The sequence below is a fragment of the Nyctereutes procyonoides genome, unplaced genomic scaffold, assembly GCF_905146905.1.
Source record: "Nyctereutes procyonoides isolate TBG_1078 unplaced genomic scaffold, NYPRO_anot_genome, whole genome shotgun sequence".
In the NCBI taxonomy this organism is placed as follows: domain Eukaryota; kingdom Metazoa; phylum Chordata; class Mammalia; order Carnivora; family Canidae; genus Nyctereutes; species Nyctereutes procyonoides.
Genome location: NW_026575125.1, coordinates 41,832,352 through 41,892,642, shown reverse-complemented (window position 1 = coordinate 41,892,642; position 60,291 = coordinate 41,832,352). Strand labels below are relative to the sequence as shown.

General features: G+C 48.1%; 2 protein-coding genes across 10 annotated transcripts; one reads left to right on the top strand and one right to left on the bottom strand.

Annotated features, from left to right (window-relative positions):
* Positions 1-18,750: 18,750 nt before the first annotated feature.
* FTSJ1 (FtsJ RNA 2'-O-methyltransferase 1) lies at positions 18,751-27,956 on the bottom strand. 6 transcript variants are annotated; one of them, XM_055338992.1, is made up of 13 exons: positions 27,715-27,956; positions 25,982-26,146; positions 25,656-25,725; positions 25,466-25,556; positions 25,062-25,140; positions 22,946-22,998; positions 22,807-22,860; positions 22,617-22,719; positions 22,430-22,513; positions 21,730-21,833; positions 21,384-21,632; positions 21,171-21,212; positions 18,751-19,344 (listed from the first exon to the last, which is right to left on the bottom strand). In XM_055338992.1, exons 2-12 carry the CDS (start codon positions 26,100-26,102, stop codon positions 21,180-21,182), a joined length of 1,041 nt encoding a protein of 346 aa, XP_055194967.1. In that variant the 5' UTR covers positions 26,103-26,146; positions 27,715-27,956; the 3' UTR covers positions 18,751-19,344; positions 21,171-21,179. The 6 variants fall into 6 exon arrangements, with proteins under 6 accessions (XP_055194967.1, XP_055194965.1, XP_055194969.1 ...); XM_055338990.1 differs by having other exon boundaries at positions 25,982-26,140; XM_055338994.1 differs by having other exon boundaries at positions 21,435-21,632; positions 25,982-26,140.
* A 6,474-nt stretch (positions 27,957-34,430) lies between these two features.
* SLC38A5 (solute carrier family 38 member 5) lies at positions 34,431-43,629 on the top strand. 4 transcript variants are annotated; one of them, XM_055337316.1, is made up of 16 exons: positions 34,431-34,501; positions 35,997-36,050; positions 36,130-36,205; positions 36,618-36,733; positions 36,837-36,910; positions 37,500-37,592; positions 37,717-37,795; positions 39,494-39,576; positions 39,874-39,932; positions 40,030-40,167; positions 40,374-40,453; positions 41,084-41,184; positions 41,441-41,556; positions 42,375-42,519; positions 42,612-42,715; positions 43,464-43,629. In XM_055337316.1, exons 2-16 carry the CDS (start codon positions 35,998-36,000, stop codon positions 43,470-43,472), a joined length of 1,326 nt encoding a protein of 441 aa, XP_055193291.1. In that variant the 5' UTR covers positions 34,431-34,501; position 35,997; the 3' UTR covers positions 43,473-43,629. The 4 variants fall into 4 exon arrangements, with proteins under 4 accessions (XP_055193291.1, XP_055193287.1, XP_055193289.1 ...); XM_055337312.1 differs by having other exon boundaries at positions 43,178-43,629; XM_055337314.1 differs by lacking the exon at positions 34,431-34,501 and adding an exon at positions 34,687-34,700 and having other exon boundaries at positions 43,178-43,629.
* Positions 43,630-60,291: the final 16,662 nt, after the last annotated feature.

The window sequence follows — 60,291 nt, the reverse complement described above, 5'->3', positions numbered from 1 at the left end:
GATCCCGGGTCTCCAGGATCGCGCCCTGGGCCAAAGACCGGCGCTAAACCACTGCGCCACCCAGGGATCCCTGTAGGACTCCATTGAACGAATGTACCACGGTTTATTCAACCACTGCCTATGTATAAGAACTGATATTTTTGCCAATATTTTGCAATTATTAACTATATTTCAATGCCTATATAGTTTCACACTGTTGGAGGTATATCTTCAGGGGCAAATTGCTGGAAGTGGGATTGCTGGGGCAAAAGAGAAACATGTATGCATTTTGTTAGATGCCAAATCCCCCTCCATTTGGGTTGTAAAAAGGACATTTTAAAAAGCACATAGAGGGATCCCTGGGTGGCGCGGCGGTTTGGCGCCTGCCTTTGGCCCAGGGCGCGATCCTGGAGACCCAGGATCGAATCCCACATCGGGCTCCCGGTGCATGGAGCCTGCTTCTCCCTCTGCCTATGTCTCTGCCTCTCTCTCTCTCTCTCTCTGTGTGTGTAACTATCATAAATAAATAAAAATTTTTAAAAAAATAAAAAGCACATAGAAGAGAGGTGCCTGGGTGGCTTAGTTGGTTAAGCGTCCAACTCTTGGTTTTGGCTCAGGTCATGATGTCTGGGTTGTGGGATGGAGCCCCGTGTCAGGCTCTGTTCTCCATGCAGAGTCTGCTTCCAATTCGATTTTCATTCCTTCCTCTTCTCTTCCCCCCCTCTGCCAGCTCATGCGTGCCCTCTCTCTCAAATAAATAAATAAGATCTTTTTAAAGAAAGTACAGAGGAGAAAAGGTACTATTCACAAGAGAAACCACACAGTCTTTCTTGCTGCCATTCAATAGTCCATGGTGGGTTTAAGATTGAGGGATTTAATTTCACCAGCATTGTTGAAGCCTCTGTGGGTGGCTCCGCCCTTCCCCACACAACCTGATGCTGTTATAGGAGCCACCTATTTCATAGAGGCAGCCACTGAGGTCATGTGTGATAAGCCACGTGAGGGCCCATCTATGAATAAGGTATCTGTGATTCAAAGCCTGTCTGGGCTATAAGTGACTTTGAGAGATTAAGCATTTGTTTCTTTGTAAGATTTCAGAAAATCTGATCAAAGGAACACACTGAGAATGAGGGGAAAAAAGCCCACATCTAGGAGCTGGCCTCTCACTCAGAGCCATCCCCTGGTGTCCTCCTGTTGAATGTGAACAATTTCCTAGAACATCAGCCTTAGACAAGGCCATTCTACAGCTACAATTGATCAGGACAAAAACAAGGCCGCTCCGTAATAATATCTGAACACAGATGGAACATGAGCCTTGTCCAAGCCACAAAAGTGACCAAATAGTCCCCTAATAGGTTGTTTCTTTACCAATTTCTTTTTTAAAGATTTATTTGTTTATTTGAGAGGGAGAGAGAGGAAGCACACTGGGAGGGGAGGAGGGGCAGAGGGAGAGGGAAAGAGAGGAACTCAAGCAGACTCTGAGCTGAGCATGGAGCCTGCCATAGGGCTAAGTTTCATGACCCTGAGATCACGACAAGCTGAAACCGACAGCTTAACTGACTGAGCCACCCAGGTGCCCCTTTACCATTTCAACTTTAGCCTCACTCTAGTCTTCCCTCTTTCTAGATAGGATTTATTAAGATACCCAATCATAGAATGCTCTTCTTCCAATCCAGAGTAAAGTCCCGCCTCCTTAGAGCTGCCACCAACTCACCTAACACCAGCCCAAATCCTAGACGAAGTCTTCTTTAACACCTGAGACAAGACACCCCATGCTTCCCCACAGTGTGCTCTTTCTCTTGTTGCAACAAGCAAGCAATCCAACTATCCAACTTGTTGAACCACAGGCGTATTCCTGGGGGGCTTTGGTTGGAGGGCTTTGGTGGCACCTATGGAGTTTGCTACATGTTCAAGGCCTCTTTGGAACCTCTAGTCCACAGACTCCTAATTTTTTAAAAATATTTTATTTATTTATTCATGAGAGACACAGAGAGAGAGAGGCAGAGGGAGAAGCAGGTTCCCTGCGGGAGCCTGATGCAGGACTCAATCCCAGGACCCTGGGATCACACCCTGAGCCATGCAGGCATCCTTCTTTTGTTTCTTTGAATTGTGGATTTGCAGGTGTCTCATCGAAGCCTGGAGCAATAATAGTGGCCTGGCCACTTCCAGGTCTTTGGCCACACCCTCTTATGTGCTGGCTCTTTTGCTCAGATGCCACCCCTGGCTTCCTGGGGCCAGGAATTAGAGGTCCCTGGTCAGTTTTCCAATGTCAACTTCTGCCTCCACGCTCATCTCTCTTACACCTCCCAGAATTCACCCATGCTGTTCCCACTTCCAGGAATGCCTTTCCTCCTCCTCTCTCTTGGCAAACACCAATGGATCTATCAACATTCCACTAAAATGTTGTTGTTATGATTAAATGCTCCTTGGGATTTCCACAGCATCGGTCAGAGAATCAGGAAGTGAGATATGCCTGAGGATGCCTCTCCAGCTACACTGGGAGGCCTAAAAGGCAGGGGGTGGACATGATTCATCTCCGTGTTCCCAATGCATGGCTCAAGATAGATCCACAGCAGCCACTGGTTATTATGTGGGTGGATGGATGGGCAGACAGTTGGGTAGGTGTATGGGTGGGTAGATGAATGAAAAGAAGAATGGGTAAGTGGGTCACTGATTGGTGGATGAATTGGTGCAAGGCTAGGTGAAGGGCTGGGCAATGGGGTGAGTGTGTGGCTGGATGGAAGAATAGATGATGACTATTTTAATGTTCTAACCTATCCTATCTGCTTCCTGGAGCTTCCCGTCTGACCCTCCCATACAGAACTTACCTGTAATCATCCAGGACAGACCTTCTCCCTCTTTAGGGAGAAGGATCCTTCATCCATGTTAGAAACTGATGCTTGATGAATACACACTCAATCTAACAGCTTTAGAGCAGAGCTGATATGACAGGCTGATAGCTGGACAGACAGATCCCTTAGAGGAAGGAAGCAGAAGAGCCTGGACCTCTGACATACATGAGAGGACCATCCATCTTGCATGGTAAACTAAGATGGGAAGGTTTCTCTTTCTTCCCAGGCCACCTTCATGTTGCTGGATCCATTGCCTCCTTGGAAGTCTTCCCAGATGTCTCCCCTGCCCTTTGACCACACTGCCCTAAATCCCACCATTAGATGGAATCCTTTCCTGTGATTTAGACAGCCTCTGCCACAAAACACTGTGGAAGGAGCTGACATTTTATTTTATTTTTAATATTTTATTTATTTATTTGACAGAGTGAGCACAAGCAGGGGGAGTGGAAGAGGAAGAAGCAGGCTTCCCGCTGAGCAGGGAGCCCGATGCCGGGCTTGATCCCAGGACCCCAGGACCCCAGGACCATGACTGGAGCCAAAGGCAGTTGCCCAACCAACCAAGCCATCCAGGTGCCACAAGGCGCTGAGATTTTAATAGAAACTACCTTTTCAGGGCACCTGGATGGCTCAGTCGGTTAAGCTTCTGCCTTCAGCTTGGGTCATGATCTCTGGGTCCTGGGATCGAGTTCTGCATCGGGGTCCCAGCTCGGTGGGGAATCTGCTTCTCCCTCTCTCTCTGCCTCTCCCCTTGCTTCTGCTCTCTCTCTCTCTCAAATAAATAAAATTTAAAAATATTTTAAAAAAGAAACAATCGGGATGCCTGGGTGGCTCAGCGGTTGAGCATCTGCCTTCTGCCCAGGGTATGATCCTGGGAGTGCCGGGATCGAGTCCCATATCGGGCTCCCTACATGGAGCCTGCTTCTCCCTCTGCCTGTCTCTTTCTCTCTCTGTGTGTGTGTGTCTCTCATGAATAAATAAATAAAATTAAAAAAATAAAAAGAAACAACTTTTTCATTTGTCACAGGGGGTAGAATTTCTGGTGGCTGAGAGAGACAAGGTGAGTTTATTGCATAAACCTGAGGATCTCCAAATAGTAGGCAGAGAGGGACTGAGGCTGCCAGTGGTCTCATTTAAGATTTCAGTGCCAGCCTGTGCCTCCCTAATTAATGGGGCTAATTTCCCCCTGGCCCTGCCCTGCCCAAAGCTCTAGGAGTAGACCCATGCTAGCCTGGTCCACCAGAGCAACCTGCCCTCCTGACCCCAGAGTTGGGAAGGGGCAGGTAACCCAAGCCAAACCACGTGACCTAAAGCTGGGACTTCAAGGAATGAAGTCTCTGGGTCCCTTAGAGCTCCCAGCCGTTCAGGTGGAGGCAAGGTGACCACCACATGAGGGGAGTCCACTGAGGATGAAGTTATCAAAACACAGAGCCCGGGGCTGCCTGGGTGGCTCAGTCAGTGAAGCGTCTGCCCTGGGCTCGGGTCATGATCCCAAGGTCGGGGGATCAAGCCCTGAATAGGGCTCCCTGCTCAGCGGGAAGTCTGCTTTTCCCTTTCCTTCTACTCCTACCTGTGTTCTGTCTCTGTCAAGTAGATAAATAAATACATCTTTAAAAGAAAACACGAGTCCACTCCCAGGGAGAGGCAGGGTACATGCCCCGCTCCCCCTCTGCCCAAGTCTCTTCAGTTTGGCTGATTTGGGTTGTTTCTGACACCCAAATGTATTCCCTGAAGGATACATCCACCTTGGACCCCCTCAGGCCACTGAGTCCATCCCCTGGCCTCTGTAATTTCCCCTGGCAGGCCTGAAGAGTGACCTGAACCACATTTTCCTCCTCACTAGCCAAGAAACTTGGCCACCTGGGCTCTCAGCCAGCTCTGCCACTCAACCTGCTGGGCAACTTCCTGTGGTGTGTGTGGGAGTGCCTTTCCCTTTCTTGTGTGCTGTGCTTTGTCACCCAAAGCAAGTTCTGGCCCGGGAAAGCTTTAGCTTCTAGCTGTTCTGCCCTTGGAGACCATCTGTTTCTCCCTAAATGGTGGTTGTGAAGGTCCTCAGCAGTTCCAGGCTCCCTGGTGCCCATCATACAGATGGGGAAACCAAGGCCCTAATAGGGGACTTGCCCCAGGGCACCCCATAATTACCTGGCAGATAGCCACCTTTTCTTGTGCTCTTCCCCCTTAGGTCCTCTGGGTCCCAGGATCTCCTGGGTGGCGGCATGGGGGCACCAGTGAGAGCAAGCCAGGGCATGTCCATGCTGGCCCAGGCTCTGACTCATTCATCTACCACCAAGAAGCATTTACTGGGGATCGTAGCTAAGGATGAGGGAACTAAGTCCTGCTAGGCTAGAGTCTGGAAGGCGTTTCAGGGATCTTTTTTTTTTTTTAAGATTTTATTTATTTTTGACACACACATGCAGAGAGAGAGAGAGAGATTGGCAGAGACACAGGCAGAAGGAGAAGCAGGCTCCATGCAGGGAGCCTGATGGGGGACTTGATCCTGGGTCTCCAGGATCAGGCCTTGGGCCGAAGGCGGTGCTAAACTGCTGAGCCACCTGGGCTGCCCTCAGGCATCTTTTACAAAATGTCTACCACTGGAAGTTGTGCAAGGCAAACAGACCTAATGCCTGACAGCTGGTATTTATTGAGCGCTGACTCTGCACAGGACTATCTCGAGAGCTTCGCATCTGCTATCTCACTTCATCTCCACAGGGCTGTAAGGCAGGAACCATAATTACCTGCATTTTATTGATAAGGAAGCTGAAGCCCAGCAGTTAATATAACCCACCCAAAAATAAAGCATTTCCCCCAGGTGTCACCAGCACAACAGCCCAGAATGGCAAGGGGGCATTTCAGCACCTGTGTGTCCTGAATGAAGCCACCCCAACTGCCGCTGGCCAGGATGGCCTGGGGTCAGGGAGCTGTCTTAGATCTGCATCGGGCCGACATAGAGGATGGGAGCCTCACCCCAAAGGGTCATTCCACATCCCCACAGTAGGGGATGTCACAGCCCCCATTCCATACCCTGTGCAAAGCATGCTCCTCCACCCCCACTCAGGGAGCAGGTCAGAGCTGAGAATGGTCCGGATTCAGCTCTGTCTCCAGCCTCAGCCCCTGAGGGTCACTTCAGGGAAGTTCCTCCCCTTCCCCCGGGTGACCTCATCTGTGCTATGAGCTGGTAGATGCAATTAAAGGGTAATTTCCCAAATGGTAAGATCATGACTCATACAAATATAAAGTGAACATGTGTCAAAGATTTTAGTTAGGTCTTTTATGAAGGAGAGAACTGGTGAGAAGTTACAATCCACTCAAAAGAGAATCTGCAGAATAGACATATATCGGCTACCAGGGATACTGAAACGAATTTGCTGTCCCTATGCCTCCCCTGATGTGTTCGGGGTGGGGTGGTGGGAAACGGGGTAGTGGTTTCCCAAATCTTAGTAGGTAGCATTTGCCAGTAGATGTAGTAGAATCTATCATTATATTTGGACTCATCTTTTCATCAGGGAGGCAGTCAGTCGTAATTCGACAGGACAAAATCCATGTGCATGTTTGCGAACAGAACTCATCAGTCCTGCACGTGTTAACGTCTTTCTTTCTAGAGTTTCGAAATGGCCCAGCCAGAGACAAGGTTGCTGCCCTCTGTAGATCAGATAAGCTCTAAAGGTCTGCTAGATGACACCAGCGGTCTATTGAAAGGACACTCCGGAATAGTTCTGTCCATTGAAAAGCCTTTCGAGGTTTTTCCTGACAATGTATGGGGCTGGACCAGACAACAGCTGAGACGTTTTCCAGCTCAGAGGCATCCCCAGGCGTTAAGGCATTTCCAGCCCTGGGAGAGGTGTCCACATTCAGACTCATCTCTCGACTTTGTCTTTAAAGACCTGGACACTGAGGGGCGCCACTAGCTCGCAGAGTGACTTTGTGAACTTCAGGGAAGGACACTCCTTCCTCTGAGTGGACACAGCCCCAAGCCAGGACCCAGGGATGCAAGAGGAGCCCAGGCTGCATTTCTGTCCTCACTTTCCTCCTTGGCCAGGTGTCTTTTGCTAGCAAACAGCCTGCATAACTTTGCACAGTGGCCCTGCCACTGCCTGACATTCCACAGTCAGTAGTGGTGACCCTCTGGAGGGTCTAGAAGAAAGCCAGTGGCTTGGGGTTGAGATGGGGGCACAGGAAGGTCCTGACACCACACCTGAGGGGCTTTTTGTAGGGGAAGCTGGCAGGGTTGGGTGGGGAGGGGCTGAGATTAGAAGGGGAGACCCTGCTCTACATCTGGACTAGACTTAGAATTCGGGAGCAGTGGTTCCTCATCCAACCACAGCTAAGAGTGTTGGGGTCCCAATGCCTCCCCTGATATGTTCGAGTGGAAGGGTGGTGTAGATGCATACTCCTTCCTAGCCCAGAGATGCCGCACTGTCAGGCCTGGTGTCACTGCTGCTTCCGCAGCCAATCTCCAAGCCTTGACCCTGAGGGCAGAGTGTAAGGATTCAGAGATGGCAGAGGAGCAGGCGGGTAGCCCAATCCTGGGGAGCACCTGCCTGCTCTCTACCCATGGGCTACTCTTTGAGGCTACATTCTTCCCTGGGCCTGGGCTGCAGACGGGCAAGCTTTTTGACAGTGAAAGATACTGAGGCTCAGAAAGGGGAGCTGGCTTACTCTAGGCCCCAGGGGTCCATGGAACCCTAACTTGCTTCCTAAGAGTAAGCTGCCTGTTCCAGAGACAGATAGATAGCTCCCCCAACCCACCAATCTTCCTTCATCCCTGGTGCCTCCTAGGCCTGGGCACTTGGTTTCCAAGTGACCAGAGAGCCAGAAGCAGCTTCCTGACCAAGCAAATACTACCATTCTATTTTTTAAAGAAATATTTATTTATTTGAGAGAGAAAGAGTGCACATGTGCATGTGCATACACACACTCATGCACACACGCATGAATGCATGCAAGAGTGCAGGTGGGGGGCAGAGGCAGAGGGAGAAGCAGGCTCCCTGTGGGGAGCCTGATATGGGATTTGATTCCAGGACCCTGCAATCATGACCTGAGCCAAAGGCAGACACTTACCAACTGAGCCACCCAGGCATCCCCAAATATTGCCATTCTACGCCCAGATCTTTCTTAGCCTTCTGAGTTTTCCTGACCTTGACATCTCTCTACTCCCATCCCTGCACGTCCAGACCCTCCCCCATTGCCTGGGTTCCCCTTTCCTGTACCTTCCTTCCCCACCCTCTAGGAATCCTTACCTGAGTCTCTTCTCCCTGCCCTGAGTGGCTTCCTGGTGCTTCTGCTTCATACACGGGGCTTATAAGCATTGCTCATCTTTCCTGGAGTCTGGCCACATTGTCTCTGGGTTGCCACAGAATGGTGCCTGACTTGGAGCATGGGGCCGAATGAAGGAAGGGGTGTTTTCCAAGCTCTAGCTTCGTCCCAAGTGACAAGGTTTAAGAAAAGCAAATGGCCCTCAATTTCACTCCCCTGACTATCAAAACCTGGATTCCTACAGAAAGCACATTCCTTGGTTTCCCTTACCCTCCCCTGCCAGGTGTAGGTGGAAGTGAAGCTGCATACCCATCCAGCCCACGTGGCCATAATATATGCATGCACAGATGGCATACATGGGTCCCCAAGGGGATTCACACATAGACACCATGCTCCAAGCCATAGGCACATCTGAACATGTGAGCATACCCAGGCATGGGCCCCTAGGGATACACATACACACATGTCCTGACCCAAACCTCTGGCCACACCTGAAACCTTGCACACACCCAGGCATGGGGCCCCAGAGTTACACATGCACAGATACTACTGCCTGGGTCCCTGGGCACACCTGCATCCATCCATCCACACATGCACATTTATACAGGGTCCATATGCACACACCCCCAGGCCCAGACCCATGGACACATGTGCACCCATGCACATACATGTTTATGGGCACCCAGAGTACATGTACATAGATGCCTGTGCCTAAGCCCATGGACACACTTGCACTTGTTGATCTAGACCTGGGCCAACGAAAATACACGCAGCTATACCACACACGTGCCCATGCACAGGCTCCCAGGGCTACATGTATGCCAAGACCCACTCCCATCGCCATGTGTGCACCTGTTCACTTACACTTGCACATGCTTGGGCACTCAGGGGTATATGTGCACAGATCCTCAACACATAAGCCTGGGCCAACGGGCTCCCTTGCCCCTGTGTGCTTAGACACAGCCATGCATGTGCACCCTGGGGTACAAGTGTACACACCCAGACACAAACACTCAGGATTGCATCTGTGGCCATAGGGGTTTGAACTGGAATCTCATGCACAAGCATACCTTCATGCATATGCACGATTACTTTTCACAAACACCCTTGCCAGGGTACGGGCCCCTTTGTATCTGCTGGGCTCATCTGCCCCCAAGCATCTCTGGGAGAATGCACACTTACACTTGTGTATCACACATACACACCTGCATCCAAACTAGCAAAGCCTGAATGCATACACATACCACATATGCATGCATGTAGGAATGCATTGTAAATATGCACACACAGGCAGAAGCACAGCATGCACAGAGGCACATAATTTCACACATGCTGATATGCACACGCATGCACACACACGCCTGTGCAGGCACACATACACCCAATTACCCTTTGAGCCTCTCATTCACCAACCCTGCCTGGCTGGTAATTACTCCCAGATCCTGCATCTGGCAGAAGTTTCACAAGACATGTGGCCTGTGACCCATGATTCACTCCAGCTTTCCTCAGCCCCTGTCATCTAGAGAGACTCAGACATTTGTCCCTTCCCTTTGGGCTTCCACTGGGCCTGAGATACATTACAGCTACTCTCCTGAAGCAAGGCATCTTGATGGCTTGAAAACTGCGTACGTGTTCATGGGAGAACAGTCTGGCATGAACCAGGCTTGGGTGGGGCTTGGGGCAGTTCTGAACTCTCCCAAACCATTCTTACTCATATTGCAGTGTGGGACAGGATGTTGTGTGGACACAGCTCCAGGAAGCCGCCCCCAGGGAGTGCTGCGGATTTCATCCTTGGGTTTCCCTGGGCTGTGGGTCCCTTCTCTGAGCTGCAGTGCCCCCTTCACCTGGACAAGGAGGATGCGCCAAAGTTTTCTTCTTTCACTTGCACCCTGCTGCCCTCACACGTGGCCAAGATGAGCCTCCTGAAGTCAGATCTGAAGCTGACAAACCATGCATTGGTTTGCTTGGGCTGCTATAACAAAATGTCCCGGACTGGGGGGCTTAAACAATAGACACTTATAACCTCACAATCTGGAGGCTGGAAGTCCAAGATCAAGGAGCCACAGGGGTTGGTTTCTGGTGAAGCTTCTCTTCCTGGCTTGCAGATGGCCACCTTCTCTCTTGGGCTCACCCGGCCTTTGCTATAAGATTAGGGCCTACTCTTATGACCTCATTTAATCTTTTTTTAAAGATTTTATTTATTCATGACAGATACATAGAGAGAGAGAGAGGCAGAAACACAGGCAGGCTCCATGCAGGGACCCTGATGTGGGACTCGATCCCAGGTCTCCAGGATCACACCCCAGGCACTTAAAGATGTTATTTTTTGGGCAGCCTGGGTGGCTCAGCAGTTTAGCGCCGCCTTCGGCCCAGAGCGTGATCCTGGAGGCCCGGGATCGAGTCCCACATCGGGCTCCCTGTATTCAAGAGGAGCCTGCTTCTCCCTCTGCCTGTTTCTCTGCCCGTCTCTCATGAATAAATAAATAAAATCTTAAAAAAGAAAGATGTTATTTATTTGACAGAGCAAGAGAGGGAGGGAGAGAGCACAAGTAGTGGGAGCCACAGAGGCAGAGGGAGAAGCCGACTTCCTGCCGAGCAGGAAGCAGGGAGCCAGACGCAGGGTTTGATCTCAGGACCCTGAGATCATGACCCGAGCAGAAATCAAGAGTCCCACGCTTAACTGACTGAGCCACTCAGGCGCCCCCCCAAAAAAAGTTTTTATTTTGATTCCAGTTAGTTAACATACAGCATTATATCAGTTTCAGGTGTACAATATACAGATTCTGCACCTATGTACAACACCCGGGGCTCATTACAAGTGCCCTTTTTATAGTCACAGAATTATTGCTTGCAAAATATTGCACGTAAGAAGTTATGTTTATTGAGGTATATTTTACATACAGTAAAATTTCCCCTCTGTAGCATACAGGTCTCCGAGGCTTGACAAACAGAAGTCATCAGTTGACTGGCACCACAAGTAGGACACAGAGCCATTCTCTCACTTCAGAGTAGTTCCTCAAGGGATCACTTTGAGGTCAGCCCCTCCTTCCACCCTGAATCCCTGGCGACCCCTGATCTGTTTGCTATCCCTGTAGTCCTGCCTTTGCCAGCATACCATGCAAGTGGAATCATATAGTATTTAACATTATTCAGGCCTCCCTCACTTAGCATAGTGCATCTGAGATGCCTCTGTGTTGTATGCTTCAGTAGTTTGTACTTTATGGCTGAGTACATATTTATTTATTCATGAGAAACACAGATACAGAGGCAGAGACCTAGGCAGAAGGAGAAGCAGGCTCCCAGGGGGAGCCTGGTGTGGAACTCGATTCCAAGACCCCAGGATCCCAGGATCACGCCCTGAGCTGAAGGCAGATGCTCAACCACTGAGCCACCCAGGCATCCCTCTCACTGTGGTTTTACTTTGCATTTTCCTAATGGCTAATGATGTAGGATGTCTTTTCTTTTCTCTTTATTTTTTTTTAAATTTTTTTATTTATTTATGATAGTCACAGAGAGAGAGAGAGAGAGGCAGAGACATAGGCGGAGGGAGAAGCAGGCTCCATGCACCGGGAGCCCGATGTGGGATTCGATCCCGGGTCTCCAGGATCGCGCCCTGGGCCAAAGGCAGGCGCCAAACCGCTGCGCCACCCAGGGATCCCTAGGATGTCTTTTCACATGTTAATGCCATCCATATTTCCTCTTTGGTGCAGTGTCTGATCAAATCTTTTGATAATTAAAAAAAATTTTTAATTGGATTGTTGGTTTTCTTATTTTTAAGGTTTTATTTATTCATGAGAAACAGAGAGAGAGGCAGAGACACAGGCAGAGGGAGAAGCAGGGGGATCCCTGGGTGGCGCAGCGGTTTAGCGCCTGCCTTTGGCCCAGGGCGCGATCCTGGAGACTCGGGATCGAATCCCACATCGGGCTCCCGGTGCATGGAGCCTGCTTCTCCCTCTGCCTGTGTCTCTGCCTCTCTCCCTCTGCCTGTGTCTCTGCCTCTCTCTCTCTCATTCTATGTGACTATCATAAATAAATAAAAATTAAAAAAAATAAAAAAAAAGAGGGAGAAGCAGGCTCCATGTGGGGAGCCCGACGCGGGACTCGATCCCGGGTCCCCAGGATCGTGCCCTGGGTGGAAGGTGGCACTAAACTACTGAGCCAGCCGGGGTTCCCCGGGTTGTTGGTTTTCTTATTGAATTGTGGGAATTCTTTTTTTTTATTATTGATTTTTTAAATTGAGGTATAGTTGACACACAATGAGACATTAATTTCAGGGGTACAACATAGTGATAGTGTTGTGCTGTGCTTGCCACCAGTGTAGGTGCCATCTGTCATCATACAACATTATTATAATACCATTGACTGTATTCCCTATGCTGCGCCTCTCATCCCCATAACTTTTTCATTTCATAACTAGAAGACTATACCTCCTGTTACCCTTCACCCATTTTGTCCATCCTCCCACCTCTACCCCTCTGGCAACCAACCGGTTTGTTATCTGCTTCTCCCTTTCGTTTGTTTGTTCATTTGTTTTATTTTGTTTTAAGATTCCACATATAAGGGATCCCTGGGTGGCGCAGCGATCCTGGAGACCCGGGATCGAGTCCCACGTTGGGCTCCCGGTGCATGGAGCCTGCTTCTCCCTCTGCCTATGTCTCTGCCTCTCTCTCTCTCTCTCTCTCTCTGTGTGTGACTATCATAAATAAATAAAAAATTAAAAAAAATATTCCACATATAAGTGAAAGTATGTGATATTTTTCTTTCTCTGACTTATTTCACTTAGCTTAATACCCATCCGTTTTGGCAAGACCTCATTCTTTTTTTAAGATTTTATTTATTTATTTATTCATGAGAGACCCACAGAGAGAGAGAGAGAAGCAGAGACACAGGCAGAGGGAGAAGCAGGCTCCACGCAGGGAGCCCGATGTGGGACTCGACCCGGGACTCCAGGACTGCGTCCTGGGCCGAAGGCAGGTGCCAAAGCAGACACTCAACCACTGAACCACCCAGGTGCCCCAAGATCTCATTCTTTAACATGGCTGCATAATATTCCATTGTGTATATATACCACATCTTCTTTATCCATTTATCTATAGATGGACATTTGAGCTGCTTCCCTCTCTTGGCTATTGTAAATAATGCTGTAGTAAACATAGGGGTGCATATATTTTTTTTGAATTTGTGTTTTCATTTTCTTTGGGTAAATAGCTGGTAGTGGAATTACTAGAATGTATGGCATTTCTATTTTTAATTTTTTGAGGAAACTCCATACAGTTTTCCACTGTGGCTACAACCCATTTATAAAATTTTTTTCCCATTTATAAAATTGTGGGAATTATTTATTCAGGATACTGGTGCTTTGTCAAATAATGCATTTTGAAAATATTTTCTCCATGTCTATGATTTATCCTTTCACTTTTTAAAAATATTTATTTGAGAGAGAGAGAGAGAGAGAGAGAAAGAGAAAAGAAGAGAGAGCAAGCACAGGGGGAGGGGCAGAGGGAAAGAAGCAGACTCCCGTGGAGTCTGACATGGGGCTCGATCTCACAACCCTAAGACCATGATGCTTATTTCAAGAGTCAGATGCTTAACTGACTGAGCCACCCAGGTACCCCATCCTTTCACTTTTGCATTATACTTTTATATCTATTATTTTATGTCATTTATCCTTTCAATAAATATTTACTAAGAACCTACTATGTCGGGCACCTGGGTGGTTCAGTGGTTGAGAATCTGCCTTTGGCTCAGGTCCTGATCCCGGGGTCCTGGGATTGAGGCCCCCATCAGGCTCCCTGCAGGGAACCTGCTTCTCCCTCTGCCTATGTCTCTGCCCCTCTCTCTGTGTCTCTCATGAATAAATTAAAAAAATCTTTTTTTTAAGATCTCTTCAAATTCCACCTGCATGTGCCTTGTGTACTCTGTCTTCCCAGTGGCCCCACTCTGCGCCCAACAAGTAGATATGTATTATTAGGAAATGTTAAGGGCTATGAAGAAAACAAGGCGGGATGCAGGTGTAGAGAGGGAGGGGGTGCTGTTTTGGATAGTTAGGGAAGGCTTCCTGAGATGACCTTTAGGCAGAGAAAAGAAGAAAATGAAGAGGGCAGCCACGTAACCCTTGAACTATGTATCTATCTTGGGAAGGGTGTCCAGGTGGAAGGGTGTCCAGGGTGCAAAGGCCCTGGGGTGAAATAATGCTTGGTGTATTTGAGGAACATCAAGGAGGCTGGTGCACTTGGAGAGACACTGGAGAGAGTGGCAGGGAGGGATTATACTCATCTGCCAAAGGTGAGGAACCCGGGACCAGGGGAAAGTTATTGTTGGCCAAAGGTTCCACACTGAGGGCATCTTTGCTCAATTGCCTGGCTTCCTCCTAACATGTGCTGCATTTCTGGAGGACAGGAGGAGGCTGGAATCCTACCATATACCCCTGAGAGAATGCACGGCCTCCTAGGGAAACCTGTCAAATGGTTACAGTGCTGGGCCCTGGGGCCACTGTCCCGCACTGATCAGCCTCTCTGATCTGATTCAGGTGCTTCGGTCTGTCCTTACGGTAGCAGCCAGAGGGTTCTGTTACAACCCAAGTCGGCCCTCAGTCCTCCTCTGTTCAGACCTCTGGTGTGGTTCCATCTCGCAGAGAAAAAGCCAAAGTCCTTTCTGTGGCCTGCAAGGCCCTATAGAACCAGGCCCTTGTCACCTCTCTGGCTTCACCACCTGCCACTGGCCCCTCGCTCACTCTGCTCCCACCACACTGGTCTCCTCACTGTTCCACCTCAGGGGCTTTGCACTGGCTTTTCCCTTTGTCTGGATCATTCTTCCTCCAGACATAACTCCTTCTGGGGTCACACTGATTTGTGTATGGATCCTCCCAGGGTCATACAGTCTGGGGTGTGGCCCCTCTTGGGATCAAACAGTTGAGGGTGTAGACACTCATGAAGTCACTAGATTTCGGTATAAGCAATCCAGGGGACATATTGATTGGGGGATGGACTGCCCAGGATCACAGAGATTGCTTTGGAACACTTCTGGGGTCACACAGTAGGATGTAGAGGCTTTAGGGGTCACACAGACTGGGATGTGGACATGGTTGAGGTCACATGGAATGAGGTGTGGCCACTCCTGAAGTATCACAGATGTGTTTTCTTAGAGCCTTATGGATTGGTATGGGTATGTGGGCACTTTTGGTGTCACACAGACTGGCATGTAGACAACATTGGGGTCACACAGACCGGAGTTTGGACACCTCTTGGATCATCTTGTTTGGGGCATGGACACTCTTGGGCCACACGGACTATGATCTGGTATCTTCTGGTTTTACATAGGCTCAATTTTGGGACACTCTCAGTCACAAATTCTGGGGTCTGGACATGCCTAGGATCACATAGTAGGACAAGGACATCACTGAAGGTGCATAAACTGGGAGGTAGATGCTATTGTGGTCATGTGGCTGTGGCACAGATATTCCTGGGTTATCATAGGCTTGGCCACGGACACCCTTGTGATCACACATGGCTTGTGGTGTCGACTCTGCTGGAATCGCACCAACTGGAACAAAGATGCCTCTCGAGACACACAGATGGGGGATGGGCACCCTGTGGTCACACAGAATTTGGCATGGGTACTCCTCTTTTCACATGGAATGGGAAACTGTCTACCCTGGAGTCACAGATATGGGGGTGTGGAGACTTATTTGGTCACACAGATGTGAGAATGTCCTCCCTGGGTTACCCAGACTGGAGTATGGACCTACCAGGCCTCACAGGCACAGGAGTTTCCTACTGCTGTGGTCTTACTGATGGGACTACACCCTTGAGAGGCCATACAGGCTGGGGTATAGACAACACTGTGCCAGACACGGTGGGGTTTGGACAACGGAGTTGGAATTGGACATTGCTTCTGTCACAAAGATGGAGGTGTGGTCACTCACAGGTTATGGAGACTGGGGAATGGACACTCCTGAAGTGGCTGGACTGGCGTAAACCACTCCCAGAACATCACAGACTGAGCCGTGGACATGTGTGGAGTCCCGTAGACTGGAGTATAGACACCTCTGTGACCACAGTTTGCCACACATGAGCTCATGGTACCCCCAAGACTGTGATATGGAAACTCCTGTGGTCACAATGACTGGGCTGATGCCACTTCTGGACTCACATTGATCGTGGGACACATTCTCTTGGGGTCACATGGGCTGGGCTTTGGACGTTTCTGTAGTCAGACACTGGGATGTGGACACAGCCAGGACTCATCTGTGGTCCCAGAGACAAGGAAGAGAAGGAAGAGAAAGTGTTTGTACTCAAATGTAGACACTCCCCTGCTCACAGTCTTTGGGATATAGACACTCTTGGGATCATACAGACCAGAGTTTGGCTGCTCTTAGGGTCACCCAGACTGGGAAGTGGAAACTCCCATGGCCACGCAGGCAATGTAGTGAATGGACTTGGGGCCACAGAGGTTGAGGTGTGGAAAGCCCTTTAGAGTTGCAGACTAGGGAGTGACTCCCTGGTGGTCAGAGCTTGGGGCATGGAGACTTATTTGATCACATAGCCTAAGGTGTAAAAACCCCAGGAATCACACACAGCTAAGGGTATGCCACCCTGAGGACACAAAGACCGGGTTGTGGCTTCTCCCATGGTCACGTAGAAAGTTGATCATCCTGGGTTTACACAGACAAGCTATTGTGTGGAGACTTCTGGAGAAACAGGCTGGCTGTGGGCCCTCCTGGAGTTACACAGACTTGGTGTGGACACTTCTGGCATTTCAAAGTCTGAAGAAGGATCACTCCCAGGGGACAATGACTGGGCCTATGGTGGTGGATTAGGGTGTGAACAATTCTACGGTAACACAGATGAGGGGTGTGCTCCTAAGGACACACAAGGGGTCACTCAGACTATGGTAAATGCTCAATTGGGGACACATGGTATGGGATACACATGCCTCTGTAGACAAATTGACTTGGGTGTGGAAAATTCAGGGGTCACATGGAGAGGTGTGGAGTTGCAAGGGTAGGGTATCCAAACTCAGAGCCAGACAGGGTGCTCCCAAAGTTGGGAGACTGAACCTGAGTTAGGCTGGTCCTTCCTGGGCCACACATTCAGGGCTTGGGACACTGCTGGGTCACACAGTCTGGGGATTGGAAATTATTCCCATCACAGGGACTTGTGTGTATATGCCAGATATCATACAGATGGGGTTGGATGCAATTAGGGACACAAAGCCTGAGATGTGGGTATTTGCTGGGTCTCAAGGGCTGGCGTGTTTATACTCCTGGAGATTTAGTTGGCTACTCCTGGGGCCTCAGCCTCTAGTGTGGACACTTTGAATTTACATGGTAATAGGTGCAGATATGCCCATGGCCACGTAGGCTTTTGCGCAGATACTTCTGTTATACATTTCCAGAATCACACTGCTTGGGTGTGAAGACTCCTGGTTTGACATTGTGTAGTGTGCCCCATCCCCAACATCCAGCGTTATAGACTCAGTATGGACATGCCCAGGTTCACACTGTCAAGGACAGAGACATCTAGGGTCACCAACTGGGATGTGGGTGGTCCTGAGGTCACCAAATTGAGGTGTACACAGAGAATGTGTTTTTAGATACAGGTGTAAACTGCAGAAACTAGTTCTGCCTGTGTAGCTGGTGAGCTTGGCAGCTCCTGTTGGCTAACTTGTAGAAATTCAGCACTGCAGTCAAGGCAGACTTTCTGACATCACTTATAGGGGTTCTTGTTGCAGAGATATGAGAAAAAACTACTTGTCTGTCGACAGATGAATGAATAAAGTGTGGTATATGTATTTATATATACAATAGAAGATTACTTGGCCATGGAAAGGAAATCCTGCCATTTGTGAGACAGATGGACCTCAAGGCCATTGTGCTAAGTGCAATAAGTCAGAGAAAGACAAATACTATGAAGATCTCGTATGTGTAATCTAAAAAAGCCCAAACTCCTAGAAACAGACAATAAATCGATGGTTGCCAGAGGCAGGGGTCAAATGGGTGAAGGTGGTCAAAAGGTACAAACTTCAAGTTCTACGTTTAGGGCTGTAAGGTACTGGATAGTGACTATGATTACCTAGATCATATATTTGAAAGGTTCTAAGAGATCTTGGGGATGCCTGGGTAGCTCAGTCAGATGGGCTTCTGTCTTTGGCTTGGGTTGTGGTCTTGGGGTGGTCCCGGGATCGAGCACTGTGTTGGGCTCCCTGCTCAGCAAGGAGCCTGCTCTTATCTCTCTCCCCCTCCTCACCCCTGCACTTTCTCTCTCAAATGGCTAGATAAAATATTTAAAAAAGAGAGAGATCTTGGGACACTTGGGTGGCTCAGCATTTGAGTGTCTGTCTTCAGCTCAGAGCATGATCCTGGAGTCCCCGGATCAAGTCCCGCATCAGGTTCCCTACAAGGGGGCCTGCTTCTCCCTCTGCCTATGTCTCTGCCTCTCTCTCTCTGTGTCTCCCATGAATAAATAAAATAAAATCTTAAAAAAAGAGAGAAGAGAGAGAAATCTTAAAAGTTCCTATCACAGGAAAAAATTTCTGCGAGGTGATGCATATTAACTTACTGTAATCATTCTGCAATAGGTATACATTAAATTAGGTTGTATACTTTAAATTTATGTCTTATGTTAATGAGAACAAATATTACTATATATATTAAAATGAAACACTGGAATACAGTAATATATGGACTTTTTTAATTAGTACATCAAATTATAAGATCTTCTGTAAGTCAAAGTAGTGCCAAGCGTGAACAGCATCTTAAGATGCCTGCAAAAACTGTAATGTACGTAAAAAGTAACTAATTTGTATTGGTGGGAAGGTAACAGGCACTGCTTTTACTATTGTGATTTGTTGCCAGCATTCCTATTGGGGAGTAAAGCTAAATTTTAGTTATATTAGTGAAATTTCAGTTATATTAGTGAAAATAAAGATGTAAGATTTTCCTCCATCAGGTTCACAGATACCCCTGATTTCTATACGGTGAAGAACCCCTACTTTGGGGGTAAACTCTAGAAATAATCAGGACACCTCTGGAAAGATTTAGAAAGGAGGCAAGGCCTCGCTCAAAAATCCCCTCCGTGGTGTAGACAGGCATACTGTGCTGTTGCTTTCCTTGCTGGGCTCCTGCTAGTTGTTGTGGGTTACCACTCAGGGCTTGAATGTTCAGGACCCGTTGATGAGATATTTGAAAACCAGTTCATCAACGTAAGTTCTTTTGTTTTCCTGCCGCCAAACAGCTTCTGGGTTGTAGCAGACTGCCAGCTACCTAAAATCAGGGACAGAAAAAATTTTAAACATACATTCTCCCACTTCTACTATAATCATTTTTCACTCAACTACTAACATTTCTTTTTAAAGATTTTATTTATTTTTTCATGAGAAACACACATAGAGAGAGAGGCAGAGACAATGGCAGAGGGAGCAGGTTCCCCACAGGGAACCTGATGTAGGATTCAATTCCCAGACCTGAGATCATGCCCTGAGCTGAAGACAGGCATCCCAATAAATAAAATGTTTAAAGAAATGTCAGTACTTGGGATGCCTGGGTGGCTCAGCAGTTGAGCATCTGCCTTCGGCCCAGGGCGTGATCCTGGAGTCCCAGGATTGAGTCCCACATCAGGCTTCTTGCATGGAACCTGCTTCTTCTCTCTCTGCCTGCGTCTCTGCCTCTCTTTCTGTGTCTCTCATGAATAAATAAAAAAATTTTAAAACCTTAAAAAATATTTTATTTATTTATTTGACAGGCAGAGAGAGAGCACAAGCAGAGGGAGAGGCAAAGTGAGAAGCAGCCTCCGCCTTGAACAGGAAGCCTGATTGTGGGGCTTGATTCCAGGACCCCGGGATCATACTGAGCCCAAGGCAGATGCCCAACTGACAGAGCCACCCAGGTGCTCCAGTACTAACATTTTTTTGACCTTCTCCCCTACACTTCTATTGTGAACTGTAACATACAGAAAAATACACACTTACATGTTTTATATAGGTTCAGTTTAAGGACTGACAAGGTATTTTCATAATTGTAGTATGTTCATTCTCATTGCTGTGTAATTCCCCACTGTGAATATACCATGATTTAATGATCCACTCTGCAGTTAATAGATGTTTGGGCTATATCTAGTCTGAGGGTACAAATAGTGCCAGTGAAGAATTCTGGTACTTATTTCTTAGGAGCAGAACTGGCCCCTCGCTACTCCCTTACACACCAGCCATAGTTCTACCTCAGGATCTTTGCATTTGCTATTCTCTCTCCATGGAACATTCTTCCCCTAGATGAACACATGCATTCCCTCCCTCATCTCCTTTAGGTCTTGGCTCAAACATTACCTCAGTAAGCCCTTCCATGATAACCCTTTTAAAAACTGAAAAACTGTCACCCCTGAAATTCCTGATTCTGTTTACCTTACTTTATTAAAAATAATTCTTGGGATGCCTGGGTGGCTCAGCAATTAAGCATCTTCCTTCAGCCCAGGGTGTGATCCTGGAGACCCGGGATCAAGTCCCACATCAGGCTCCCTGCATGGAGCCTGCCTCTCTGTGTGTCTCTCATGAATAAATAAATAAAATCTTTTTTTTAAATAAATAAAATCTTAAAAAAATTTTTTATATCCCTTATTACCTTTACATATATATATGATATATACATATAAATATACCTTTATATCTACAGTATAATTTAAGCTATATATACTGAAATGAAAGCTAGAAATGTGTATGTGTACAAGTATGCATATATAATGTATCTATGTGTATGCCGTGTGTAGAAACTCCTGCATTCATAAGCTGTTTTTATTACCCCTTTCCCAATCTGGAAGCTCCACCAGCACCAGAATATTTGCCTGTTCTGTTCCCTGCTCTATCTCCCAAACTAGAACAATGCCTGGCACACAGCGTGTGGTTAAGAAACAGTTTGCTGAATGCCTCCATACCTAAAACGCTGAAAGCAGTTCTTGGCATGTGACATCAGGTACTTAGTAAAGGTGGGCTGACTGAAATCTTATCAGTTGATATAAACATTTCAAAGGTGAAACTTTCCTGAGTTTTTTTCTTAAAGGTGCCCTTCACTCAAACTATTAGCTAAAAAGGCAAATTTACCTGAGTGTATTAAGGCGAACAATTCATTTCACTGTCTTCCACCTACCCAAGAAAAAGAAAAATGACTCAGGTACTTGCCAAGCTTTTCCATTCATTACACTTGGTTTTACCCATCAACTTTTTATAGTTGCTGGGAGGCAGGGATGAGCATTCCACCCTGCCCCAGAACCACGCCATTTGGGGACAGAGAGAGGTGCACTAAGAGGGGCTCACTGTGGGCTCAGAGAAAATGCACAGAGGGCCCTGGGCCACAGGTTTCCGGACCTCAGGGGCCAGCAGGGTGTGGCGCTGTGGGGCCGCCAGGGGCTGGGACAGCGTGTCCACTGTGCTGATGGGACAGTCCTGGGGGCGGAGCTCCTTGGCCAGCCGCCCCTTCTTCTTCAACGTGCAGGCCTCCTGGTACGGTGGCGAGATGGGGGGCTGCGTGGGTGGAGTGTACTTATATTCTGAGCCGTCCTCTAGCTGCAGGGACACATTGGGGGAAGATGGTGAGGATATGAGAACCCAGGAGAGCCCCTCTCCCCTGCCATCCCCTGCCTACTATTGGTTGGGCACTCACGTCCAGTGGGTAACTGCGGTCTGAATCATAGGAGCTCAGGTCTCCACAGGTCACAAATGGCACAATGATGCGAGTGGGACCATCTAATTGGTTGAAATCTGGATCTGACAAGCAGGGAGAAATAAGACAGGACAGGACTGGGATGCCTGAGACCAGTTGGGACTCCTTCTACAGCAAGGGTACGGAATCCTTCCTATGTACCTACCAGCTACTCTCACACTCCTCCACCAGAAATCCTTCATTTTGTTCAGATCACCTCCTCAGGGAGCCCCTCCAAGATCACCTGTTCTAGAGCATCCCCCTCTCCTGCTCTTCTCACGCTGCGCCTTATGTTCACCTGCCATTCTACCATACGCTGTCTGAACTCTGTCTCACTCAAGTGTGCTCACCTTAAGAGCAGGCTCTGTGCCTTTGCCCACTAGGGACCAGGCTAAAGACTCTCTCGAGGCCAAATTCCCATGCAGGGGTGGAGTATCCACCTGGGGGCGTGACCCAGTCTTCCTAGGCTAGAAACTTAGGTGGGTGTAATCTCCACTGGGGCACGACTTGGGACCCGAGAGTAATCATGAGAAGACTGGGATGAAGATCCTCCTGGGACAAAACATCCATACAGGGGTGGGGCTGAGGGCCCTCCTAAGACATACATTCCATAAGGGGGCAGAGTCTCCCCAGGGAGGGGGCCCAGAACTCTGGCTCTCACCGTACGAATGGTCCAGCAGGGGTTTGGTCAGGTCTGGAAGGAAGCCTTCAGGGGGGTCATAACCCTGACAGACAGCGAAGGCCTCTGTGGGTGGAAGGTAGAGTGAGGGGTGACTGCTACCTCCACCCCACACAAGATGCATCCCCAAGATTCATGTCTGCCTGCCTGCCCGTTGCACCCCACTGACCTATGCTGGAGTTGCGGCTGCTCCTGGGCTTAGCACAGAGCACATTAGAGAAGAAGACTCGCAGCTGGCTGTAGATCAGGGTCACATCCCGGCCTCGGAAGATCTGTAGGGCAAGGAGACAGGGGATGAAGGCACAAGGGCGGCCCTGGAGGACCCCTATTTTGCCCTCATCAGGTCCTCCAATGCTCACCTTGGCTACAAAGCATCCCCCTGGCTTCAAGACATGTGTAGCAATATTCAGAGCCTGTGGGCAGGACAAATGGCTAAGACTGAGGTGGAGACAGGCATGAAGGGTCCAAACTGAGGCAGGGGTGGCCAAGGTTACTCACGGCTAGGAGGAGCTGGGCCTGCATATATTCATCAACATCATGGAGGCCAGTTACTGCAGCAAGAAGAACAGTGTTAGGGGGGCCAGCCGGTTCTGGCTATCTTCTCGTCCCAGACAGGTCAGGATGCTACAACCATTTCCCAGGCTCTCCTCCTACTGAGGTTCTGCACGCAAATTACCACCTGCCAACTGGATGTGTGTTCTGGGCTCTGAAACCTTAGGAACTCATTTTAATTTTCAAAACCACCTTATACACAAGTATCATTATTATTATTTCTTACCTCCAAGCCAGACTGCTCCTCTGAGCACCTGACTCACAGATCAGACTGGACATCTCAGACTCAGCATGTCCAAGACCAGACTCCTGACCTTCCTGCTCAAACCTCTCTCCTTACCCCACTTTTCCCATTCCATCTGATCCTTCCAGCTGTTCTAGGCCAAAAACCTCAGTAACCTTGACACACTCTGTTCTCTCCTCACATCCATGTTGAAGCATTAGCAAGTCCTGTTGGCTGTACTTGCAGAAGATCTGCTGGATTGATCCTCTCATCTCTGCCACCACCACTCTGGGGTACACTGTCCACCTGGGCTACTGCAGTCGCCTCCTCCTCCCACCCTTGCCCCTCACACTGCTCAGAGCAGCCAGAGGGGTCCGGTCATAAGCTGAGCCAGGGATGGCCCTCCTCTGCTCACAACCATCTCATGGTTTTTTCTGAGTTCTCATCTCAAGGAAAAAGCCACAATGCTCACTGGGGCCCACGAGGACCCCACACAAGGACCTTCCCCCACCCTGTCTCTCTGACCTCCCCTGCTACCACTTTCCCCCTCACTCCCTCTAATCTAACAATTCTGATCCTTTTTTTTAAAAAAAAATATTTATTTATTAATGAGAGACAGAGAGAGATGCAGAGACACAGGAAAAGAGAGGAGAAGCAGGCTCCATGTAGGGAGCCTGATGTGGGACTCGATCCCAGGACTCTGGGATCATGCCCTGAGCCAAAAGCAGATGCTCAACCGCTGAGCCACCCAGGCGTCCCTAACCACTCTGATCCTCACAGGCCCTCACATATGCCAAACATCCTCCACCTCGGGGCCTTTGCACTGGCTGGTCCCTCTACCTGGACTGTTCTTTCTCCAGATATGCCTCTGGACTACTCCCTCACCTCTGTTAGGTCTTTGTGTTAAAGTCCTGGGGGCCTTCCCGTCCGCCTTACTTAAAATTCCAACAGGTACTCCCTGTCCCCTCCTTTCCATTGACTTTCCTCATGGTACCTATTATCTCTTCACATACTATGTGACTCCATCATTTGTTTCTTTTCCCTCTGCTCTCACTAGAATATTAGGTCTATGAGGTCACATAAGAATTTTATTCACAGGGATGCCTGGGTGGCTCAGTGGTTGAGCATCTGCCTTTGGCTCAGGGCGTGATCCTGGAGTCCCAGGATCGAGTCCCACATTGGGCTCCCTGCATGGAGCCTGCTTCTCCCTCTGCCTATGTCTCTGCCTCTCTCTCTCTGTGTGTCTCTCATGAATAAATAAATAAAATCTTTAAAAAAAAGAATTTTATACACAAATGTCTTCCCCACATGTAGCACAGTGCCCGACGTATAATAGATGCTCAATAAATGTGCACTGAGTGAACAGCTGACTGAAAAACATGAATGATCAGCACAATAGAAACAGTTGCATATGACAGATGGGCAAAGGGAAGGGTAGATAGCAGCCAAAACCAAAACAGTAGGGTGTAGAGATGGAGGAGACAGAAGCAGAGATTGAGGAAGCAGGGGTAGGGAGAAATTGCTAGATGTGGGGGGACAGCTGAAAGCAGAGGGAAGGCAGGGAGTAGCTGAAGTGGTGAAAGAAGCCAACAGAGGGTGCTTGGGAGGCTCAGTTGGTTCAGTGTCCGACTCTCGATTTCAGCTCAGGTCATGATCTCAAGGTTGTGAGACTGAGCCCCATGTCCTACACTGGGCATGGAGCCTGCTTATTATTCTCCCTTTCCCTCTGCCCCCACCTCTCTAAAAAAAGAGAGAGAAAGAAAGAAGCCAACAGATGTGGGAGCCACAGAGAAGGACACACACAGGGCCCCGCCTGGTCTCCCAACCCCTGCTGTTTACCATCAGGAGCCCCGTCACACACCACTAGGTCCGCTGGGCAGCCCTCAAAGTGCTGGATGATCTCCTTGGCAGTGGACAGCTATGGAAGAGAGGGAAGACAAGTGGTCCCAGGCCCCCCTGTCTGCAGCCCTCTAACCCCACCTGCCCATGGTCCTAGCCAGCAACCTTGGGTCAGCCAAACCCTCAGGCTTTGCTGGTCTAAGACTGGGCTCCATCTCTGGGGACCCAGTCCCATCATTTTTAGCTGTCTCTGCGATGATGACCTGCTGGCTCTGTTTCTCCATTGTTACACTCTCTCAGGTTCTCTTGGTTACTCTCTCTCTTTCTCTTCCACTTTGCGTAGCTGCCAGGTTAGAGGGGCTCTGGCCCAGGATACACCCCAATACCCCCAGCCATACTCGTACCTGGGTGATGTCCCCTTGGATCTGTAACACACCTGGTAACGGAGCCATAGCCTGAAGGTCCACAGCCACCACATGGCCGGAACCCTGGCCCCTGTGGACAACATGACCCATGTCAGCCCAGTTTTTACTCTTGGCTCATCCCTGACCTGGCCTACCCTCCTGGCTGCCCCATCTGGGACTCCACACTCACCCAATTTTCTGACTCAGCACCTGGCTCCAGCTGCCTGGGGCTGCGCACAGGTCAACTGCCCGTGTCACGCCTGAGCACACACAGGAAGGTGTAATGGTCAGTTGCAGCCACCTCTCCAACCCCGAGCCGTGCAAAGTTCACCCCTCTCCACCCACATCTATCCATGCCCAACTCCTTTCAAGTACCTGCCCCTCTTCCTGCCTGGCCCCTGCCCCATAGACCCTCCCAGTCAGCCCACCTACCATAGGAAGCTCTGCAGGCATGGCCCACTTTTCTATTTCCTTTGCCCACCCCATTCCCCAGTATCTCGCCCGCCAGGTGGGGACCTTGGAAGAGGTGGAATTCCTCGTCAAGTTGTAGCAGCTTGAAGGCACTGCGGGCACGCCAGCCATTCTCCTTGGCCAGGCGGTAGTAGACATCCCGCTTGTCCTTCGATGTCCGTCCCATCTCACACGCTGTTTGCCCAGGGACCTGCCAACAGTAAGCTGATGCTGCACTGTATCAGTAACTGGGTGAGTGGGCTACCATCTATGTCTTCAGGGCAATAAGAACCACACAACCGCCCCCATGAACTCCATGACAGCTCACTCAGCAGATGGGAAAAGTAGAGCCCAGTCCCTAACCCCACTGACCTCACAAGGCCTGAGGGACTCCATCACTGAACTCTAAGGCTTCACTGCTCACCCCACAGAACCCACCCTGCTCATTCCACAGACTCCTCCACTCACCTCACAGATCCCCAAACCCAACACTAATAGATGCCCCATTACCAACCCCATTGAACTCCCACTACTGCCCCCCATACTCCACACATCAAGCCCTGTAACACTGACTTTGAATGCATCTCCACTCACCTCATCCCCATTAACATCTCACTGACCATCTCCCCAGCTGTCTTCATGGCCTCTAAATTCATACACCTCTATCAGCCCACTATAAATCCCTTGCTTTTATCCCCATTATCCTAATACTACTTTATTATACTCCTCACTCCCTTAATCTCTCCCTACCCCATTCCCCATTAATAAATGATTAGGCCCCCAGTAACTCCTTTATTACTTCATCTTTATCAATCTCCATGAATATGTAGAAAATCCTGGCCTATTAGCTTCCCATTATGCTCTTAATCAGCCCTCCAACTGATCCCTCATAGATCTCACCATTAGCCCTTGTAATCCTTTAATTATCACACATGTTAACCCCTATGATCAAACATCAGTTCCCCATTCTCCCTCAATGTCCACCTTGCCCCCTCAATAATCACTTGATGATCACACCCCAGCAGCTTACTATTACCCTCTCTTTGTTCACCCTGTTCCCATCAATTCCTCAATTATCATGCTACATCACCCAAACCTTTTGACTACAACACACCTTCTCCCTCCCATTCACTTTTCTGTGATCACTGCCCCCATTGGCTCCTTGATCACGACTCCCACTAGCCTCTATTATTCCCTCCATAGCTTCACCATTATTGTTTGGCTTACTACTGTCCCATCGCTCTTTATTTATTAACTTGTTTAACATACCTCAGCAGTCCCTCAGGGATCATACCCCCATCCACCTCCTGTTATCTTCTTTCTACTTGCCCACTCTACCACCCCTTCTTTCCTCAATGAACACACCCCTGGCCCCCATGAACATGTTGACTAAAGCACTCCTATTAGCCCCCATCGATTCCACGCTAACAATGCCCATCAGACCCCCAGTACTTTCCTGCAACTCACCTACCTGCCCCACTAACGGTCCTCTGGCCACGCTCTCGGTCTCGCATCATTGCCTCAAAGCCCATGTCCCCATTGGGACCACCAGACCCCATTCAAGGAAGTTCCTCCAATACCTGGACCCCTGCGCCCTCCAGCCTCCCAGTCCACCCCGCACAGCGGTTTCCTTCTACAGACAAACCTTGGCGCCTGCAGCCCAACCGGCACCAGCCACCCAGACTATGCGGCTGCAGCACGGAAGGCGAACTTCCCTCCTTCCCTAGCCAGCGGGACAGCGCAGGCGTGCCTCAACCATCTCGGCCTGGACTCACGTCCTCCGCTCCCCCAGGGCCTACCTTAGCTTTCAGAGTGGGGAGAAGGGGACGAGGAGACTGGTCCGTGAATAGCCCGAGACTCGGCGAAAGCGCACACCCGCCAGAAATCGTAAGGCTTCAGTTTGTGTTTAGTCCAAATGCCTGTCGCGCATGCCTACGGACTCCCGCAGCGTGGCGAGCCTGTCATCTTGGAACGCGAAGGCTCGGCTGGGCGCGAACCCGACCTGAACGTACAACGTGAGCCCCGTCATCTTGTGTCGACGTAGTTGGTCTCAAGGACTGCTGTTCCCAGCATGCAACGGGGCCGAGCCGAGTGGCTGAAGTCGCGCACTGTGCGGCTGAAATACCGCGAGGCGCAAGAACCGACCCTTCCTTTGTTCCAAGGCTAAGATCGTTTCACTCCCCGCCCCTCCTATTTCGGACCAGCGTGTTCACCGGGGACTACATTTCCCAAGATGCAACGCGCACGACGGAATCCATTCGTTTTAGGCGTGGTGCGAAGTGAAATTAGAGTTAGAGTCCTAGAACCTGTTAGGAAAGTACTTTAAGGGACACCTGGGTGGCTCAGCGGTTTAGCGCCGCCTTCGGCCCAGGTCGTGGTCCTGGAAACCCGGGATCGAGGCCCACGTCGGGCTACCTGCATGGAGACTACTTCTTCCTCTGCCTCTCTCTCTCTCTCCCCCTCTCTGTGTCTCTCATGAATAAATAAACAGAAAAATCTTTAAAAAAAGGAAAGTGCGCTAATTAAGTGCGCTAGAGCGCGGAAGCCGGTCTGTGGCCAAATTCGAACCCACTTGAGTTGTACCTTTCAGAACTTCAGTTTCCCCCTCTGTGAAATAGGGCTAATGAGTCGTATAGCTTCACAGAGTTATCGGGAGGATTTAAATAGGCGTAGTTCAGCACAGTGTCCTTTTGTGATTCTGTGTTCCTCAAACGTTTTTAACTTCAACCCACTAAAAACTGCATCGCGACCCGGTGCACAAGCAAATATAGTAATGGAAGCATTAAAGCATTTACCATATGTCAAGCATCTATTCCAAGTGCTCTCAGTGGTGTGCTGGTAAATGACTAAAGAGCTCTTTGGGCTGGGGGCGGGGAGGGAGAAAGCCCCGATTTCTCACATTTGCCAGTTTTCCATACTATTATCTTGTCAGATTTTAAATTACTGACGTGTAGTCTTGGAACAAAATTCGGAAGAGATGCATTAGTGTAATATTTCTACCATACAGTTCAAATAGACCTCCAAAGCATAGAGAATAGTGAAATGTAGTAAAATAGGAAGTGACGAGTTTTGAGTATCACTTTCTAAATAATAAATAATCTCATTTATTTAATTGTAAGTTTATATTATTTCATTTTAAATAATAACTGCTTAAGAACTCTGTCGCGATATTCCTGAAAATTGAAAAAGCAGTCTGCAAACTTGGCTCCAGTGCACTGCTGGATTCTTTCCTGGAACTCATTTTAATCCTAATGACAACTATATGAAGTAGTTACTGTAATCATCCCCAGTTTATAGATATATAGGGAGGCTGTATACTACATTAGGTGTATAAACATATATGCTGCTTAATATGTATGTGATTGTAAAGAAATATAGTGATGTATAATATTCACTAGTGTATAGGTTATATATTTGTAATAAATAAATATAAATATACTATTACATGTAAATATAAGAAAGTGTATAATATATTTATGTATTTTGCATAGTATATATATAAAATACACATATCATCTTATGCATATATTTAAATGTATATGCTGATATATATAAATATATTGGTATCCATATACATTTACTTACTCTAGTCACTGTACTAAATTAAACATCCTATTATAGGGGTAAATATACAATGTGATGTCAGGTGGTGATAAAAAGGAATGAAGAATAACAAAGTAGGGTGAAAGGGATGGAGAGTAACAGAGGGGTTGAGTTGCTCTTTTAGACAGCATAGTCACGGAAGACTTCTCTGAGGAGGTGGCATTTGAGCTGAGACCTAAAGGGAAATGCACCCGAGGAATATTTAGAGGAAGAGCATTCCAGGCACCAGCAGCCAGCCGCAAGTGCAAAGACCCTGAAGTGATAACAAGTTTGGTGAGTATTCAAAGAAGTCAACAACTGATTCATCATTCCTTAGAAATATGAGCTTCGCTAGGCAGGAATTTTGTTCTATCTTGTTCGCTGCTGCCTCCCAGCCCTAGAACAGGGCCAGGCACACAGATGGTGTTCAATAGATGTTTGTTGAATCCACCCTTTTGTTGCTTTGTTCCTTTATTCTTTCCTCAGTGGTGCGTTCTGCATTCATGTGGAGTGGGGGGCACCCTGGGAGGTGTAGACAGATGAGCAGAGACAAGGACGAGAAGCCCTTCCCGGAGGAGTTCCCAAGAGCCAGGGAGGAAGCAAGAGCTGGACAGCAGCGCTCCAGGGCCTTGTGGGGGGTGGGAACACGGCTCCCCTGTGGAGGTGAGCAAGTGTGAGAAAGCAAGGGTTCAAGCCACCTGGCCACTGCTCCACAGAGAGGAGGGGGTGCCAAGCATTGGGGGCCCATGTTCACCCTGTGGGATGCTTCCCACGTCCTGTTTTCTTGCCTCTCACAAAGAGGATGTTTAATTTTTTTGCAAAGCAACTTGCTTCCTCCAGCAGGGCTGGGGGAATTGGGGGACAGGATCCAGGCTCTGAACTCCCCAGGCTTTTCCCGAAGTAGGGTGTCGGCCTGCAGCTCCCACCCGGCACCCCGCTGAGTGTAAAAGTGTCCTCCCCTCAGCCTCCTGAAGAGGTCAAGGAGCGGGGAGCTGCCAGGCCAGCTCTGTACCGTGGAGGGCATCTTACCGGGGGAGGGAAAGACGGGGGGAGGGGGGGTGTCCAGGTGCAGGGGACCAGACACTGACTCTAAAAGCCTTGCTGCCCAGGGGCTGCTTTGAGGGACGGAAGAGTGTCTCTGTGGGGAGCCTGCCTGAAAGGAGAGATTAGAATCCTAAATGCAGCCCAGTGGGGGGTTGCTTTCACAGGCAGAGAAGAATTCATTAATTCCTTTCACAAATATGTTATTGAGCAATTACTGTGTGTCAGGCATTGTTCTAAGTGCTTTACCTGTATTAATTCATTCAGTCTTCCCAGGGGCCCTAAGACTTCGATGCTATTATGCTGCGGGGGGGGGGGGGTGCGGCTGAGACCCCGAGGCTTCAGAACTCACTCCAGGCCACACAGCTAGTAAGTGGCAGAGCTGGGAAAGCTCATGCTGTTAACTGCTTTGCTCCGTGGCTCCCTCCCCTGAAGGCTGCTGAGTAGTGACCTGTTTTAATGAAGAGCAGGGATCTGCTTATAAGAACCGACAGGAACCCAAACCGACTTTTAATAGACTCTATCGGAATCCCAAATGTCGCAAAAGGGTCTGCTTTAACTGAACCAACAAAAGCCTTAAATGAACCCAAGAGATGACCTTACTTCAATGAACTAACAAAGCATTCTTATCCCTGGCACAGACTCAAGGCCTCGGTCAAGCTTTAAAGACATCTGTTCCTTCTAAAGCGAGCTGCCCTCCCTCCGCAGCCAGATTTTACTTTCCCTTTGTTTTTCCTCCTACCAGCATATCTTGAACACTTGCCATTTGCCCTGAAACTTAGCTAAGCTATGAGGCGCGGGGCTGGATGCAGGCCCATCCCTCCTCTAGAAGAAGTCGCTTGGCAGAAATAAAAGTAAAAATGATGATAATATGACACTTGATAAGCAGCATTTATCTAGCACCTGCTGTGTGCCTGGTGGCCTTGCACAGGGCAATGTTGGAGGGCTGGGGAAGGCCCTGGGAGGGCAGGGGGATGATCAGGGCAGGAAGTTGCTGCTGGGATGTGGTGGGTGGGGGCATCTGTTTTTTTGTCCAAGGTACACTAGTTCTTTGGCCAGATGCTTCGACTTTTCTTGAAATCTAGACATGTCCCTAGACACCTCTCCCCTGCCTCCCCCCAACACACATACCATGGCCATGTAGGCCAAGGCCTCTGCCGACAGGTGTCTCTTTCCCTGGCCAGCCTGTAGCACAGATGTGTATGGCTCTGGGGGTGGGGGAGGAGGAATATGAGAGGAGAGAGGCACTAGAATAGGCTGGGATAGATGAGGGGAGTGTGTGTGTGTGTGTGTATGTGTGTGTGTGTGTGTATTTGAATATCCTCTGCCTGTACATGTTCTCAGCCATAAACATACGTATGGGAGCTCCACCCACATCTTGCTATGTAACTTGCCTGGTTGTATCTTGTGTCTATGACTGCTTGTGGACTCACATGTTTCACTTGTGAAAACTACGTGTGCTTCACTACGTGTGCTTCACTGCTGTCTGCTTGTGCAAATCATCTATATGGGGTTGGGTGTATATGTTCCTTGGGTGTTTGTGTGTCTCCTTTATACTGCTTATGGGTGCTAAGTGTGTTTATGTGTCTTGCCCATATACATGTGTCTCCTGTGTATGTGTGTCTTTCTTCTCTGGTGCCACGTTTGTGTCTGGCTGTGGTGAGCTCCTTTGTGCGTGCCCTATGGGTGTTTCTCTTGGGGCCACTGTGTCCTATCTGGTTCCTTTGTTTCCTCCTCATGCAGTTTGAGATGTATTTTCTGGATTTCCTCTTTGTAATGATAGTAAGAGTCCTCTCTGCACCCCAGCTTTTCCTGTCTGTGCACCTGTATATGCGCTCCCTGAACGTTTCTTCTGACTTGATTTGTGAACAGCTTTGTGTGCACGTGGCTTTGTGCGGCCATCTGCTTGAATGAAATGGTGTGTGTGTCTGTGACCGCAGCTTCTCTGTACAGTTGTGTTTGCCTGTGAATTCCCCTCTCTGTGACAAGAGTCATATGTGGTCACATGGGGTCACAAGTTCACAGGTGAGTTTGTATCCATAGAGGTATCATTATAGAGCGTGAATCTGGACATGGGCCTTCAGGATTGTCAGAAGTGGGAATCATCTGTACAAGGGACGGGGGCCATGTATGATGTTGTCAGCTGTAGGAAATCATATTTGTATGCTCTGGGTGCAGCTGTGAGTCTGTGTGTGATTTGCCTGTTGGGCTCTCCAGGATCTGGCTGTTGAGTCCATGGGCGATGATGTCCATGAGTCTGGAGTGGCTGGAAATCAGTGCGGGCCTCTCCCATGTCAGTCTGTGTTCTCTGGTTGCAATGCTGAGGCCCTGAGTGATGACACCTGTTGTGGGAAGTCATTCGATGCAGCCGTGAGTATGTGACAGTACCATGGCCTGGGCTCTCCCAGGTGTAGTCTCTGTGTGTTCATATGTCAGCCTGTATTCTGTGTATGTGGCTGTGAATCTGTGTGCGAGTTTATACTCCTGCGGGTGGTGGTGAGTCGGCCTCTGGTTTCTGAGCACTGGATAGGGTTGTGATCCCTGAGCAACCAGGAGGCTCTCTCCTGCTGTGGGGAAGTAAACGCCCCATCCCTTGTCCCTTACCCTCCTCCGACTGCGGGTAGGGTGGGGGCATCTAGGCTTGCTTTGAAGCCCCAGCCAGCCCCTGGTCTTTCCGGGAATTCTATGCTCTCTGTGGGGGGTGGGCAGGAGGGCGAAGAGGCCCTGACAGAGGCCTCTTGTCCACCAGGACCTTGAGCAGTCTGGTTGAAGTTGAGCCTGGACCCCGAGTCCAATCTGCCTGACTCTGTGCAGGAGACACATGCTTTGCCTGGGACAGATATGCCTGTCACATGCTTGGATGGGAGTGAATAGACAGACCCACATATAAGGCAGACACACAGCGGGGCTCCTCAGTTAGGGTGTGGACAGGCCCCACCCAAAGCCTGGGCTGGGGTCCAGGACTTTAGGGTGTGCCTTGTTTGCAGACACTGTGCATCCACACTCCTCACCCAACCACAATTGCCCCCCTGCCTCCTTCGAAGGACCCCCAAGATCGAGGGTATGTTTTTGGCTAGGCTAGGCTATCTATCTATACGAGGTCAGTCTATAGTGGCTGGGCTGTGTCTATCTCTATACCTGTCACACTGCTGCTCCCAGATCTATCCATCCACCCTGTCTGCCCCTTTGCCTGAATCTGCTCCTCTAGGGGTCTTCCTGCGTCAACCACTACCTCTGTCCACTTGTCTTTCTGGGCTGGTGTGTCTGTTCCCAGCCTCTGGGGATGTGTCTGGCTGTGTCCACCTGTCTATTTGCCAGTTGTGCCTCCTGCTTATTACCGGGCCTGACTGCCTGTTGCCTTCCCCCAGATGCTTCCATGGGCCTACCCCCTGTCTCTGAGTCTGTCGGTACCTCTCCCTCTCCCTATGACTGCCCCTCTGCCTGTCTGTCACTCCTCCGCGGCACGGCTCTCTCTCTGCCCTCCTGTTGTTTCTCCTGCCTGCCTAGCTCCGGTCTCTCCTCTCTGCATCTTTTCCCTACATCCATCCCCCTTGCTGTGTGTCCGATCTCCGCGTCAGTTGCCTCTGTCCGCCTGTCCCCCTCTCTATCCTCTCTCAATCTTTCTTTCCACCTCCTCCCCAAGCCACCCCCTCCACACCTCCGTCTCTCTCCACGTGGGTCCAGGTGAAGAAGAGCGCCCTCCTCCCCCACCCCGTTTCCTCCACCCAGAGCCAGATGGAGGGAAACTGAATTAAAATTAAAAGTTCTTCCCAGAAAAAAAAATAATCCGCGGGCCAGATGCGGCTCGGGCTGCGCTGATTAGCCACCTCGCCAGCGCGGCTGAGCTGATTGGCTACAGGGCGGGGCCGGGGGCAGGGTCCGCAGAGGGGGAGCCGCGCCGGCCGTGGGGTCCCAGAGCCCTAGTGAGTTACTGCCGCTTCAGGAGCTGAGAGGAGCTGGAAGGTGAGGAGGGGGCGCTGACCGGGGTGGGGCTCTGGGGACCCTTGAGGCACGAGTCGGGGATCCCGGGAGAGGTTCCCTGAGGGAACCTCCAGGGGAGAGAGGGAATTCCCTGGAGACCTTTTTTAGCGCTAGCGGGGGAAGTGAGTGGGAGGGGGACCCCTTTTGGTGCCTTGCTCCGGGGAAGCGAATTCACAAGTGGGTGAGTCTCCAGAGAGTGCTCAAGACTGAGGATGGGGCTCCTTGACAGGGGGTCCCCTTCCCAGGGAGGGTTTTCGGGGCTTGGGGAAGGGGCTGCCTGGAGGCACTTTTGGCAATGATGGGGACCCTGAATGGGGGTTTCTGACATACTGCACTTCCAGGAAGTCAGCTCTGGGTTGGAGGTTTCTTCAGAGACACCCCATCCAGAAGACAGGGGGCTCCAGGCTCACAGGGGGATTGCGGAGCACCCCCACCCCGAGAAACACATCAGGCGGCTGGGAGGGGGCTTTTGATGCAGACCACAGAGATAGCTCATCCTCAGGAAGGGAAATTAGGGCTCGGGCAGCTTCCTGAGACACCCCAAGACCAGGAAGGATCTTAAGCCTGGAAGCGTGTCTAAAGTTGTTTCTGCCAGGAGACCAAGTGTTTAAGACGACTCTCAAGTCTTAACAGGGGTCCCAGAAAAATACTAAAAGGAGGTTAAATGGGAATCCCGAGGTAACTTGTATCCCTGGAAGGAGGCTCAGTTTGGGGAATTGTCTTTGGCCTCTAGTAAGGATATTCAGAATTGTGGCAGAGAGCAGTTTGCAGCCTGGAGGGGGGCAGGTAGGGTCTCCAAGCCCGCCTCCCCACCTCCAGCTCCTTCAACAGGTTGCATCAGCTCTGGGCTCAGGCTCGGGGCCCAGGCTGGGAGGGGGGGGGCAGGGGGCGTTAGGAGGGGTGGGGCAGCCGGCCGACACGTGTCCCTGTAAGGAGTGAGAGGCCTGGCCAAGCGGTGAGGGTGGAGGGAAGGGGGGGGTGCGGGGGGCTGGCAAGGAAAGAGGCAGCAAGCGAGACTGAGTGAGTGTGGGGTCTGGGAGGACTGGCTATCTCAGCTCCAGATGGCCATCTCGCCTGCTGTGGGGTCTCCGTTTCTCTCTCTTTCTTTCTTTCTCTCTCAATCTCTCTCCCCCCTCCCCCTCTATTTGTCTCTCGCTGCCCTCTTTTTCTGCTTGTCTGAGTAACTGTTGGCATCTCTTCCCCTCCCGATTCCCTTCTCTGCCTCCCATCTCTTCCTCCATCGCCCTCTCACTGTTGTCTTTGAGTCTCTCCATTTATCTCCCTGTCTCTCCTGTCCCTCTGCTTCTGTTCCCCTTGCCTCATCTCCGTTTCTCTGGTCCTCCATCTGTCTCTGTCTGACCCCCTGCCCTATTTATATCTTTATATAGATTTATATCTAGCTCTCTCCACTGTGTAGCCCCCCCCCCCCCCCCCCGCTCCATCTCGGATCCCCCACCCTCCATTTCTCTGCCCACAGCATGGAACTGCAAGATCCAAAGATAAATGGAGCCCTCCCTGCGGATGCTCTGGGGTGAGTTGGGGGCCCAGGGGGACAAGGTCAGGGGTCAGGATTACCCTCTCACCGGCCCCTATGTCTCTGCCTTCTCCAGCTACAGGCAGGAACGCGAGGGCTTCCTGCCCAGCCATCCTCCTGCTCCGGGGAGGAAGCCAATTGAGTTCATGGATGTGAGTGACCTCCCAGGATCTGTCCCAGCTGCACCTTGCCCAACTCATCTCTTCCCCTACTGTTCCCTCTTCCCGGGGCTTCCCTGCCTAGCTATTTCCTGCCCCAGCCACTCCCGGTCCCCAGCTGCTCCCTCCCTAGCTGTTTTGCCTCTGGTGGCTGCTCCACCCTCCCCTGTTCCACTCCTCTTCTAGCTGTTCCCCTCCAAAGTTTCTCCTAGCTCTTCCTAGCTCCTGTTTTCCCAGCTTCCCCGTGGCTTCACCTCCTTTTGCTTCTTAGCCTCCATTCCGTGGCCCTTTCTGGGTGTCTCCTGGCCCCAGTCACTTCTCCCCTAGTCTTTCCTGGGCCCCAGCCCTGATATCCTTACCTGGTCTCCCTCCCCATGTGTGCCCGTGCCTTGCCCCTTACCTGCAGTTCGAGGGGAAGACATCGTTTGGAATGTCAGTGTTCAATCTTAGCAACGCCATCATGGGTAGTGGCATCCTGGGACTGGCCTATGCCATGGCCCATACGGGGATCCTCTTCTTCTTGTGAGTCTTGGGCAGCCTGCAGGGGTGGGAGAGTGGGCCTGGGTGCCTTGTGGGGCCTGCAGGAGGCCTGGGGGCCAAGTCTGAGCTGCGCCATCTGCCACAGGGCCCTGCTGCTGTGCATTGCACTTCTGTCTTCATACTCCATCCATCTCCTGCTGACCTGTGCTGGTGTTGTAGGTAAGGCCCCGAGCTCAACCCAGATCTTGGATCCCAGACTCCCGACCCAGCCCTCTGACCTGGGACCCTAGACCTCAACCCAAACCCTAGATTCTGAGCATACCACACTGACCCCAGATCCTGGACTCAGGACCTCAGACCCCATACTCAACTCCCTGGACTCCAGGCCTCAGACTGTGCATTGCCCTCAGAATGTATCTGGGCTCCCAGATCCTCACCCCTCAGTCTGGTATCAGACCTTATTTCTCAGACCCTCCCCACACCCAGATTACTACATTCCACTTCTAATCCCCTGATTCTTAATATCCAGCTCTCCCCTAATTGTGGAAGCCAGCCCCACAACCCCAAGACACCCACTACCCACATCCAACCCCCAACCGTCTCCCTGGTCACAGATCCTACCTCCCAGGCTCCATCTCAAGCCCACCTCTAACTGCTTAACCCTCACCTCCAGCTTCCATCAATCAGACCCAAGTACCCCAAGCCCCAACTCCTCAGCTCCCTGACCCTCACTGCCCCCCCCCATTTCTCCCCTGCCGGCCTGGCCTCTTGGACCCACAAACCATTCCTTCCTGTCTCTCTACTCCAGGCATCCGAGCGTATGAGCAGCTGGGACAGAGGGCGCTGGGGCCTGTGGGGAAGGTAGTGGTGGCTGCCGTCATCTGTCTGCACAATGTTGGGGGTGAGGACTCTGGGAGGTAGGGGATCAGCTTGGGGGAAGAGGGTGGGGTGGGGTGGGCCTCCTCAGGATGGGCTGGGGGGATGAGGGGAATCCTTCTGCTTATACCTCCCCCCACCTGCACCAGCCATGTCCAGTTACCTGTTCATCATCAAATCCGAACTCCCCCTGGTTATCGGCACCTTCTTGGACATGGACCCCGAGGGGTGAGTGAGCAACACCCCTTGGCTCTGGCCTGTAGGCCATTGACATTACCTGTGCGGTCTGGCTGCTGTCTGGAACTCTGTGCTCAGCTGACTCCCAGGTGCTCTGAGACTGTTGGGCAAGGCAGTTTGGTCAGACTGTGATTCTTGTGTATTGTGATGCCAACAGAATGTGTGACTGTTGCTCTGACTATCTGGTAGACCATGTGTTGATTTTTGTGACTGTTATTCTGGCTGATTCTTTTTGGTAGCTGACTCCATCTGTCCAGTGTACTCTGATGCTGACCACGTGACTGTACACATCAAGTAGACCTAAGCTCTGTGGATTTGGTTCTGGACTGTTGTATTGGCAGATTCTCTGGCCAGCTGTACGACAGCTGACTACAGCTGTGTCCTGTATGCTGTGATTCCAACCATGTGTGTTTGACATTTGCTTACTCTGACTTTTCCCTGTCCAGAGGATTCTGTTTGATTCAGGGTCCATCAGGCTTGCTAAATCTCTCTAGCTGTAAGTGTAAATGTGCAGTGTACTGTGGTGCCAGCTATCTATATGTGATTTGCTCCAACTCTATGTGCCAGTAGGCTCCCATCGGTGTTTAATTTGGCAACCATTTTTCTGGCAAGTTCCCTCTTGCTCTATGTGTGTGTGTGTGTGTGTGTGTGTGTGATCCTCAACTATGATATGTCCTCTTGCCGTGGTTCCAGCCATGTGTTGAACAACTATTGTTCTGAGTATACATCTGATTGACTGTATGTTTGGTTTTCAATCCAACAGCTGACTGAATCTGTTCAGCTGTTTGTATGTGATGGCTGACTCTGTGTATCCTGTTAGATCTTTGGTTCGATTCTGAAACCATTTAGGTAGCTGACAACTTACATGACTAGGTGTATCTAATTATTATAGTTAGCTCCCAGTAGATATATGGCCAATGGTGCTTTGTTGCTTTATTTCTGTGTAACTGTGTGTATGAAATAGTGTGTGATTGCCTGGAACATAATAGGCAGGTGATAAAATTCTTTTGAACAAGTGGGCAATTTTTCAGCCAGTTCTATATTAAGTGTCTTGCCTAGGCACCTCCTGCCAATATCTGTAGAGATCCCGCTCTTTCTTTGAGCTTGGTTCCAACAAAAGCTGGCCGATTTTTGTCTCTATTTCAGGCTTTGGTTGTGTGGCCAAATTGGTCCAGCTACTTTTAGGTGTTCAACACACCTTGAGCTAGCTGTTCAAACAACCACATGTGTGTGTTCCTGTCTCCTTGTTTGACTTTGCATCATTGCCCGACTACCAGATCATCAGACTGTTGTTCTACCTGTCAGGTGCACCAGGGTCATGACTTACTCTGGGTCTGGTACCTTATGTTGGACTGTGAGAGTCTTACTGATTTGGGGTCCTGTCTGCCCATTTGGTTGTGTGTCCGCTTGCGAGTCTGACAGCACGTTTTGTCTGGCTGTGTGTGTGTTCTTAGCTGTGTCCCTTTAACAGGGTTCGTCTAACAGTCTGATGATCAGTCTGGCTGTTTTTGTTGATCTTGTTGTGCCATTTGTCATTGTGACCGCCTGAATGACTTCTCACAGCTGAGGTGTCAGCTCATCTTTCCTGACTGTGGGCAGAAATCCATCTGTTTGGCTGTCTTCTATGAGTGTCTGCCTGATGGTTTTCTTTGGCAGGCAGCTAGTCACTGTGTTTGCCTATCTCCCCAGGGGCTGGTTCTTGAAGGGAAACCTCCTCATCATCATCGTCAGTGTGTTAATCATCCTGCCACTGGCCCTCATGAGACACTTGGGTAAGAGACTTCCTGTGTTGGTCATTGGATAGTGGAGTTAGAGAAGGGGAGCCAGACTGAGAAAATCCCCATTGTCAAGGGTTGTGAAATCCCATGGGAGAGCTTGTGTGATGTGGGTTTTAACAGATGAATAGGAGTTTGCTATGGAGGTGGAGGCTTGCCCAGGTTGAAGTAAAAGCTTGTGTAAATATCTGTGGCCTAATTGGGGTGAGGTAGCCCTAAAGGCCAAACTAGGGTTTGATATTTGCTGTTGGAGGGTTCCTTGATTTCTGAGGCTCTGTATTTTACCCTTTGCAGGCTACCTGGGGTATACCAGTGGTCTCTCTTTGACCTGTATGCTGTTTTTCCTCATTTCGGTGAGTCTGAGGGAGAAGGACATGAAAAAATTAAAGAAAGCATTGGAACATTGGGACATAGCCTTCCCTGTGACCTCGCTTCCCCACCCTCCCCCAGGTCATCTATAAGAAGTTCCAGCTTGGCTGTGCTGTAAGTTTCAATGAAACAGCAGTGGACAGCAAGAACCCCTCAGGTCTTCCCATCCAGGGACTCAACAGAAGCTGTGAGGCCCAGATGTTCACAGTTGACTCACAGGTGTGTGTGTAGGCACGTGTATAGACCTTGCACCACACTTAGGCCCTCTGTTCCTGTCCTATAGTGCACTCTGCTCAGAGTGGAGCTGGGCACCAGACATCAGGGGCTTCCATGTGTCTGATGTAGAGTGGTGGGGCCAGGGGGATGAGGAGTGGGGGATAGACCCCTGTAGGTTCTAATCCCGTGTATGTGGGCCATTCCCCTAGATGTTCTACACAGTGCCCATTATGGCTTTTGCCTTCGTCTGCCACCCTGAGGTGCTGCCCATCTACACAGAGCTCTGCCGGTGAGTGGGCAGGCAAGTGGGCATGGGTGTTGTGATAGTCAACCTGTCTGACAATTCCTCATGTCATCCTGGTACTGTAGCTTCATCCTGGCTAGAGTGTGCCAGGGGAGGGATTTGAGGTGGCCTTGGGGGGACTCAGAGTGGTGACTTTTTACTGATTAGGGCTTAAATGTTCAACTTTCAGCATCCGGTACAAGTGTGAATGGATAGAGTGGGGAGACAGAAATGATCAGATGGAGGGTGTGGCCTGTATGGATGGGGATGCGGAGGTGGGGATGGTCAGATAGAGTGGGGAATGGGTGGACAAAACTGGGGTGGGCAGGGCAGATACAATGGAGAGATATGTGGATGATCAGATGGGGCACGGCATGGAGGTCAGATGCGAGGGAGAGGCATAGATGGTCAGACAGAGGAGAAAGACAAAGATGGTCATATGGACCGAGATGGATGGACAGGGGGAGGCTTGGCTAGTCACACAGGGGAGGTAGAGATAGGCATCCCAGTGTGTACCACTTCCTGTGCACGTCAGCTTAGGAAGAAGGTGACTCTGGAGGATGTGGGCGAATTTTGAGGGGCCTGCACTAAGTCCAAGGGTCTGAGCATGACAGTTCCATAACCTTTGTGACTTAGGCCCTCCAAGCACAGAATGCAGGCCGTGGCCAACGTGTCCATTGGGGCCATGTTCTGCATGTATGGGCTCACGGCGACCTTTGGATACCTTACCTTCTACAGTGAGTAGGGCCGGGGGAGGGTTGGGTGGGAGCTGGAGTGGGGGCTAGGGAGACTGCTGGGGCAGGAGCCTGAGCACTTTGCCTCCATGCCCTGGACCCATCAGTTTCCAGAGAGGGTGCACATCACACATGTGGATTTGGTTGGGGTGTGTGTGTGTGTGTGTGTGTGTGTGTGTGTGTGATGTGTGTTTCTGGGACACTGGTTTTGGTGCTCCCAGCACATCCTGCATCCCATGTCCCACATCCCATGGCCCAGATAGCGTGGAGGCGGAGATGCTGCACATGTACAGCCAGCAGGACCTGCTCATCCTCTGCGTGCGCTTGGCTGTGCTGCTTGCGGTGACTCTTACTGTGCCAGTCGTGCTGTTTCCTGTACGTGGGGTCGAAGGGTGGGCCCATGGAGCGAATGGACATGGATGGATGGATGGGTGGAGGGTGTAGGCATGGATGTTTGGCTGTAGGGTAGAGCTAGGAGTGGATGGATGGATGGAGGAGGCAGGGATGGGCAGATAGGGAAGGCAAAGTTGTCAGATGGACAGAGAAGGCAAAAATAGATGATCAGATAGAAAGGAGACATAGATGGCAGGCCAGAGAGAATGAAGGGGAGAGGGGTGGTCAGTTGGAGGGAGGAGGCACAGACATCTGGCTAGACAGAAGAGGGAGGTGGGAATGGTCAGGGTAGAGGCAGAGACAGATGGACAGTCACAACGAAGAAATAGGGATGGACAGGAAAAGGGTGAAGGCAGAAGGAGTGAGGTATAGGAGGGGCCAGGCTCTCAGATTTGGAGGTGGGATGACCAGACAGAGGAGGGAGGTAGAGGTAGTCAGATGATGGAGAGAGAGGCAGGGATCTCAGACAGAATAGAAGGACAAGAGGGTGGTCATCCATGGAGGCAGAGACTTCAGATAGCAGGTAGAGGCACGGGGAGGAGGGGGGTGGTGAGCAGAGGGAAGGAGGAGGTGTGGATTGTCAGAAGGGCAACAGGATGCTCATTAGGAAGGTGGAGGTTCAGATGGATGGTCAGATGAGGTGGACATGTAGATAGTCAGATGGAGGGAGGATGAGGGATCTCCTACAGGGGGAGGCACAGATGGATGCTCAGAGGGTAGAGTTCAAGTCATATGACCACATGGAGCAGGGGAGGCAGTACCTCGGCCCTGACTAGTGTCCTACGCTACTCTGACCACAGATCCGTCGGGCCCTGCAGCAGCTGCTCTTCCCAAGCAGGGACTTCAGCTGGCCACGGCATGTGGCCATAGCCCTGATCCTGCTTGTCTTGGTCAACGTTCTTGTCATTTGCGTGCCAACCATCCGGGATATCTTTGGGGTTATTGGTCAGTACCCCCACTCCAGTCCCAGACCCTACCTAATCTGGACCTTATACTCCAAGCCAACATTGACTTCTGTCCCCCCTGTTTGTCCCTAGGGTCCACCTCAGCCCCCAGCCTCATCTTCATCCTTCCTAGCATCTTCTACCTCCGCATTGTCCCATCTGAGGTGGAGCCCCTCTACTCCTGGCCTAAGATCCAGGTGAGCATTCCAGGGGAGGGCTAGGGAAAGAGGGAGCATTCTGAGGAGGACCACTCCAGGATGGCCAGAGATAAAAGGAACATTTTCAAGAGGGGGCTGGGGGCTGGGGGCAGAGGGGGAGGGGGTCTGGAAGAATGAAGGAGATTGTCTGAGGAAGGGGCTGAGCAAACAGCAGCAGCAGGATCTGCAAAGACAGGGAGCATTCGACGGACAGACGGGAGGACCACTATTAGAAGAGGGTTAGGAGCACTTTCAAGGAGGATAAAGTAGAATACTCTATGAAGGGTTCTAGAAAGATGGAGAATTCTTTGGAAGGGGCTGGTGGCAAGGAAGGGGAGAGAGCAGGAGGGTCAGGAATGAATGGGGCACTCTCGAGGGGATAGAGGGCTTGAGGAACATTTTCAGGAGGAGCTCTGGCGTGGAGACCCCACCAGCCCCATCTTCTCTCTCTCTCATCCACAGGCTCTGTGTTTTGGTCTCCTGGGGGTCCTCTTCATGGCAATCAGTCTAGGCTTTATGTTTGCCAACTGGGCCACAGGCCAGAGCCAAGTGTCTGGACACTGACCTTGCCCTGCACTGCCCTGGGCCCCTGTGCACATGCATGCTCCTGTGCATATGGAGGAAGATGGGGCCGCTCTCCAGGGTCCCTCCTGCCTGGCATGTGGAGGTGGCTGGTTCCCATTAACAAGGCTGTTGGAGGTAGGGGGACCACAGAGGTTGCAGAGTGGTCTGCTTCCCTCCTTCCCAGGGATGCTGAGCTTGGATCAAGGCCCTAAGCCCAACCCCACGTGAGGAGGAGACCAGGTCCTTGGGGAATCCCTGCCCAACCCAGTCCTTTCTGCCTCTCCTGGCAGAAGCTGTTTGTCAGGATGACTCTCAAGCTAAAGGGGAAGAATAAAGATGCTGAATTGCAATTCTGGCCTCAGCCTTCTTTTTTTAAAGTTTGTTTGTTTGTTTGTTTGTTTGTTTGTTTATGAGAGACACAGAGAGAGAGGCAGAAGCCTATGCAGAGGGAGAAGCAGACTCCCTGTGGGGAGCCTGATGTGGGACTCAATTCCAGGACCTGCCTGAGCCAAAGATAGACACTCAACCACTGAGTCACCCAGGTGTCCCTGGCCTCAGCCTTCTGATCTCTTTCTAAGTCTTCTTGGGGGAGCCTGCCTAGGTTCAGACAAGGGTAAACTGAAGCCCTGAGAGTAGGAACAAACCTGCTTGCAAATGTCCATTTGCTTGTCCACTCCTTTGGTCACTTGCTACCCAACTCATTGTTCCATCCATTTCCTCACTGAAGAAACATCTTTTAAGAGCCTCCTGCATGCCAGGCACTGTTTTAGGTTCTAGGGTTTGAACAGTGAATCAAGCAGACAGTAATCCCTGTAGTTGGTGCTCTAGCACAGAAGTAGGCAAACTGTGACTCCTAGGCCAAATTCAGCAGCCTGCTGGCCCTTTGTATGGCCACTGAGCCAAAAATAGTTGCACATTTCTAAGTGATTGGGAAAAAAACTCAAAAGAGGAACACTTTGTAACACTTAAAAATTATGAAATATAAATTTCAGTGCTGCAAATCTTTCATTGGAATGCAATAATGCTTGTTCATTTGCATATTGTTTATGGTTCTTTGGTGCTACAGCAGCAGGGCTTTTGAGGAATTTTAACAGAGACCAACCACATGGCCCACCAAGCCTCAGCTATTTATTATCTGGCCCTTTTCAGAAAAAAATTTGCTGATCCCTGATCTAGCAGAAGAGAAGAAAAGGCATCAGTCATTTCTGATAGAGATGAGCACTATGAGGAAAATAAATGATATGAATGTGGTGTCAGGGTTGGGGGTGAGGTGGGCAGCAGTGAGGGGGTAGTCAGGGAGGCCTCACTGACAGGCAGACTAGGAGCTGGGTCCTAGATTGGCCAGAAGGAGGGAGTCACATGGTTATTTATAGACAAAGTGTTCCAGGTAAGAGGCAACAGCAAGTGCAAAGGCCCTGAGGTAGAAGCAAGCATGTCAGGTCCAACAGGAGTCAGCATGGCCATTTTGCTCTCCCACTGGCAGTGTATGTGAGTCCCAATTTTACAACAGCCTGAGTCATGAGACATGAAGTCTCGTCAACCTACTAGGTGAAAATGGTATTGCTGTTAAAATTCATATGTGTTTCTTTATGAAAAAAGTCTTCAGATGTATAAGACTCGTTTATCTTCCTAGATAATTAGTGCATATGCAGACCACTACAGATAATAATCTTTCTCCTCTCCATATTTAGAAATAGGACAGTTGACTGTAGTTGATTCAGGCTGTATGCTCCTTATTTCACTCTTCTTCATTCTAACTCAGCTCAACACTAAACTTAAGCTCAATAAGCCTGTTTTTTTTTAAATAAATTTTATTTATTTATTCATGAGAGACACAGAGAGAGAGGCAGAGACACAGGCAGAGGGAGAAACAGGCTCCATGCAGGGAGCCCGACATGGGACACATCCCAGGTCTCCAGGATCATGCCCTGGGCCAAAGGCGGCGATAAACCGCTGAGCCACCGGGGCTGCCCCAAGCCCACTTTTTAAGAACAAAGCTAACTTGAAATTCCAGTACCTGGCCTTACAAGTGCAAGTGTTCATATTTAACACCCACAAGAGATCATCCTCTCAACAGGGTTTCTGACAGAGAAATCTAAGTTCATATTTTTATTTATATATATATTAAAGATTTTATTTATTTTTCATGAGAAACACACAAAGAGGCAGAGACACACATAGGTAGAGGGAGAAGCAGGCTCCCCATGGGGATCTTGATGTGTGACTCGATCCCAGGATCCTGGGATCACGACCTGAACCAAAGGCAGATGCTCAACCACTGAGCCACCCACATGCCCTCTAATTTCATCTTTTCAAAAAATGGGTGATGTTTAAGAATTGTTTACCACCCCCAAGTTTTAAAGTTTTACATTTTCATTTAAGTCTGTGATTTGTTTTTTTTTTTCTGTGATTTGTTTGAGTTAATTTTTGTATGAGGTATGAAGTTTAGGTAGATGCTTTTATTCGTTTGCCTAAAGATATCCAATTACTCCAGCACCATTTCTGAAGAAGACAATTCTTCTACTGAATTACTTTTGTATTTTTTTCTTTTTCTTTTTTAAAGTAGCTCTATGCCTGATGTGGGGCTCAAACTTGCGAACCCGAGATCAAGAGTTGCATGGTTTACTGACTGAGCCAGCCAGGCACCCCTTGGCTTTTGTATTCTGCAAAAATTCAGTGTGGGACTATTTCTGGGTTTTCTATTTTGTTCCATTCATCTATGTGTCTATTTTCCCCCATATCACAATCTTGACTCCTGTTAGCTATATAAGTATTGAACTTCGGTAGGCAATTCCTCCCATTTAATTAATTAATTAATTATACTGGTTTTTTAAGATTTTATTTATTCATGAGAGACACACAGAGAGAGGCAGAGACATAGGCAGAGGGAGAAGCAGGCTCTCCTGGGGATCACGCCCTGAGCTGAAGGCAGCTCAATCAGAGCCATCCAGGCTCCCTCCCCTCGTTTTATTTTTTTCAAAATTGTTTTAGATATTCTAGTTCATTTGCCCTTCCATATAAATTTTAGAATAATTTTATTTACAATACTTCTGGATTTGGGGGCACCTGTCTGGCTCAGTTGGCAGAGCATATGACTGTTTTAATTGAGGTATATTTGACATATAACATCAGTTTTGAATGTACAACATAATGATTTGATATTTGTATATATTGTGAAATTATCACTACAATAAATCTAGTTAACATCTGTCACCATATGCAGTCACCAAAATTTTTTCTAATGATGAGAACTTTTTAAGATTACTGTCTTAGCAACTTACAAATATACAATACAGTATTATTAACCATAGTCACCATGTTGTATACTACAACCTCGGGACTTATGTTTTTAAAGATTATTTATTTATTTATTTATTTATTTATTTATTTATTTATTTATTTATTTATTTATTTAAAGATTTTATTTATCCATTCATGAGAGACACAGGGAAAGAGGCAGAGACACAGGCAGAGGGAGAAGCAGGCTCCATGCAGGGAGCCCGACGTGGGACTCGATCCTGGGTCTCCAGGATTACACCCCAGGTCAAAGGCAGCGCCAAACTGCTGGGCCACCAGGGCTGCCCTAAGATTATTTATTTATTTATTTATTTATTTATTTATTTATTTATTTATTTGAGAGAGCCTGCATGGGAGCCTGTTACCAAGAGGCAGGGGAGGGGCAGAGGGAGAAGCAGGGAGCCAGATGTGGAGCTCAATTCCAGGACCCTGAGATCATGACCTGAACCCAAAGCAGATGCTTAACCAACTGAACCACGCAGCGGCCCCAAGACTTAACTTACTTTATAACTAAGAATTTTTTGAAAATTAAAGAATAATAGGGTGTTTTTGCCCTAACAAATACTGAAATGTGCTTTAAAATCATATCCTGAGGGACAGCCCGGGTGGCTCAGCGGTTTAGTGCCGCCTTTGGCCCAGGGTGTGATCCTGGGGACCCGGGATCGAGTCCCATTTGGGCTCCCCTGCATGGGAGCCTGCTTCTCTCTCTGCCTGTGTCTCTGCCTCTCTCTGTCTCTCATGAATAAATAAATAAAATCTTAAAAAAATATTTTTTGAATAAATAAATAAAATCTTTAAAAAGCGATATTTTGAATAAATAAATAAAATATTTCTTAAAAAGATTTTGTTTATTTATTTATAAGAGACACACACACCCAGAGAGAGGGTGCTAAGCCACCCAGGGATCCCATAAACAAACCTTAAAAAATAAATCATAACCTGGGGTGGCTAAGTGAGCATCTGTCTGCCTTTGGCTCAGGGCAGGATTCCTGGGTCCTGGAATCGAGTCCTACACTGGGATCCCCACAGGGAGCCTGCTTCTTCCTCTTGCCTGTCTCTGCCTCTCTCTCTCTGTGTCTCTCATGAATAAATAAAAACTTTTTAAAAATTAAAAAAAATCATATTAAGGGGGCTGGAATAGTGTGGTAGGCAGAATAAGTGCCCCCTCCAAAGATGTTCTCATCCTAATCCCTGGAACCTGTGAATAAGTTGTTAAATGTAAAAGGAAATTAAAATTGCAGATGGAGTTAAGGTTGCTAAACCTTAGACTAGATTATCCTGGATTATCTGGGTAGGTCCAATGTATCACAACCCCTTGTAAGTGTGAGAGGGTCTGAGAAAGAGATGCGAGGATGGAAGCATGGTCAGAGATATTTTTTTAAAAATATTTTATTTATTTTTTCATGAGAGACAGAGAGAAGCAGGCTCCCTGCAAGGAGCCCGATGTGGGACTCGATCCCAGACCCTGGGATCAGGCCCTGAGCCAGAGGCAGTCGCTCAACCTCTGAGGCACCCAAGCATCCCAGAGAGATGTTATATGTTGTCTTTGAGGATGGAAGAAAGCGGGCCATGAACCAAGGAATGTGAGCAGCCTCTAGAAACAAAAAGGCAAGGCAATAGTTTCTACTCTAGAGCCCCTAGGAAGGAAGGAACACAGCTTGCAAACACCCTGTTTTTAACCCAGTGAGCCTTGTTTTGGATTTTCTGACCTACAGAACTGTAAGATAATAAGTTTGTGGGGTTTTTTAAAAGTTTTCATTTATTTAAGTAATCTCTACACCCACCATGGGGCTTGAATTCATGACTTCGAAATCAAGAGTCATGTGCTCTTCCAACTGAGCCAGTCAGGTGCCCCCAAATCTGTGTTGTTTTAAGCCACCAAGAATGTGGTAAATTGTTATAAGTGCAATAGAAAATGAATACACACAGAAACAGATCAATTAGTGAAACAAAATGGAAGGATGAGAAACATACTGATCTATATACAAAACTTTAGCATGCATTTCCAAATAGTGGGCAAAAGATAGATTGTATACCAAATGATGGTTTGACCATTTGGAAAAAAATAAAGACTAAATTGTTACCTTATACCACAGAATAGAAAAATTAGAGGTTTAAACGGGAAAATGTAAATTCCTAAAACACTAGAAGAAAATTTAGGAAATACTATAACGAATCTTGAGGTGGCATAGGCATTTCTTGGCATTACATCAAGGCTGTGAGCAATAAATCCGATATATTTAAAGACATAAAACTTAAAGACTCATCTAAGTCAAAAATCACCATAAACAACCATTTGAAAAGGCAAATTTGAGGGAAAATGTTGCAACAGTATAAGGGAGGAAAAAATATTTTCCTTCTACCCTTCTAGGTTTTTGGCTGGGGCTCTGTAACAAGACACAGATTATTAACAGAAAAACAAATAGAAGGCTTTTTTAAAAAATATTTTATTTATTTATGAGAGACAGAGGCAGAGACACAGGCAGAGGGAGAAGCAGACTCGATCCTGGGACCCCAGGATTACACCCTGGGCTAAAGGCAGATGCTCAACCGCTGAGCCACCCAGGCGCCCTTCAAATAGAATGCTTTTAACATGTGTCTCACATGTAGATGGGAGAGACTCCGGAATGAGTAACTCAAAGGAATGGCTAGAGCTCAGGTTTATATAGTGATTTGGTCTAAAACAGAAAGAAGGGGGTTTGGGCTTCTAAGTTGGGGAGGCAAGTTATGGGGAAGGGACCAGGGGTTGAGTGGTAAACAAGGATAAGGTCTGTTATGCAGATTGAAGTCAGTGTTTTCTCTATTGATAGTTTCTTGTGATTTAGAGTCATCTTTCCCAGCCTGGTACAGAGAGGGGGCAGGCACCCTTACAAAGGGAAATTTTCTTTATAAATGTAAATTTTCCTTACTAGAGGTTAACTTCCACGTGTTATTTTTTTATTTTTTTTAATTTTTTATTTTTAAAATTTTTATTTATTTATGATAGTCACTTAGAATGAGAGAGAGAGAGGCAGAGACACAGGCAGAGGGAGAAGCAGGCTCCATGCACCGGGAACCCGACGTGGGACTCGATCCCGGGTCTCCAGGATCGCGCCCTGGGCCAAAGGCAGGTGCTAAACCGCTGCGCCACCCAGGGATCCCCTTCCACGTGTTTTTTAAATAAATATTTTATTTATTTATTCATGAGAGACACAGAGAGAGGCAGAGACATAGGAAGAGGGAGAAGCAGGCTCCCTGCGGGATCACGCCCTGAGCCAAAGGCAGACGCTCAACCACTGAACCACCCAGGTGTCCCACTTCATGGTTTCTAGAGCTCTCCTGTCTGCTGTTTCTCAAAATAATCAGCTCAAAGTTATCCTTATGCTAAAGAGGCATATTTTGAGGTAGCATATTCTGGTCTCTTACAATGTGCAACAAGTTAAAAGTAACTATTCCTAATACATAATGAAGCTTTTGCAGATCAATAAGAAATTGGAGTAACTCAATGAAAAAAAAAAACCATGTTCTGGCAATGAGTTCCAAACAGAGAAGAGTAGAGAGGAGGCAATACTTGAAGAAATAATGTTCTAGAATTTTCTGGGCTGAAAAAAGACCTGAATCTTCAAACTGAAAAGAGCCACCGAATTCGAAGCATGATTAAAACACACACACACACACACACACACACACACACAGCTCCCCCTCCCCCACTATTGCAACCTAGAAATAAAATTTCTAGGTTAAAGATAAAATCCTAAAGGATAAAAAGAAAATCCGGAAGGGTCCCAGAGAGAAAAGAGAGAAGAAAGAATACAGTAGAGAAGTTCTTCAAAGAGCTGATGAGAAATAACTTTGAACCTATAATTCTATATCTAGCCAAGATAATCCAGATGAGAGCAAAAATATTTCAGAAAATTCATTACACACCCACCCCTTCTGAAAGACTTATTAGAGTATATGATCCAGCAGAAGAAAAAAATGCATTAAGGAGCAAGAAGGGGGTTCTAGTAAGCAATGGTGAGGGGAAAAATAGTAACATTCATCGAAAAGTCTAAATAAGTTTTGATTGTAAATTTAAAAATCACTATCTTGGGACACCTGGGTGGTTCAGTGGTTGGGCTTCTGCCTTCAGCTCAGGGCATGATCCCAGGAGACCTGGGATCCAGTCCCACATTGGGCTTCCTGTGGGTAGACTCCTTCTCCCTCTGCCTATGTCTCTGCCTCTCTCATGAATAAATATATAAAATCTTTTTTTAAAAAATCACAACCTTGAACTCAAACTCCAGGTAATATAAATATGGGAGATGAGAGGAGGGACAGGAAAGAAAAGAGAAGTTCTGTTGTTTAAGGGATGAATGTAGGTGCTAATTCATGGTAGAATTGTAGAGTTAATTAAGAGCATTTGCCCTTCAGAGTGGGAACTCTGGAGCCAGACTGCACAGGTTCAAATTCTTGCTCGATTTACTGGCTGTGTGACCTTGTGTAAGTTACATCATCTTTTTGTGCCATGGTCTATTAAGAGTAAACTGGGGATAGTTACTGAACTCATTGAATGGCTATGATGATTAAATGAGTTAATATATGTAAAGCACTTAGAATAGCACCCGTCATGCAGTAAGTGCTATATATATTCAGTTATTGCTGTTGTTGTTATAAGTAATGACTTAAAATGTCTGTTAAAATGTTAAGGCACGAATGCCTGGGTGGCTTGGTGGTTGAGTGTCTGCCTTCAGCTCTGGTTGTGTTCCTGGGGTCCTGGGATCGAGTTCTGCATCAGGCTCACCTCAGGGAGCCTGCTTCTCCCTCTGCCTATGTTTCTGCCTCTCTCTCTCTGTCTCTCACGAATAAATAAATAAAATCTTAAAAAAATGTAAAGGCATATCTTCCTCTAGATGAAGATGGTAACCCAGCAATAGCTGTTGGCTTCCTTCCCCAAACCCAACCCAGCAGATGTCACAGAAAAGGTGAGAAGGTGGTTAGATTTCAGAATAGTTCCCAGCAACAAAACTCTTGATAGTTTGGTCCCCAAACTCAGAGTGGGAAAAGGTCAGAGGCCACAGATAGAGGGTAAGCTGAGGTGGAGCTTTCTAACACTGTCCTTTTGTCTCCTCTTATTTTCTGGCTTATCACCTGTCTTGTAAACTCCAGAGAGCAGAAAAGTGGCAGGGCTGGCCCATTGCCAGTCTGAGGTGGCATGGTCACATTGAGGCATACTGGGGTTGGAAAGCTCATAGAAAATGTGCTGTCAATCTGGCCAGTAATTAAGCATTCTTCTTTTCACCTCCTAGGCTAGGGAACTACAGCAAATGACACCGCCACCCCTGAAGCCTCTCTACATTTTCACTTGGTGCTGAGGCAGAAGTCCTGGAAGCTTCTTTGGGGAATCACAGGATGGAGAGGGGGAAAGGATTGGCTGAGCCTAGAGGGCAGCTCTAAAAGTTCTCTACCCTAAGATATAGCAACCTCCAAACCCTCAAGCTTACAAGCAGTATCCAGGCTACACATCTTCCCAGGAAGTTATATAGAATTGTTACTGGAAACTGTGTTTGCTTTTAGTAGGTGTCAAGCCAAAAGACAACCAAGACAAAGAATAGAAAAAGGAAGGGTTGGGGCACCTGGGTAGTTCAGTGGTTAAGCGCCTGCCTTTGGCTCAGGTTGTGATCCCAGTGTCCTGGGGTTGAGTTCCGCATCAGGCTTCCCCCAGGGAGTCTGCTTCTCCCTCTGCCTATGTCTCTGCCTCTGCCTCTCTCTGTGTGTGTGTGTCTCTCATGAATAAATAAATAAAATCTTTAAAAAAGGAATGGTTGTACTTGTTACAGATATAGGAGAACACCTGAGGTATTTTCCAAAGCAGTCTCCCGGAACAACAAAACCAGGTTAGTTTTAAGGTAAGAGTGCATACATATTTATGAATGGGCGCGTACAATGGGGAATACAGCATGGAATTGGGGCAAAAGTCATCTTAAGGTGACTGCATCCTGGTCAAAGTCATGGGGGCCGCATCATTGATTCTCTGGCTCCTGATGGTCCAGTATCTGAGTGCCTATAAAGGGGTTTAGATCCTGTAAAGATAACGTGCTTCAGGTTGATGTAGAAAACAAAGGCAAAAGAAATATAGAAAAAAGTTAAACTTCCTTACAACTTTACAGCCCATTGACAAGTACTTAGGACAGGCCGAGTGACCTTCCTCCAGGAGCTCAAAAGCTTTAATGTTAATTCTTTGCTAGAGGCAAAAGGCAACCTCAGTTTGACTTTAGCCCAACCTCCAGGATCCTGTAAGTCTTAACATATAAAAATCCCTTTGGAAACTTCCTTTATCTCTGCCACCCCCGACCTTCCTCCCCAGGATATATGTCTAGCAATCATCCTCCAAACATTTGGCCTACTGATATACATCTGAAGGGTCTCATGACTAAGGTTGTAGTAGACAGTAGTAAATGACCTTGTCTTAACAGCTAGCCCCCTCAAGGTCCTGGAAACCTTGCTTCCAAATTCCTTGGAGATTTATGCTATCACTGAGCCCCTCTCAACTTGAAAGTATATAATCAGACACTTCTCACTACCCCAGTGTAGCTCTTTCTGCCCACGATCCTGATCCTATGCTGTAATAAAACCACTTTTTTTTTGTACTGAAGATGTCTCAAGAACTCTTTCTTGACCATTTGCTCCCAAGCCCTAACATTTCACATCAAGGTCAGTCTTCACTTTTGAATATGATTAGGTTATCTCCTGGCCTGATAGTGACTGTTCGGTCTTATATTCTTTTACAAGATGGCTCGGAGCCTACAATAACTTTATGTCAAGGAAACTATGTCTGTCTTTCTTTTTATGGGGACCCCAACTCTTTCTGCTTACAGAACTATTGGAAATACTGGATATTAATTGCTCAAATAAATAATTCAGTGGGATAGGTTGGATTTTAAAACAGATGCATTTGAAAAGGCAAGAAAAGTGATCAGGAATGGATAGAGATGGAGTAAATGAAAGAAAAGCTAATTAAGAGGGAGGATAGAAATATAAATGTCTTTCAAATAGCTTTGAAAGGTGGGAATGCTTAAATAAATAATGAGTGAAAAGATCTCAGACTTAGGCAACTTCAGATTTAAAGGGACCATAGTATGCTGATCAGAACAGATAAGACAGGCACATATATACACTGCCCTTGACACAGTGAAATTTCAGATTATTAAAGATAACAAATTATTTTTATTTATTTTATTTTTTAAAGATTTTTATTTAAAAGTAATATCTATATCCAAAGTGGGGCTTGAACTTACAACCCCAGTATCAAGGATCATAGGCTCCAGGCACCCCTGAAAAATGATTTTTAAAACATCTAGAGAGAAATAACAGTTTACTTACAAAGGAAAATAATTTAACTGACATCAGATTTCTCAAACACCACACCAGAGGCAAGCAGACAAGATTGAAAGAAAGGAACTTTTTTAAAAAAAGATTTTATTTATTTATTCATGAAAGAGAGAGAGAGAGGCAAAGACACAGGCAGAGGGAGAAGCAGGCTCCATGCAGGGAGCCTGATGTGGGACTGGATCCGGGGACTCCAGGATCAGGCCTTAGGGCTGAAGGCAGGTGCCAAACCACTGAGCCACCCAGGGGTCCCCAGAAAGGAACTTTTATATAAGGTGGAATAAAGACAGTTTGAGGCATACAGGCTCTCAGAAGGTTTAAGACAGAGAAAAAAGCATAAGGAATAAAGACAACCACACAGCAGGAAAATTAATGTGTGGGAAGGAGAAATTTTGCACATTGCTAAGCAAGAATCTGCTTTCACCATTGACCACTGCTATGACATAAAGATTTCCCTTCCACCACCCTTGGTGAGTATTATACTGAGATTTTAAATTCATTCTGTTGTAATTTTGATGATTGCTTTCTTTTGCATCTTACTATAGACTTACTGAATATTTAGGTGGCTACAAACTCCCAGAGAGGCAGAAATGGCAATGGAGATAATTTTTTTAAAAGATTTCTAAAAAAAAAAAAGATTTCTGTCTTAGAGAGAGCACGTGGACATGTGCACAAGCGGATAGGGTGGGAGAGGGGCAGAGGGAGGGAATCTTCAAGCAGACTCCCTGTTGAGTGCAGAGCCTGATGTGGGGCTCAATCCTACAACTCATGAGAACTTGAACTGAGCTGAAATCAAGAGCCACTCAACCGACTGAGCCACCCAGGCACCCTGGCAGTGGAGATAATTTAAAAATGATAGCGTCACTCTAAAAGAATAACCAAAGGGGGAACATTGTTAGGTTAAATAAACACAAAATTGAATTAAACCTGTTGGCAAAAAAAGAAAAGAGACTTCCTCTCCTTCACTTTTCTTTATTTTAAAGATTTTATTTTATTTATTCATGAGAGACACAGAGAAAGAGAAATAGAGACGCAGGCAGAGGGAGAAGCAGGCTCCATGTAGGGAGCCCCACGTGGGACTTGATCCCAGGTCTCCAGGATCACACCCTGCCCTGAAGGCGGCGCTAAACAGCTGAGCCACCTGGGCTGCCCTCCTTCACTTTTCTTCAAGCATTTCCTTGAGAAACCTAGGATTTGTAAATCCTTCTCTGCCCCTTTGAGACGTATGGACAGCTTTTCAAGACCTAAATAAGCTTGTTGCCAGCCTATAACCCGGGAATTCCTTTCTTAAGAGTGTTAGAGTCATCTCTTTGAAATGTGGATCTCAAGGAAGATAAGCACCCCATTTCCCTGTCACCTGAGAGTTTAGTCTAAGCACCTGGCTCCAAGCTGTAAGCACTTGCTTATCATGGAGATAGAAGTTTAATCTTTCCTCGGGATAAAGGCAATTAGCTAGCACAGATGGCTATTACAACCACCAGGTGAATTTAGGACTTGCCTGAAAGTACTTAGCTATGACCCTTGGATGCCTCTGGAAAGCCAGGCCAATGAGCTGCACACCCGGCCTTTTTGGCTCCTCCCATCACTTCTGGATTATATGAAATTTTGCATTGTAGAGGGTGTAATCTGGCTTCCCACACAGCTGTGGAAGGGGTCAAATGATGCAATCTAGAAATGTGGGGAGTTAATGCCTGTAGGGTACATTTTGACCATGAGAAAAAAGAACTGGGAGTTAGCCAGGCAGATCAATTCTCTCCTTCCTCCCGCTCCTCAGGCACTGTTCTGAGCTGAATTTCTCTGTATACTCTGGAGACATCCTACACTTCCCAACGTCCATTTCTTTGGGATTCTGGACTTAAATGATGGTCATTCGAATGCATGAAGCCGATGTTAAGTGTTGATTCTGGAGAACCCAAGTCTGAGCAGAGTAAAATTGGTCCAAGAGAAAAAGGGCAAATAATAGGATTGGGGGTAGAAGTAAGAGATGCAGGCTGGCTGGGTCCAGGGACTAGAGAGGGTCCCACAGGACCATCCAAGAGGATCCGTGGCTTCACACAGGAATAGAAATGAGGAATTGAAGAGGAAGTGAGAGTAGAGTTTATTGAATAGTATAAGTGATAGAATACAGCAGGCAGAGTGGGAGACTAGAAAGGAAAGGAGAGAGGGGGAAAGAGTCTCAACTTGGCTTGGGGTCTGAAGTTTCCTTTTTTTTTAAAAGGAAGAGATTTTATTTTTTTAAGTAAATTCTACCCCCAGTGCAGGGCTCAAACTCACAACCCTGAGACCAAGAGTTGTGTGCTATACCAAGTGAGCCACCCAGGTGCCTGGCTGCAGTCTGAGGTTTTTATCATGGATGGTGGTCTGGTGTGTGTATATGTCCTCTCAGGGACCCAGGAACTGGTCAAAACAAGGACCAGTGCTCAGGTGTCCTCCATAAGTCACTTATGCCCTGGAGCCAGGGGTCTTAGCATCAAGGTGTCTAAGTCAGTGGTCTGGAAAATGGACATGATGGCTTTCCCCGTCACTCCTAAGATGTTATCTATTGTGCTAGAAGACTCCAAAGAAATCATTAACTCCATGACCTTTACAAGAAGGCCATATACTATCTGTTCTCTAAGGCGTGTTATGTCTATTTTGACCTCAAACTTTCTAGTTTGGTTCTTCTTTCCAGTTTCTCATGGCTCAGGTGGAAGACCCTAGGACAAAGCATCCCCTGACAGAAACTGAAAGTACCCCCTCAAGCAAGGACTGCCCTGAGCCAGCAAGAACCCCCAAATGACTGACCCCAAGACAATGATCAATTTGACCTTACTGCTTACCTGCATGTACCCACCCACTTTTACCCCAGATTTTCCTTATGGAAACCTGGAAGTGTTTTCTGGCAATTTGGAGGCAGTTTTTTTTAAGATTTTATTTATTTATTCATGAGAGACACACAGAGAGAGGCAGAGACATAAGCAGAGGGAGAGGCAGGCTTCCTGCAGGGAGCCCAATGCGGGACTTGGGACTCGATCCCAGGACCCTGGGATCACGACCTGAGCTGAAGGCGGACTTTCAACCACTGAGCCACCCCGGTGCCCCTGGAGGCAGTCTTTGAGACACTAGTCCACAGTTTTCCCGGTGAAATAAATTCCTTTATTTCCCCACCCCTCGATTCTCTGCCTTTGGATTTTGTCAGTGGCTAGTGGCCAAACCTGTTCTGTTTGGGACCCCTGGAGCCTGGTGCTCTTGCACTCCCACACCCCAGCTATAGAACCAGTAGTAGAATAGCTTAAGGGTGATATTTTTTGGGGGGAGGGGAAGGTGGCTTAGGTGATTTTTGCAATGAATTGCTCAGCTCTGTAAAATATATACTTCCTTCACCACCAGTCTTCTCTATGAAATCTGCAATAAATTGCCCTTTTATAATGATGTTGCCTCGTGAAATGAATTTTCTTTTCAGAGAATAAAACATGGAGTCCTGTTTCAACATTGGTGCAAAGGAGCCTACAGAGAGCCTGGGGGCATGAACAGGTGTCAGAGAACCCAAGCCTGCCATGTGAAGAAGCCCAGGCTGGCCTGCTTGAGGATTAGACCATGGGAAGCAAAGAAAGACTCCTGCTAGCTGAGGCCTCTACCAACCTGCCAGCTGACTGCAATTGTATTAATCATCCCAGGCAAGACCGGTGAAAGAACCACTTGACTCAACCTGAAGAGCTGACCCATAAAATCGTGAGCAAATAAAATGTTTGTTGTCATAAGGCACACAAAACAAAACAAACCCCCGCAAAACCATACCCCAAAGGAACCTACATATAGCCAGTCTACAAAATATTATATACAATAATTTTTTTTATTTTGTTAAGTAGGCTTCATGCCTGATGTGGGGCTTGAACTCATGACCCTAAGATTTAGAGTTGCATGCTCTACCGACTGAGACAGCCAGGCGCCCCATATATACAATAACTGATGGGTTTCTGTATACCAACAAGAACCATTTAGAGAATAAAATGGAGGAAAATCACATTCATATAGTGACAAAAATATAGAACGTATCTAAAAACAGATTATTGGAGGAGGAAGGCAAAATAGAGCCTGTACATCTATCTCCCATCCCACCCAACTTCTATTGATTTGGGAAGAAAACTGTTTTTAAGGATAAGTTTTTTTTTTAAGTTTTTTTTTAAAGTAAACTCTACCCCCAATATAGGACTTGAACTCATAACCCCAAGATCAAGAGTTGCATGCTCTATCAACTGAACCAGCCAGGAGCCCCAAGGATAAATTTTGTTTAAGATTTTATTTATTTGGCACAGAGAGAAAGACAGAGACAGCGTGTGCACACAAGCAGGCGGAGGGGGCAGGCACAGGGAGAGTGAAAAGTAGGCTCTCCACTGAACAGAGGGCCCGACATGGGGCTCTGGGGCTCAATCCCAGGACCCCCAGATCATTACCTGAGCTAGAGGCAGACGCTTAACCTTTTGAGCCACCCAGGAGCCCCAGGTGAGTTGATTAAAAAGCTCATTTGTAGGGATCCCTGGGAGGCTCAGTGGTTTAGCGCCTGCCTTCGGCCCAGGGTGTGATCCTGGAGACCTGGGATCGAGTCCCATATCAGGCTCCCTGCATGGAGCCTGCTTCTCCCTCTGCCTCTCTCTCTCTCTCAGAATAAGTAAAATCTTTATTAAGAAAAGCTCATTTGTAGGGATCCCTGGGAGGCTCAGTGGTTTAGCGCCTGCCTTTGGCCCAGGGCGCGATCCTGGAGACCCGGGATCGAATCCCACGTCGGGCTCCCGGTGCATGGAGCCTGCTTCTCCCTCTGCCTGTGTCTCTGCCTTTCTCTCTCTCACTGTGTGCCTATCATAAATAAATAAAAATTAAAAAAAAAAGAGAGAGAGAAAGTAGCTCAGATGAGATCTGCAAGGGTGAAGGGAACTGGAAGCCAGAATGACCAGGAGGAAACAACTAAGAGGATGTTCCAGAGAAACTTCAAACAGAGGGTAAATGGATGAAAAAGCAAGAACTACGGGGGTGTTTGAGTGGCTCAGTGGTCGAGCATTTGCCTTTGGCTTAGGTTGTGATCCCAGGGTCCTGGGATTGAGTCCCACATCAGGCTTCCTGCAGTAAGCCTGCTTCTCCCTCTGCCTATGTCTCTGCCTCTCTCTCTGTATCTCTCATGAATAAATGAAATAAAATCTTAAATAAAAGCAAGAACTACAATTACAACTAAAGGGCTAGGTGGGCCTTCAACACCCTTATACTGGGCAGATGGCACGCTAATGACCATGAACTCCCTACCTCCTACATCGGAAAGTCCCCTAGGGTGTGTGTAGGGAATGCTGAGAAAGAAGTATATCAGAGCCTGGGGTACCTTTGGCCCCTCACAATAATAATGAAGAAGAGAAATGCATTTGTAGAGAAGGGACCATTTTTTTTTACAATGCTTTATTATTTTTTTATATATAAATTTATATTTTATTGGTGTTCAATTTGCCAACATATAGAATAACACCCAGTGCTCATCCCTCAAGTGCCCCCCTCAGTGCCCGTCACCCAGTCACCCCCACCCCCTGCCCACCTCCCCTTCCACCACCCCTAATTCGTTTCCTAGAGTTAGGAGTCTCTCATGTTCTGTCTCCCTTTCTGATATTTCCCACTCATTTTTTCTCCTTTCCCCTTTATTCCCTTTCACTATTTTTTTTTAAAATTTTTATTTATTTATGGTAGTCACAGAGAGAGAGAGAGAGGCAGAGACACAGGCAGAGGGAAAAGCAGGCTCCATGCACGGGGAGCCCGACGTGGGATTCGATCCCGGGTCTCCAGGATCGCGCCCTGGGCCAAAGGCAGGCGCCAAACCGCTGCGCCACCCAGGGATCCCTCCCTTTCACTATTTTTTTTATAGATCTTGGATACTAGCTCTTTATCTGATATGTCATTTACAAATAGTTTCTCCCATTCTGTAGGTTGTCTTTTAGTTTTGTGACTATTTCTTTTGCTGTGCAGAAGCTTTTTATCTTCATGAAGTCCCAATAATTCATTTGTACTTTTGTTTCCTTGCCTTCATAGATGTATCTTGCAAGAAGCTACTGTGGCCAAGTTCAAAAGGGGTGTTGCCTGTGCTCTCCTCTAGAATTCTGATGGACTCTTATCTTACATTTAGAGCTTTCACGCATTTTGAGTTGATCTTTGGTATGCTGTAAGAGAGTGGTCTAGTTTCATTCTTCTGCATGTGCCAGTTCATAATGGACTTCCAGCACCATTTATTGAAGAGACTGTCTTTTTTCCAGTGGATATTCTGTCCTGCTTCGTTGAATACTAGTCGACCATAGAGTTGAGGGCCCATTTCTGGGTTGTCTATTCTTTTTTTTAAATAATAAATTTATTTTTTATTG

Excerpts from the sequence above, each read along its gene's own strand:
- FTSJ1 (XM_055338992.1), bottom strand. The coding sequence starts at position 26,102 with ATGGGACGGACATCGAAGGACAAGCGGGATGTCTACTACCGCCTGGCC. Across the intron at positions 21,834-22,429 it reads CCTGCTGGACCATTCGTACG|ATCCAGATTTCAACCAATTA; the intron begins GTGAGAGCCAGA and ends CCTGCTTGTCAG. Across the intron at positions 21,213-21,383 it reads GCATTTTCTCTGAGCCCACA|GTGGAAGACAGTGAAATGAA; the intron begins GTGAGCCCCTCT and ends TTTCTTGGGTAG.
- SLC38A5 (XM_055337312.1), top strand. The coding sequence starts at position 35,998 with ATGGAACTGCAAGATCCAAAGATAAATGGAGCCCTCCCTGCGGATGCT. Across the intron at positions 40,168-40,373 it reads TGTTCACAGTTGACTCACAG|ATGTTCTACACAGTGCCCAT; the intron begins GTGTGTGTGTAG and ends CCATTCCCCTAG. Across the intron at positions 41,185-41,440 it reads TGGATACCTTACCTTCTACA|ATAGCGTGGAGGCGGAGATG; the intron begins GTGAGTAGGGCC and ends CCCATGGCCCAG.